Raw genomic sequence first — 64,757 nt, 5'->3', positions numbered from 1 at the left:
ATTTATTAAAGAACAACTTCACTAAAGGTAATTAATATATAATGATATCAAGCAAATTGTGTTGCTTAGATTTAAATAAAATCATTTAAAATGACGGGCACAAAGACCAAATTGTACCAAATGTCTTGCTTCCTATTATTGGTTCTTGATAAAACAACCAGATACAGTAAAAAGTAAGTAAATCCCTTTGAAGTCTAAGTTGTATGTGTGACATTATGACACCTGGAAGTACTTAACATTAAACTGAAGAATGTCTCTACAGTGATATCATCTTGATTGCTCGAGCATTAAGAAGGTTTCCCTCAGGGCAGATATAGACAAACATCAGTTGTGGGTGGACTTCATGACTTTCTCAACTTTTTTCTGCTACTGGTTCAGTCATTATGTCATTGAAAATATATAATCTTAAACCTATTCTCATTTATGTTAGATTCAACTTCATGTTTCCAAACAAGGGAAAATATGTTTTCCACGTGCATTAGGATGCAAGAAAATAAACCACAGTCCAAGGTATAATACCGAGAAACAAATAATATTATTACATTGTATTATAACACTAATAATAAATTGGACCACTGACTGATGAAATGCACGAGGTAGGTCAAGAGCTTCCTTCTTACTAAAAAAAAAAAATGTGCTTCAGTGCATCCTGCTGATGATACACTACATGGTATCTCATCTTGTTCAAACTCTCACCATGGCCAAAACTGCAAGTAATTATTGTCCTGTGGGATTATTTGTTACAAATAAAGAAAACAATGGAAACCTCTATGAGGCATAAATGACCCTACCCTAAGTTAAAGTGGACTCTATCTAACAAAAAAAAACAAAAACAAAAAGTAATAAAAAATATATACATACACATACGTTCTTAGACTGGTCCCTACAGCCTCTCTACCCTTCTCTGCAGCGGTCTAAGAATCCTTGTTTCATCATGCTGTATACAAGTGTATAGACGGGAGGACCCTGAGGAACATTCCATCTGTGCAAAATAGGAGACACGCTTCAGTGAGCGGAGAAGCAGGGAGTCGGCACGGCAGTTCGGGTGAATACATCTTTTTTTTTTTTTTAGCACCTAGGCACAAACGAGCAGTTAATCCCTGCAGCGCAGGGGTAGCCCCACTGTAAGCATTAATAAAACTTATCCCTGGAGTTCTTCTTTCATGTGGCCCTAGGCTGACACCAGTCAATGAGCATATACAGTAATAATTCGGTTCACGAACGCTTCTGTTCACGAATAATTCGGTTCACGAACAGGAAGTTTGGCAAAATTTTGCTTCCATTCACGAACTCCAAATCGGGTGACGAACATGACCGTGGCCATCTTCCCCACTCTGACATGTCGTGGCTTCCTCTAGTCGAGATCGCGGCCGCTGACAGACCAGTGCACACTTGCCCACCTTATGGGGAAATTTGATTCGGTTTGCGACCAATTCGGTTCGAGACCAGCATCGTGGAACGAATTAAGTTCGTGAACCGAGTTACCACTGTATTATAGTGTACGAAAAATTATTTATTATACTCTATTGTGCTCTTAACAGTCTTACTGAGGGCTGTTAAAGGGGATCTATCATCAAAAAACTAAAAATAAATATGTATTTCTTTACTGATTTATCTTAAGTTCTATCCCACTCCTAATAACCATATCAATCTAGAGGTTTGCAAACTTACTTATTAAAGATGTACTTCCTCTACCCTTCTATACCTATGAAGGGGCTAGATATATGACGAGAAATAAGGGTAGACCCTATAGGGCCCCGGGCATGGAACTACTGGCCTGTGCCAGATCTAATAGTGATACCAACCATCTGCTGGACCTCCACTTTGAGTTTCTTTTCTATTTTCTTTCCTTTTAATGTATTATATTTGGTTGATGGAACTGTATTTGAATCTGAATTTACACTTCAACAATTTTGATTCGCTGTATAAGCGACACCTTGTGTTTTCAAATACTTTGTAAAGTGCCTTGTTTATATTCTATTGAAAACGAATAAAAAGCCCTGTGAATATGCACTTCCTTGTGTCACCACTTTAACTAAGACTGCCTTCTGAACTTCAACTCAACATCTAAACTTCACACAATATAACATTATTATTGCTTGCTGAGAGCAATGCATGATGGGATATGTAGTCTTGCGAAATCGAGATTGCATCACCTCAAGTAGCAGGGAAAGAAGAGATGCAAAGCACACTGAGAATCCAGGAGGATGTTGAAAGTGTTGGGCAGATGGAAGGCAGAGCTCACTACATAAAACAGATTTTTTTCAAGTAAGCTTTGATTGCATTATCAAGAACAACTCTAGTATGTATTGTTCTTACATTGCTGATGTTATTACAGGATAGTATATGCTGGGACTTTACAACTCCTTTAATATATGAAAAGTTGTTAAGAATAAATTAGGATTTATTTCACTCCATTTTTCCTTGTAGACATGCTGTGAGTATCTTCCCCCATTGGATCCTATATGCAGCATATTTACCCATAGCAGATAAAACCCTAAAACTGAACTACGTCTAGGAATCACTGTTGGCCATCTAGACCCTCAGTGCTAATGAGGCTTATAAAAAATGTATTGCACAGCATTGTTTGCTTTCAATCCAATACTGTTCCAGTAAGCACTTTTTATGTCAGAGAATCATATTACTGACACGGGTGTGGGGGGTGTACAGGATTCATACCTATCTTAGGGAACATTTTACTCAATGAAAGTTACTGTCTGTGACATCCAAGCACACATTCTACCAGTATATGTCAAATAAGAATACAGTAACGAGGCTCTTATTTGCATTCTCTTGTTTATTTGCAATATATTTCAATAGTATAATCTTGCATGCTCACAGTTGCAGATACTTCACCGAAAACCATGTCTTTAAATATATTGGGGTGCATTTATCAAAGTGGATACAGACAGCTGATGTGCACTTTGTCCAGAGATGATAAGAATATTGCTGATTCACTTATGTTTTATTTTCCTGATTGTGTGCATGCAGATCTGTATTGTCACAATTCTCAGTAATCCAGGCAGTTGTGACTGAGGCTAGGTTCAGATCTGAGCGATCCCAGGACGCGCATTCTGGAACAGAGCGATCGTGTGCAGGTGCACACAGTGGTTGCCGTGGGGGCCCCATTGATTTCAATGGGGTTACATCTGTGCGGAAATCGCAGAAAAGAAGGTAAATGTACCTTTTTTTTGCGACACACGACGCGCTACTTTTTTAGCCTTAAAAGTGTTTAATTGCATGAGAGGAATCGCATCGGGAAACCGCGAGATCTACCCGGTGCAACTGGGGTGACATTGGAAAATAATGGCAGGGCCAGCGCGATCGGCTCTGGGGGCCGACCCCGTGACCGCTCGGCAATCCGCCCAATTTCGTGCACGATTGCCCTGCGGTCACGGATCGCAAAGGTGTGAGGTGAGGTGTCATGCCACTCCTGAGGTTAGATGTGAACCTAACCTCAGGAATGGCATGCCTCTGCACATTTTACAGATCTGTCAGTATGCAGTTCAATTAAAAAGCTGCAATTTGTTGATTGGTCTGATGTTTGAACAAATGAACTCATCACCAATATTGACCCGGTTTCCTCTTTTCCTGCTATTTGATTTGTTAACAAATGGGGTATTCTCTCCATAGATTCATTCTTCAAGTAAGATCTAGTGGATGCCGATGTCTCTTATGGAAAACCTAAAGTCTATTTCCGCTTTGGAGGCCAAATTGAGACAACACCTACTTTATATTTGTTATATGTTCTTACTCACATAGCTTATCTTAAAAATATTTAGAAATTGCTGTTTACCTTTTTAGGTGCTTTATAACTGCATAAAGGAGTTGTAAAGTCCCAGCATATGCCATCCTGTTATAACATCAGCATTGTAATAAGAATACATACTACAGTTGTTTTTAATCTGATGCAATCTCGATTTCTCAAGACTACATATTCCATCATGCATTGCTTCCACCGAGCAATAATAATGCTACATTGAATGTGAACACACAACATACATAAAGTGGGGTTTTCTCACATCTGACTGCAAAAGTGGAACTGCTATCCGCAGCTTCATTAGAAAGATTACCCCTCACTTAATGTGCCGGTGACAATGGTTTTACCAGACTGGAAGGAAGGAAAAATCTCCAACATAGACAGAAATAAAAAAATGATTTATTTTAGTATATTCAGAACAGATTAATTTTAAATGGGCTGCCAACACACCTAATAGTGGCAAAGACCTCACCTGACCCTTGGGATTGCAACACACTACCAGGCAGTGCAGGTGCATTGTCTTAGTGCATTGCAATGCACACAACATGCGTTACCCAACCAAAGTTTAGGCTAGAATCTCTGTCTGCTTTGTATGGCTGCCGTTACCCCGTTTCAGATTCTCCCTCATTTCCCGTCTGGTGAAATCGTCGTCACTATGTCCTTCCCCACTCCAATATCCAATACAGTTATAAAAAGAGGTTTTACTGGACCTACAGTTTAATTTTGTTTGCAGAGTTTTACACACCTTCCCTATTATACTCCATGGAAACTGAACAGCGTTATGAACACTTTGTTGTGCCTAGCATAGCATTGACGTTCCTACTTTTAGGGTTTGTAATGTACTTTTGCAATGCTTTATATACTTGACACTATAAAACAGGACATGGAAACACGCTTGCTGCATAAAACTGGACATTAAAAGTCAAACAGACCTAACATAGCTCTTCAGGGTATGTATACACGTTTTTTTAGAAAGCATTTGGACATATTTAAAGAGGACCTGTACTTTGCCCACTCAGGACTCAAGCACCCCCAAGTACCCCCAACACTTTTTCTAAGACCCCCTTAATTGTTTAAAGTAAACCTAAACTTTCAGATTAAGGCCCCATTCACACAGGGCTTATGCTCATCTAAGGATTCCTGCCATAAGAACCTACAGATTCCTGTGGCAATAATATCAGGTGTCCCCATTCAGATGCAGCTGCTGTACCCATGATAGTAAACGACAGGGTAACAGCGGCCGCATCTGTCAGCAGCAGTCCGCATGTAATCATACATGATACAATAACATGCTGTTTCTGACAGATGATTGTCCCTGGACACAGGATAGGGCCTGTTCTTGTGTAAAAGAAAGGGGCTCCTTATAATTTTGCATGTTTTTATTTCACAGCAAGAAAACTTGGGGATGTATTTATAGGAGCTATTTGTCCTGTGAAATTCCATGTGCATTCTTTTTGTGTGAATAGCTAATGTATTAGTAAATTTTCTTTCCAATTGAATGGTATTTTAGGAAAATACCACATTATTGCTACTAGATGGAGCTGAGGACTTATTTGCTATGCTCCTCGGCTCCATCTAGTGGTCACACTGGGGTATTTTCCTGATATTAGATTGTACGTAGGAAATAATAATTTTCTGTGCTCCTCAGCTCCATCTAGGGGCCAAAATGGGGTATTTTCCTGAGAGTACATTACACATAGCAAATAATTATCTCCTCAGCTCTATCTAATGGCCATAATGGGGTATTTTCCTGATATTATATGACACAGGAAAACATTATTTCATATGCTCTTTCGCTCCATCTAGTAGCCATAATGGGCTATTTTCCTGATATTATATGACACAGGAAAACATTATTTCATATGCTCTTTCGCTCCATCTAGTAGCCATAATGGGGTATTTTCCTGATATTACATTGTACATAGGACATAATAATTTTCTATGCTCCTCGGGTCCATCTACTGGCCAAAATGGGGTATTTTCCTAACGATAACTGGCTCTGGAAAATTTTTTTATAAATACCCTCATTAAGGAGAACTATGAAGTGAGTGCTTTTCACTCACCTCATAGTTCTAGCCGACCTGTGACAATGAAACTGTCACAGGTCAGCTCAGTAGATCGGGAGGTGAGCGAACACATACCGGCGTTCGCTCACCTCTCGATCTGGAGGGCTGGATTCCCCCCTCCCCGCTCTGATCCACCAGCGATGACTGGCAGAATGGACGGAGGAGGGGGCGGGTACAGCTGGCTCTGCCTCTAAATAGGCAGAGCCAGCTGTCAGTCACGCAGCTGGGCGGATCCAGACATAATTGTCGGAATCCGCTTCAGCTGCGGCGTCTTAGTATACTGCGGCGTCTCAGTATACCGCGAATTACAGCTCGCGGTATACCGAGCCTAGGGTGACGGTAGGACGCTAGTTTGTGTCCTCCCGTTACCCTAAAGAGAACTATGGGGAAAAGCCTTAACCTTTCTCCTTTAGTGAAAAAAAAAGAAATGTAAATAAGCAAAAATATTTAAAGCTTTATTTATTTGTAAATAAGTTTAGCTTGCTTTGCAACAGACATATAACTGTCATTTTATAAACGAGGAAAATTGCAGAATAAAATGTGTATTTTTGCAAAAGAAGGCCCGTTCACACTGATCGATTTATCGCGCGATTTTTGCAGCGATATCGCTCATATTTCCACGCCATATCGCTCTATGTAGCTTCTCCAATCCATTTCAATGGAGCTGTTCACATCTCGTCGCTCAATATCGCTTGTAGCCTGTCGCTCCTACATGACCCTTTTTTCGAGCGATTTCGAGCGATATTGCTCCTGATTGCATACAGCCCAATAGGAAAAAGTTGCGTGATAAGTCGCTCCATATCGCTCAAAATCGCGCGATTTTCATGTCGCTCAGTGTGAATGGGGGCTAAGGATTTGTAAGCTACCTTAGTGCCCAAGTTGTGTCATGTAGTATCATGCACACTTTGGATAAGCCACATCCACAACTAAGCACATTGCAACCCCCTATTAGGGCTCTTTCACACGTGCGCTGAGAATGTACCGCACGATCAACGCTTATTAACCCGCCTATAGCGTTAGCAAGGCATTAGCCAAGCATTTGCAAGGCGTTTTTGCAAAATTGCTTGGAAAATGCCCTGCCCCAAAAATAATTATAAATTGACAAAATAATGATTAAAAATGAAAAATAAAATATAAACCAAGGAAAAAAAAAAGTGTTGGGTCCCCCTCCCAATCCTTTAGGTCTGGTGGGAAAGTTAAGAGGGACCCCCCGCAGTTAAAAAAAAAATGTGTATGGGTTTCCCCTAAACGTCATACCAGGTCCTTTAGGAAAAAAGAACGTGGGGTCCCCCCCTAAACTTCCTACCAGACCCTTGATTACTTTACACTTGATTTGACCTGAAAGAAAATATAATAAGGTTCTTTTTTGCCTCTATTCACACAGAACAAACACTCTCAGATTCACACAGCAAATGGCTCTGCAAATTGTTTTTAAATTGAGCCATATTTTTCTTATAGGCGATTTGCAGAGCCATTTGTTGTGTGAATCTCTGAGAGTGTTTGTTCTGTGTGAATAGAGGCAAAAAAGAACCTTATTATATTTTCTTTCAGGTCAAATGTAGTGTAATGTAATACTGCATTATGGCACTAGATGGCGCTGAGTAGCATAGGAAAGAAGTACTTAGTTATTTCCTATTCTCCTCTGCTCCTTCTAGTGGCCATAATGCGGTATTACATTTGACCTGAAAGTATATATACTAAGAACGTTTGTTTTTGCCTCTATTCACACAGAACAAACGTTCACGGAGATTCACAAGAGAGAAGGGCTCTGCAAATTGTTTATAAGCAGACCCCATGCAGTATATAAGGGTGACATTGTAAAGCCCCATGCACACGGAAATTCAAATACATGTGTCCAGGTGTGTTTGTCACTATGCTATGGCTCAATGCACATCAAGATGTTCAGCAGCGTCTACAAGTCTAGCTGCAGTCACACAAACAAGCATATAAAAGCAGCTAAACACAGGAACATCTAAATACAGGAACAAAGTGATTAGGCAAGCATAAACGTTGTTTATACTTCCTAGATAACTCTCCTATGTTTAAAACAGGAGGCCCATGTACATGGGGCCTAACCAGGGGTTGGCAACCTCAGCAATCCAGCTGTTGTGGAACTACAAGTCCCATGAGGCATTGCAAGACTGACAACCTCAGGCATGATGGTACTGGTAGTTTTAGCACAGCTGGGGTGCCAAGGTTGCCTTTCCCTGTCATGCTGTCATTGATGACCTACTGGAAATACTGTTGCATGACAGACATGCAGATCTTCTGACTTTTATAGTTTTACTGGTCGGGAACAAGTATGCAGCCAGTGAAGGAAGAATCCTTGTTCTGCATACTTGTTTTGTGTCCCTGACTCAGTGTCGGAAAGCAGCTCAGGTCACGTGTGCAGGGACACGGGTCCTCTGTGCAATGACAGCTCGGGAGGGAAGGGGTTAACCCCAATCACAGTCCTCCTTAGCAACTGCAGCAGCAACAGGAGCTGCGCGTGATTGCGGCCGGCGCATGCGCAGCCCAGGGCGGATAGAGAGAGCGGCAATACCGGGGGAGGGGAAGATGGCGGACGGTAGCGGCAAGCTGAAGGAGCTGCGGGAACAGATGGGTAAGTGTGGTCGCCGGCTTCACGGAGCCGGTGCACGGCCTGCCTGGGGCGGGAGGGTAGAGTCAGCGAGGCGGGAAGAAGGGGGAGCGGCTTTGGTGGGCTGGAGGGGAGACGTGGCCTGTCATGGAGGACTTAGCTCTCTGGGGAATGGAGCTGTGAGTGTTGGGTGACCCTTGTCAGTGTGTGTGGGTGCAGCATCACTTCACAGGACATTGTATGGAGCTCAGCGGAGATTTCTGTGTATATTCTGGCTGTTTGTCTTCTTCCATCAAACTTGTGTACAAGACACACTCACAGGGCCTCTTCACTTCAAGGCATAGTCCACCCTTCAAAATAATGTCTTGTCATCACATGAATGCTAAAATAATCTGCAATTGTAACATATTGGCATTCAGAGCATTGCAACCGCAATCAGTGCATCATGGAGACTATTTGTCCAGTTGCAGGTACAGACCAACATTATGGCCAGAGGAAGTGATCAATGGACTACAAGCGATGTCACCAATCTTGTGCGCCTTATTGATCGAGTCTCTCTAATGAGGTGGCAGATGGGACATGTAGTCTCTCCAATCACTGATCCCTGTGAATATATGGCTAAGCTGTGCAGGTGGAGCTATGTATAGCCATGGCAAATGTAAACAATAGAATAGGGGGAGAAGAACCCCTTCATTCAGGTAGTTTATGTGGTCAGGTTATACCCTTCATAGGGGAGGAACATGAATCGTGGTCAGAAAGATGGAATCTGCTTTACAAAAGCCTCACATAGGACATGCTGAGCAAAAAGTAAATACACCTGCCAAGCGTCCCACTGCAGCGTGCAGCCTTTCTGTATGGGTGACGTGTGCACTGCTGTGCGGGCTCTGCTCTACAGATGACTGAACAGGTTCTCTTGCTGCAGCAAATAGGGAGAGCGGTAATCTCTTTCATCGCACATGTCCCAGTCAACAACTCTCTCATGACTTCCAACTTTTAGAAATAAGTTTTAACGGCAAAATCAGAAAAGGGTCGCACTGCCGGTGATGTCGCTCAGAAGTAACTTCATTCCACCAAAGCTGGAGCGCACACTGCAGTCCCCACCAATCAATACCCTACTGACGCATTTCACCTATAGGCCTTTGGGCCCATTCACACCACCTGATCTGGTCCGGAATATGGTGTGAATATGGTCATCCCTACGGTTAAGCTTTTATGGGTGAAATGCATCAGTTGTGGGGACTGCAGTGTGTCTTGTGGAGTAAAGTTGCTTGTGAGGGACAGCACTGCAATGCGGCCTGTTTTTCTTTGTACAGATTGTGTAGCTCTTCAGGTGCATCCATGGCTGATGCATAATGGGACGTCTAGAGCATGGTTAGGAAAGATTGGAACTATAACTCCCATGACGCATTGCAGGACTCTGACAGCCACAGGCATGGCTCGCAGAGGCATAATGGGATTTGTAGTTTGGAGTGCCAAGGTTGCCTACCCCGGTCTAGTGCATTCTTTGTATTGCCAAATAAGGAAAGTTATACTTACCGTATGCTTGCACCGCAGTATGCTGCATGATTAGTAGAAATCTTCTGCTGGGGTGGGAAACGGACACTTCTGAGAGTGCCAGCCTGACCTCCTCGCACATTGAAGGTGCAATGATCTGCGATCTTGGGTCTGTAGCCACATTTACTAAATTCACTTATTAATGCTGCTACATTCATGTAAGCGGCCACCAACCCGCCATTCCCCGGTGTCGTGCACATCTTCATTCTCGCTCCGGAGATCTGCACGGCGCCACGTAGCCTTTTCTGGACTCATGGCAGCCACAGGAATAAGTGATGTGTGGTTATGTGGTTGGCACAGGATGGGGCCTGGACTTTCTGCAAAGGCTGTGTGGTGCTCGGCAGGAGCGCACAGTAAAGATTTTATCAGCAGGTCTGGAGTTAAGTGGGACTAGTCGCCTACCCCTCAGCGATGCAAAGTGCATGAAGTCCTGCAAGGGTACCGACATCTTCTCCCCATGTTCTGCTGGGATCAGGATCTTCAACCATCTTGCTTGGCTGTGCCAGAGTGACATAACTCCTGCTCATCCGTGGCAGATGCCAGAATCGTACACTGCGCTGCACATGTGCAAGTCATTGAAGGGAATTTATCAAAACTGGAGCAGCTGTGCATGGCAACCAATCAGCTTATATCTTTCATTTTCAAATCTTAACTGAACAAACTGAAGAGAGAAGCTTATTGGTTGCCAGGCACAGCTGCTCCAGATTTTGTCTGCTCCCGTTTTGATAAAGTCCCCCCAATTGTATATTGTTAAGATGAACAGGCAGGTAAGACTCCCCCATGGCACTTCCATGTCTCTTCTGCAGTACAAGCCTGCCTTTTGTACATTTTTATTTTTAATATCCCACCTCAACCTAACCACTGAACCGTCACGTTCTCAAATAGTTCATCCCCACACAGCTACCTCCTCATGTATCACTTGCCCCTCCCTTTTAGATTGTAAGCCCTCACGGGCAGGGCCCTCCTTACCATCTTGTCTTGATTTGTATTGTGATTGTAATGTCTTCCTTATATTGTAAAGCGCTGTGCAAACTGTTGGCGCTTTATAAATCCTGTATAATAATGAAAAAAACACTTTTTAAAGCTGAATTCTGGAGCCAAGTCAGATAGAGCCCACACCTTGAGTATGTGCAGCATCATTAAATTCTTTCCACTCCATCCTTACTGTCTCTGACCCACTCCTTCATTGGATTTCGCATCTTTCTGTCATGGAGGTTCAAGATGACATGTGGGCCTTGCCAAAGCTTCCTGTTTTTAGGAAACTATGTACAGCATTCTGCCGGGTTGCAGGAAGCTTTCAAGGAATACTTACTAAAAGTGACAATGTCCAGCAAAACGAGGGCATGAGGGTGGTCATAAGAGGTTACTTCTTTTAAAGTAAAAAGAATGAGGAAAATGCAGGCGCTGCCATTGCTAACCCAGTGGCTTCAGTACTGTGGGTTGCCAACCTAGAACAAGTGTGCAGGTCAGAGAAATGTCAGAAGTCTTCATCTGCATACTTCTTCTGGGTAAGTGACCCAAGCATTGAGCAAGAGGGTTAGTAACTGTCAGATAGCTCAGAAATGGCAGCCTCCATGTTTTTTCCAGGTTAATCATAAATTTAGGTGGCGTACTTTTATAAATCCTGCGCAGATTTATTTTTAGAAAATTCCTAAAGAGAGTGGCAAAAACTGATCCACGTAAGAGGCAGCTTTCATTTTTTGAAAGTCAGGGTTTTCTAGTCGTCCTACATGGTCAGAGCATCAGTTAAAAAAATTGTATATCTATATATAGAGAGATAGGTATATCTCTCTATATATAGATATACACTGAGTGGCCAGATTATTATGACCACCTGACATTTGTAGGGAAATTAGCTATAATTTTGCGCGGAAGTTACTAGAGGGCCAGACCATTATAAATAAGGAAGCAGGTTGTTTACCACGACAGTAGAAGTGATTTTTTTCCTGAAGATATGGGTAAACAATGCGATTTAACAGCCTCTGAACGTGGGATGATTGTTGGCGCTCAAGCCATGGAGCGAGTATCAGCAAAACAGCAGAATTTGTTAAATGTTCAAGAGCAGCTGTTCTTAAAGTGTTTAAAGACTGGACTGTCAGCCGAAAATCTGGGTCTGAACATGCGAATTGTGGCCGTCAGCGACTAGTCAATGTTAGGGCAGAAACGGAGAGAGGCAAGACTGGTACAAGACAACAGAAGGGCAACAGTGCAGTGTCAGATTCCTCGCATCACCTTTCAACATCTCGTGGAGTCACGAGGCGGCCCAACGAAGTCATCTTGTGGAGTTATCTCGTGGCCCAACGAAGTACTGATGGGGTGGTCATAATAATCTGGCCACTCAGTGTATATACACACGGGTCCCTTTCCTTGTAGACAACTTTTTAGCTTGATGATGAAATGGGCCCTGTCATTCCATTATTTAAAAATCCGATTTTTGATTGGTATATGATAGACAAATCTATAGTCTAGCAGTCAGTCCCATTTCATCTTGCCATTAGCTTGGTTTGGTAATGTGGTTGGTTGCTATGACTTATGAATGATTGTAGTTTGTCCATTCTTTGGGTTACCCTGTTTATTGGCCAGGACTACCAGAGCACAGCTCATTGCAAATTTTACCCAACAAAGGGGACAATCTTATTCTGCCAGGACAACCGGCTAACATGGAACCTGCCATTGCATGACTCCCAGAATTGCTGTCATTTCCAGGGCAGATATTTCAATGTGAATGATGTTGCACAGATGTGCTCTGCCTTGTAAACAATTATCCTTCTGACAGCTGGGAAGAAGCATTCTCCAACTGGGAGATTCTTACAAGCTAAGTTTAAACAGAGTCCCGGCGGCAAAAGTCGCCGGGAGTCTGTTTAAACAGCCCCGATGCTGGCGACGTACACTGTACGTCGTCAGTCACGAAGGGGTTAAAGTTTGTGTCACGGCAAAATAAAAAAAACTAAAACATATGCAGCACATCTCTGCAATCCATGCACATTTCACCATGTTGTAAGTTTTTAAAGAGCTGACACATACCGATAAAACACCTTCAGCTCTGCCAGAAAAGCATTCAGCTGAGCTCCAAGTGCAGATGTGGGCTGAGTGGAACTGAACTACTCAGACCCACCTACCTCTACCATCTCCACAACATAAATGCTCATCATTTTGTAGTCCCAGCATAAGAACTGGGAGGGCTAATTATTTTCTCTCTGAGATAACAAAGGAGACAGGACAGCTCTAAATTTGTGATATGATTAACCAGTGTTTTTTCACACTCATGGAACAGAGAAGTGCTTTGAATGATATATTTAGCAGACTAGAAGGGAACAAATAAGAGACGTTCATTGTTCGGGTTTACATATATTGATAACACTGGATGCAGTAAATGTCATGTTCTATATGTTGAAGGTTAGGCTTTGATGGTATTGGATGTGTGCAGTGTTACGAGAATTGTGGATAAGTTTAAACCTTTAGCCGCACATTTGCTCAGTGTAATAGAGATTAGTGATGAGCTCAGCCGTGTTCGCAGGCCCACGCGCCGAGCCCGCCAGGAAGCTGACAGTGCCAATCACAGGTACTGAGACATGTTCCCTGTCCGCAGCTGCAGAGATCGGGAAATGTCTCGGTGCCTGTGATTGGCGCTGTCGGCTTCCTGGCGGGCTCAGCACGTGGAGCTGCGAACACGCCCGAGCCCATCACTAATAGAGATGTACTCTGGTGAATCGGGGTACCTCGTACATCTCCAAGGCAGCAACACTGCAATGGGAACAGGAGTATGGGGTTCTGGTTTACCTGATGAAGAGCCACACTACGGTCCAAACTGCTGTGCTTTTGTTGCTTTTGGGAGAATATGTTTGCAATTCAATGACCCAAATATTGGCCAAGTTTCTAATTTTGCTGTCCTGTTGCAATTATCAAACACCTGTCAGATCTAATGGGTGTGTGGCCAGTGTTATACTGGGAGTAGTACAAGTTCTAGCAAAGATCCACAGTCTGAGAGCAACAGGTTGCTGGTAAAATGCATTTGCATAGGTGTTTTCACCTTTCACTGCCTTGGTCACTGTGCCTGGCCATACATTCTATATATCTGTATGCAGAAGGTAAAGCACAGTGATCTCTACAAATCTGGTTACAGTTAACACTTTGATGTCTGTACTGTGTGTTCACTATGCATATGGTCTTTAATTCACATATTAATGTGCTATGTACTGATGATAACATTTAATTAGAGTCAAAATTCCTTCTGGCAGACCTCAGTCCCTGTGGCTGTGACTTTGTTTTAGTGATTGCTGAGTGATGTCTCTAGAGCTTCCTTCTACTGCTGTGAACTGGAACTCTGCTAGAACTGTGACTGGTTTCCTCTCCGTCACCATGATTGCGAGCGGCTCTAAAATGTGACAGTCATTTCATTTCCGGGTATTTTATGAGTTTCCTATAGTGTGCATCTGAACTTTCAGAGAGCTTGTTATTTTTAAGGCTGCCTGGTGACGTGGGAGAGTTTTTTTTTTTTTTTTTTTACGTTGTTTTTTTTTTTTTTCTTTACGATTTGTTTGAAATACTTTTATTTTGAAATAGATGCTCAATTGATATTTAACTGTAGAAGAAATATAAAGTTTTGTCTTTTTTTTTCATACTTTTTTTTTAAAGGGGCCGGATAACCAGTATGTCCATTTTCCCCGCGGTTCATTCTCGGTGTGGTGCTTTTTGTGCCAAAAATAGTGCCCTAAATGTTTTAGACTTCTTTCCTATTCCTAATGATTACCTAATCCTCACCCCTTTTTATCATGTTTATTATTAATCTTAACACTTAACTGAACCCATCTGTAGACTTTTTTTTAGAATGGAGCAGCGAGCTGTGGGAGCCTCTGTCATTTTATTTTTTTTGTGAAGAATTTCCCCTCACTTCCTGTCAGGACAGGAGGGGATGGGGGAACTCTTCAATCGCTACAAAGTTAAAAAGGAAAAACACATACAGGGTTATTCACAAAAGGGTGAAGAGTTTGGAGAAGGCAGGAGAAGTGACCAATCTAGGACAAAATAGATGATTTGGAAGAATTCTCCAATTCAGCTCACTTTGCAGTCCACTTCACTTCTCCTGCCATCTCCAAACCCTTCACCCTTTTGTGAGGGTGATAGTTAACAGTCTGGCATAGGGCAAGGACATCTTAGTATTTCTGTGTATGCCTTCCTGTTTCGGTGAGAACTGCTCTGTATATTCCTTGTACTAGGGTCACAGGGACAGAAATTGAGGAAAAGTTTCTTCAGTTGGGTAACTGTATTAAATTGAACATGACAGAAATGTTCTCCTTATGCATTTCATTTTATTGAAAAACGATTGAAAACTAAAAAAAAATGCATTTTGACCTAATAAAACTAGTTAAAAGATAACTATACTTTTATCAGTTGGTCCCCCTCTCTATTGTCCCCGGAATAATCCTATGTCCCAACATAGACCTTCAATCTGGTGCTTATACTGTTAGAAACACTGCAGCCTATAATGGATTAAAATGGAAGAACCGTCTCCTTCCAGGACTTCTGTCCTTCCACGTGCGCCTAACCTACAGAGGCAAACATGGCAGTACCCTATAATGGTAATTTCACTCTTGCACTTTGTGACTGCTGTTTGCACTGGTTTTATTGAAATATAAATGTTTGAATCTGGCATAATTTATTTTTATTTTTTTATTATTATTCTAACTTGCTCACCAAAGTGCATTCATGACATGAGCCAGTACAGCAGGGCTGGACATATCCCAGGAGCCATGTAGCCAATGCTCCTTAAAAACTACAGCTGGCACCTAACTTTTGAGGTTTTCTCCAGTTGATGTCAGTGGAACTGCTAAACAAAAGATTCTGTTGGCTCCTTGATTGGACAGACTGGCTCCTGAATTCTATATTAATTTGTCCTCCCCTGCAGTACAGTGTAAGGTTATGATTACCCTTGTCCTGGCAAGTTAATCCCTGTATATCTGAGCGATAAAGTGGGCACCTAGTTTAGATTTCTACATACCTGTCAGGCTCTGCCCACAATTGAAAGGGTTTGAGTGTTTTGCAGAATGAAAGCTATGTGCAATATCTGCTGGCTCTGATTCTGTGGTAATGGAATGCCGCACACCAAGATAAGGCAAAGCTGGAGTGTGCTTCTGCGTCCAGTAGACATGTATGTTTGTGTCTGAATTTTACATATTTGAAGAACAATGTTCTTCTGGTTATCATCTTGTTCTGACATATGATGTGCCCACCTCCCATTTTACTAAATTGGATTTCAGCATTTAAATAATGAAGATTTTTGTAACTGCCTGATTGCAATGGACAATACCCTGTTGTCATTTTCCATGTGAGCTCATGCATCTCCCCTGTTGCTCTTTCTCCTGAAATGTTGGTATTCTCACAATGTCTTTACCGTACAAACAACATGTGTAAAAGAAGCTGCTGCTGTTTGTACTGGAATTGCAGTTGTATGTGTGAAAACCGGAGCTAGAACTTTTGACTAGTCAGTCATTATTTTATTAAAAGTAGATGTGCACCGAAATGAAAATTTCAAAACCGAAATAATAAAAATGGCAGACCGAAACCAAAAATGTTTTTTATTTTTAACTTTTTTTAAAAAAATGTTTTATTTTTTATAAACTTTTTAATTTTTTTAAATATTTGTATTTATTCTTTTTTTGCTTTACTTCTAGTGGCTTCGGGGAAATATTGGGGGTCTAAACAAACCTTTGATCTTTCCCTTTTAAAATAGAAAAAGAGATTGAGGACACAGTCCTCAATCTCTTTTTCGGCAGCCCCTGTTATAAATGAACAGGAATCCTCTATACAGAGTGTTCATTCATAACTTGGGGAGATAGTATGTTTACTATATCCACAATCATGAATGAACAGGAGGTGATGTAGATCACTTTCCATTCATTAATAATTGTGGAAGTGATCTACAATTATGTACAAACAGTCAGCGATCACTGACTGCTTGTACCCGCTCTCCTTCCTGACACACTGTCACAGGAGGCAGAGCGAGCGGTGCGGGGAGGAGAGCTCAGCCTGCTGTGACAGTGCTGGCCGTCTCCGCCCACACTGCTCTCCTCTGATCTGTGACAGGAGGCTGAGCGGTGCGGGGAGGAGAGACACCGCCGACCGCTCACAGCGATCTCCTCCCGCAGCGCTCAGCCGCCTTTCGGCATTTAGGCAAAAGTGCCATTTTCGGCCGATATGTTTCGGCGGCCAGTATATCGGTGCATCCCTAATTAAAAGGCTTTCGATCTGAGCTGGTCCACTCCAGGTTTTTGAATTTGATGGTCCCTTCAATTTTAGTGAGATCTTTGTAGATGATACTAAGTTACATATTTGTATTGCAGCTTCAAGCAAACATCCTGGGTTCCAGCATTAAATTAGATTTTGGAGTTGTACCCTAAAGCTCTTTTTTTAAAATCTATATACACATGGTCCTTTGTTTAATATTTTGACAGTTCTATTGAAGTTATACTCTTTTTAATTAGAGAAGCTGTCAATTGTGCAGTATTTGTATTATATTTTCTCATGTGCCTTCCATAAGGTTTTATAAAAAGTACCGTAGTCACGATTTTAAATGACAAGGATCTAAGACTCGCAGAGAATGAGGTTTCTGCCCTGAAGAGCTTCATTTCTTTGTATCCTGTCAAAGGCAACAAGGTGATTTGTTATGCGATTCCTTCTTGATCTTTCAGCTCACTAGAGCACACTGTAGTTAGAACTAAGCTAAATGTTTTTGTTTGGCCCAAAGGAAGTTGCGAGAGAAGTATAGTGACTGCCCTTGCTAACCACTTTTGCAATGCTGGCTGTCGTACTGCCCTCTAGCTTTAGTGCAATGTCAATAAACTGAACTATGAACAAGTATGCAGCAAGTAAAGTGAGGACTCCATAATCTGCGCATATTCTCTGGGCCTGTGATATGTAGTATTAGAAATAGAGGGTTTGCCTAAAAGCCAAACATCTGGCATTTTTGGAAGGCGCTCCTGTTCCTTTTACTGTATGTCAGGTTTCCTTGAAAGAAAAAAGAAATAGCCAGCAACTGCTCTTTGATTAGAAGCAATGCCAGATTTATTGATTATTGTCTGAATGGAAATGCAAAGCTATCATAAAATCTTTGTGCTCTTAAAGTGACACTGTTATTTCTCTTAGCCAAATTCATGCAGCTGCACCCTGTAATAGAAAATAATTAATACTTCCATCTACATCAGGTGGTGGGTCCATTCTTCTTTCTTTTTAAAAAAAAAAAAATATATAAATTCTTTATTTAAAGGATTTTCAGATATACAACACATAGACGTTTGCAAAGTCACAGCAAAAACCAACAAGGGCAAAGAAAATTAAGAAAACGCGTAACAAAAAGTCAATAAAAAAGGGAGAGCATATCAAAACTGGACCCATATGTTAGCGAAGGGGTACAGATATGGGGATCTCAGTATTCGGGGGCCCAACATCACGTACATGGGTTCGGGCCATGATACATCCTTAGAGAGGTTAATTTCAGGATCTTGGGGGGTAGAGGGGAACAGATCGGAGGAGGAGGTGGGTCCATTCTTCCCTTTCTTGCACTAATCGGGTGTGTTGGATAGTGTATCTTCCCACCTACATTTGTAATGGTTTTCATGTTTGTTTGCCAGGTTCTGCTTTCTAGAATTCTGCTTTGCCCATGCCTAAAGTCTGGCTAAAACAAGATTAATATTTTTGATAGTGTGGAAGGATTAGGACGTCATCTTCCTTTTTATTTTTTCAGTATGTGTCCCCATTGGTGAATAAAACAAATCAGATGTTCTATTTCCTGCTATATTTAGAACTAAACGCATTCTAGCTGGAGTTGGGTTTCAAAACACCCACCACGCACATACCCCATATAGCCCTATAATTGCTGCCATTAAAAAAATAAAACCTTTATAAATGCCCTTTTTCCTCGCTTACATCCGTGGTCTTGTGACACTCCAGTACCGAGTCCTCTCTTCTCCTGTGTACAGGAGGTGGGGTCCTTCTGTGGTAATGATAGCTGCCTGCTGAGGCAGCTGAATGTAAACACAACAGGAAATGGGTGGGAGCAATAGCCAGCCTGCTATCGGCTATTGCAATTTTAAATAGCCAATAGCAGGCTGGCTATTGCTCCCAGCCGCTGAATGGGACACTTGTTGCTGCCTTTCTAGCACCGGCAGTTGATCGGAAGAGTGGAGGGAATCGGAAGGCAGGGGTGCAGCAGGGGCAGTTGATCAGAAGGCTGTGGGGCAGGGCGCCAGCTGCAGCAGTCTCTCTCCTCCGATCCCCGCTGATACAACCTGGGGGGAGCTGTGGGGATGGAAGGGAACACAGACTGCAGCAGGGAGGGAGCAGAGCTGAGGTGGTGGTGGTGGAGGAGGCTGACAAAAGCCCCTCCTCCCCTTCCGTTCATCGATCCCCTCCCCTGAGTTGCGCTAATATTGCGCAACATAAAAATTTGCAACTACCACCATTTTATTCTATAGGGTCTTGGCATTCAGAAAATATACAATGTTGGGGGGTTTTAAGTAATTTTCAGGCCTAAAATGTGGAATATAACATGGGTACAAAAAATGAAAAAAAGGCCTCAGGGGCCTGAAGGGGTTAAACAATTCTCCCACAAATGTCTTTATTCAGACACTACCTGTTATGGGATGATATCAGTCTCATAATTATGCTTGTGGTCCGTTGTCATCCGGAAGCTGATCCTGAGCAATTGCATGCAGCTGACCCTAAAGTGAGTGTATTTGATAAGAAGTGGCTGGAAGAAGGTAGCCGCAATTGCTTCCACAAGCTGGCACCTTTACTGATGCTGGAGAGAATCTAATGGATGCATGACCTTAAGTCTAAATTACATGGGTTATTTTACCTTTAAAAGCAGTTAACATTTGATTTCCCCAAGCAACACTATTTGTAAGCGTATTTATAGATCCACCTTTGGCAGAGGAATGAGCTTTATTCCTGAAGGCCGTGGGGTTGATATAATAAAGAAGTGTAGTGTGTTCAATGTTCAAAATTAATTTTCACTTAGCTTACTGAATCAAGTGAAGCTAAAGCTGGCCGTGCACCCGTGGGCTGAATGAGAAAAATATAACCGATTCCTCCAGCCACACTAAACAGCGCGGATGGACAAATCTCACGCTTGGCTGTTGTATTCTGACAGTGTCAGGTGTGCTGCTGTCGGAATATTCGAACAGTGACGGCAGCTAATTGGGTGGAGTCAATCGATTGGGGAGAGGCACATTCCGCACCCTACAGCTATATGTAAAAAAAACTTCTGCCACTTATTGGACCGGCAGGGGGTGGTAGCGGTCACAGTTTTAGGTGGACTTGGGTGAACTCATTTACACCAAACCCAGCCTCGTCTCCACTCCCCACCTACATTTTGTATTCTAAAAGAATTGTGCACATGCAAACGGTGTAAGGCTTCTATTCTGTTCTGTGTTTGTCAGGAGCTCATACAAGTAAATGCTTCAGCTCACAGCCAATGGCTCTACTGCAAACAGTGGTTACTAAGAGGTTGCTAGCTGGTATGCAAATGATGTTCTATGTTCCCTCCGATACCCGTTGCTCTACCACGCCTGTATCAGCAAAAGGAACAGGGATAAGATGGGACACAGACTGGTATAGCAAGTTTCCAGCATTGAGGAGAGACCGATGTCGGCTGCTGTGACTTTGTATACCCCTGTGCACACAAGTCTGCTGCCCTCTCTTCAGATCAACTGCCGGCAGTAGAAAGCCAGCCAACAAGTGACATCCAGCAGCCGGGAGAAATAACCAGCTTGCTATTGGCTATATTAAATTTCAGTAGCCAATAGCTGTAGCTGAGGAATGACACCTGCATTCTGAACCAGCTGAATGTAAACACAGCGGGCAGTGGCTGGGAGCAATAGCCAGCCTGCTATTGGCTATTTCAAATTGCAGTAGCCAGTAGCAGGCTGGCTATTACAGCCACCTACTGTCTGCTGTCAACCAGCAGAAGAGGACCTGGAGGAAATTCAATTCAGATTATTTTATATCCATGAAACTAATTAAAATGTGTATCGTTCCTCCCACCCGCAGTGTGATCGCCCCCCCACAGTAATGCGTGGTACCGCAATGCTGTGCGTTCCAGTGCGGTGCGATTGCAAAAAATTGTGCATGCAGTTTTATTCTGAAGTAAACTTTTTGTCTGTTTTGTAACACTCCATTTCTGTATTTTACTTTAAATAACAATGGTATTTAATTTTTTTAATGCAATTATTTAAAAAAAAAATAACTGTGCAACTAATTGGTTTGAGTATGAAAATAATCATTAGTTTTAGCCCTACATGTCAGCAACCCCAGCAGACTAAGCTGTCACTCAATCTACACACTATATTATTCCCTTTTACTCCTCCCCTGGCTGCTACATAATAGATTATGTAGGGTGGGTTAGGGATGGAGGAGCTTGGCCAGCACAGAGCGTAATTAAACACTTCCAAAAAAGGAGAGGACTAGAACATACAAGGGGGAGGGGGCTGTGCTAAGGAACTGACTCTTCCTGGATTAGTCACATTTTCTAGCAATATCCAAGGCACATTGAAAGTGAATACAAAATAATTCATGGAAAGAAAGCACTGCAAGTAAGGATTTAAAAATTTTTTTTACTAGTGTTTATGAAGTTTATCACAGGGTCTCTATAACCCTTTTACTGTCACCTATGGCAGAGCAGGACCGCTTGCATCAGGCTGGCTCTCTATCCCTTAAGGTGCCCATACACTGCACGATTCTCGTACTACAATCGCGGGAAATCCCGCTATCGTACGAGAATCGTGCAGTGTATGGAAGGCGTGCGACCGTTTCTAATGTATGGTCGCACGACTTTTGTATTTCGAGCATGTTGGAAAACCAGCCGAGAATTTTCGGCTGGTTTTTAACATGATCAAGAGATGACTGCCAAACGGGCCGGTGTGCGCACGTGCACACTGCCCGTTCAGCATTGCAGTCATTGGAAGCCCGCCCCTCAGGGGGGCCGGCTTGCAATGATTGCAAGTACGATCTGCCTGTCCAAGATGGGCAGATGGTACGTTTTTTTAATTACTTTACTTTACAACCCTCGCAAGACAAAAGTCTTGCGAGGGTTGTAAAGTGTATGGGCACCTTTACAGAGATTTCTAAGTATGTAAGTTATAGATCACTTCAGCCACCATAAACTTACTCTTCGGCTGACTGCTTCTCTATGTACCAGTTCTGATTAGCTCATATCTCTGTCACTCTGTTCTTCTATCAGCATGCTCCTTGTGTTGCTTTCCCCTCCCCCTCTCAGGGTGCCTCTCGGCAGACTGTACACTAAACTGGAAAAGGCTGATACCAAGTCAAATTCAGGTACTTACTCTGCTTGCATAAAAAAAAATACACCATAGCGCTAAGTGCTTTTTTAAAAATGAGGTGCTTTGAGTAAAATCGGACCTTGCAGGAAAAAATATATTCAACTTTACCCCCATCTTCCTCCACGGGCCCTTAGTGATGGCGACACCTTGCTGCTCCCTGGGAAATGCTGGGCATACCAAATCTCATCAGAAGAGGCTCTTGCTATGTACTGGAGTGTTTTTCTCAGAAGGCTAGGGACATTATGCTTAGCAATGCAGAAAATCGGGGCTGAGGAAAGTATATAGTCTGACTTTAGGGCTGAAACTAATCATTTTCATAAACGATTAGTTGGCCGTTTTGTTTTGTTTTTTTTGATCGCTTAATTGGATTAAAAAAATTCAATAAATACTATTCTTAATCTAAAATGAAATACACAACTGCAGTGTTACAAAGTTTACTTCAGAATAAAACTTGCATGCACAGTTTTTTGCAATTGCACTGCACTGGAGCGCACAGTATTGCGGTATCATGCGTTCCAGTGCGGGCCATCACACTGGGTAGGAGGCACGTTTGGGGTGCCATTGAAATGAATGGCACTGCAATGTACCTCCCGCAGCAGATTTTCAGGCTGAAACCAAAAATTACTTTTTTCCCACCTTTTTATTATTTTTTATAATAATTGTAGAGCTGCAGCTAACGATTATTTTCAAAATCGATTAGTTAGCCGATTATTAAGTTCGATTAATCGGTTAATCGGATAAACAATAAAATAAAGTTTAAAAAATGGCTCCAGTGATGGACTACTAGTTTGTATTGAGGTTGTATGCGAGCGGGTCTGGCAGCGGCGAGCGTGAGGTGGGGAGGAGGTGCAGCGCACAGCGTGTGGAGCTGTGAACAGGGCCAACTGATCGGAAGCCGATTAATCGATTATTGAAAAAGTTGACAACTTTTTCAATAATCGATTATAATCGATTATGTCGATTAGTTGTTGCAGCCCTAAATAATTGTATTATAAGCAGACGGCGCTTGATTAGCTTCAGCCGAGGAATGACAGCTGCCAGTGGCAAGATTCTGCAGATGAATGTAAATACAGCAGGTAGTGGGCGGGTGCAATAGCCAGCCTGCTATTGGCCATTTCAAATTTTTTACCTACCCACTGCTTGCTGTGCCCTCCTCCCAGCATGGAGGAGAGAGCTAGGTGATCTAACCAACTAATCGATCATTATCAATCGATTCGTTGGCTCCAGCCCTATCTGACCTTTTACTTTTAAAGGTACATTTTTCTACTAGGCATAATTTTTCCCTGAGCATTTTACTGCAAGGTCCGCTATAATGCCTATTCATTGCAGGAAAAGCGTGTGTGTGCGCATTTGTATAACAGAAGAGTGAATACCAGCTTATGGGTTGCCTTACTTGATCTGTTGCTTTATCTCGTATACAATAACTGCACCACTATGCAATTTTGGAGCAATTCTAATTCTACCTCCTAATTGCTCCGGGGTGCAGAGAACCTGGCACCCCCATTATCAAGTCATCCAGCCCTGTGATAGTCTCACCTGGAGGAACATAAATATAAACTTTTTGTTAGTAGTATAAGGTGTGAACCATTTCTAGGAGATGTATATTTCCAATTACATAAGAGACCTGCTGTGAGGCCTACTGTACTTTTTAATATATAATCTATCCAGGCTGTGCGTATATCGAATCATTGGCAACATATTTTTCTGTTTGGAGTTTGATGTTCTTTCATTTTACCTTGGGGAAGCTTATTATCCTGACAATGCTTGTTGCCATGGCGAAATGTTCTTTCCTTCCTTCCTATTTGACTGCGCAATAAATAGACTAGCCTGTTGAGTATGAAGTCTTCAGAGACCAGAAAACTTCAACTCTCAGTGAGCACCTTTTATTTTTATTTTAGAAGTACACCAATTATTGAAGAATGGGGTTTCTTGCAAACAAATGTGATCACTTTTATTTTTTTATGTTCATTCTTTGTTTGGTGGCACCATAATTAACACTGTTGTTTCGCACCCAAATTTAATTTTCACAGGGACACTATGTTCATGCAGCTTGTATTTTCTTCCCGTCTTTGTTTGCCCCTATTATCCATATATACTGGTAGGTTCATTGGCTTACGCCAAAAGTGTGTGTGTGTGTGTGTGTGTGTGTGTCTTTTAGAGAAATTTGGATTTTGAGTCTGAGACTAATGTGTGGTTTAGCGATCTTACCAAAGCCCTGCAAAAATAAGTGTCAGAGTGAAAAGCTAAATACACATTTCAGGTGCATGTATTGTAAATGTTCTCGTACACTTACTGACTGTCACACTGCATAGTCGGTGGGATCATTCTGTTTCCTGGTTCATCTTTACAGCTTCCTAGGTCACACCTTCTGTTCATTTAACAGAGGTAATGATCCTAACTCATTTTTCGGTAAACTGACTAGAAGTAGAGAGGGGACAGTGGAAGCTTCAGGGCAGGTTCACACCATTTTCCGGAGCAGATCTGGTCTGGAAAATGGTGTGAACCTGCCGCAGTTCCAGTGCATTCCAGACCAGACAAAATGAGACATGCAGTATTTTTCTGGTCTGGGACTGACTGCACTGGTGTGAACAGAGGCCAGAAATAACATAGGGATGCATTTTGGGTCCGGAAATAATTTGGTCTGGTCTTGAGATGATCTGAATGTGTGAACGGGCCCTCAGTGTTAAAACTGCATGGCTGTGTAGTGTGGCGCATATATGTGAATCACAAGTTCACGTGTATTTATTATTATTATACAGGATTTATAAAGCACCTACAGTTTGCGCAGCGCTTTGAAATATAAGGAAGACATTACAATCGCAATACAATTCAAGACAAGATGGTAAGGAGGGCCCTGCCCCTGAGGGCTTACAGTCTAAAAGGGAGGGGCAAGTGATACTTGAGGCGGTAGCTGTGTGGGGATGAATTGCTTGAGAATGTGACGGTTGAGCAGTTAGGTTGAGGTGGGATAGGCTTCCCTGAAGAGGTGAGTCTTCAAGGTATTCCTAAAGGCAGTCAAGGTGGGAGACAGACAGACAGGTTGGGGTAAAGAGTTCCAGAGGATGGGAGAGACTCTAGTGAAGTCCTGGAGGCGAGTATGGGAGGAAATGACAAGGGCGCAGGAAAGCAGGAGGTCTTGGGAAGGGCGGAGTGGACGGTTAGGGTGATACTTTGAGACCAGGTTTGAGATATAGCCGGGGACAATGTTGTTGATGGCTTTATAAGTGATTGTTAATATTTTGAATTTTATCCTCTGGGTGAGTGGAAGCCAGTGTAGGGATTGACAGTAGGGTGTTGCAGACACTTTCTACTCAGCTGTTCTAGTTTCAGTCTTTAGTTCTGCTTTAAATGTAAAGGAGCCTGGTAACATATACACCTCTAAAAATAAATAGAAATCATATATAAAACATTTATTTTATTTTTTTTAGTTTTGGATTGAGTAAGGGAGGGTTGTAACTCATGTCAGTTTTTTCCCCCCCCCATCTTTGTCCCATTTCCTTTTGCTTCTGTCTGAAAGCCACAACTGGAAGTGAAAGAATCTCTCCAAATCCCTGGTGGTTAGCAGGGTCACCAGAACTAAGTGTCCTCATTGGAACATTTCCCATCTAGAACTGTTCTGGCGATAACTCAAAATTTGAGGTTTTTCTTTTCACTTTCAGTGATAAGTCACCAGGAAAGATAGAGAGATTGACTCTTCCTAAAGGGGACACAGACAGCAATAAAAACCTGACCGATGTTCTTATCCCTAAAATGTTTAAAGACACCTGTCCCTGGCTTCTTGGTAATTCCTGGTGGGTCACTGTCTCCTTTAGGGTTAGGGGCTGCACTCTGTGTATTATGTAGAGTACTAAAAATACATTATCAATAAATTCATTAATATAGTAAAATAGGGTATCTGTTAATTTGGGCTAAAAAAAACCTTTACCTAATAACTGGCTCACAAGGGTTCAGCTGAAATCTTAACTGTACCCAAAGCTTTTTGGTTGGTTGGTTTGGATGGCGCCAGTGTTTGATGCCTTTTGCATATAGTGGTGTGGAGGTTCCACTAGGGGGGCAGCAATACCCTAATGTCAGTATCATTGGCTTCCCAGCAGATATCCATCTGCATATATGGGGAATGTTTTCCTGAGATAGAAACCTGGGTGCATGATCATGTACCTTGTGATCACGATTAGGTCCTCTACACAGGTATCAAAATGGCTGCTTCATGCATGTTTTTTAAATCAACCGAGTATCCTGAGTCTAGGTACATATAGCGTGTATTGTACCAATCCGCTCAGGACCCTCAAGCACTGTAAAGTTTTAAAGTGCATTGATTTCTCAAACATTACAACAAACACACTAAAGTTAGCTTTCATTTTGTTTCTAAGGGCCAGCTCACCCTATAGTGTTGTAGTGCACTGCACTCTAGGGGTGCTTTTGCGATGTCATTCATCTTGCTTGGCACACCAATGCAGCTTCTGGTGGGCAGTACTGCAGTAGTTTGAGTTGCTGTGTGTTGAAAAAAAAGTGCATGCATTCTATTGTGGTAGTGTGCACTGCAACGCATGCCAGCTGGGAGATGCATAGGAGTGCCATTAAGAATGAATGGTAATGTCCATGCACCAACACACCTAGCGTGCAGTGTATTGGAGTGTGTGATAGCACATGCTAAATGCATGGACACCTTTAGCCTTTAGCATAACGTTATAGTGTGACCAGGCCTAGAATAGCTCAGAAGCATCTCCTGCTTGGTTACATTAATGGGCTGGCAGCCTGTTACCATCCGCTTTCCATAGAAAATAAAACTAAGATTTCTTTGCCTCCTATGGTGAAAATCATTTCTGCATAATGCTTATAGCTACAGAGGTAAACAAGGAGTCGCTCACTTACTGCTTGTTTAGGATGTGAATACTTTAGCGTGCGTAGTCTAGGCTCGGGTTCACTGAAAAACTTCATCTTCTCCAGCTGTGAGCTCTGAAGTTTTGCTTTTCCTGTCTTTGTGAATGCTTATGCCTTCATACATATTGGGTGCTGACGCATTATTGATCTTGCATTGAGGCATGCTGTGAATAAGACATTGTTATCTGCTATTGGTCACAGTAGGCTCAGTGTGACCCTGTTTAATGTCATTCAGTAAACCTAAAGCCACGAAGTCTGAGTTAAATGCCAAAATGCTATGTTCATGCTTATTGTTTAAAAAAGGTTTCTGAATGCTTTTAATAGCTCTTTATATTTGTAGTAATTTGTATTTTAGGTTTGTTAGAGATTGATATAGTGACCTTTTTCTTGGCATCACAGATGGGAGTTCTATATAGAACGGGTTCTTTGTGGGTATTCGGATGTGTAGAAGGGCGCTTGTCTTTAGCTTGCATAGACTAAATGATCTTTTTGTCTGTTCCATTTGTGAAGCTTACCCCAGAATTATAAGAAGCTTTTTACTTATTCTGATGTCATTCCAGAAGAACAGATTCTTCTTTTATCTGTAATGTTATGGGAAAAATTGCTGTTGAAAGTTGTTCTCATTTTCTACCTGTAAACTGTATTGTGTGTTCTGCAATGATCTTAAATGACACTTTCCCCCATTCTAATTTATTCATTTTAGGCTAGGTTCACACCTGCACTACAGCGCACAACACCTGGGACCGCGCGGTCCTGCACAATGTAGGCAGCGATTGCTGTGTGGCCCCATTGATTTCAATGGGGTGACATCCGCGTGGCAATCGCAGAAAAAGGTACAAGTACCTTTTTTTTTTTTTTGTGATACGCGCGGCTATTTTAGCATGGGCGGGAAACAGTGCGTTTCACGCGGCGCGACTGGGGTGCCATTAAAAAATGGCGTGAACCTAGCCTGACTGTGTCCTGGCCCCATCTTCTCCAGATGTTGATTAGTTCCCGTAACATTTGGAACCTCTCACCCCAATACAGCTTGACATGGATGCGACATATCACACACGTGCAACATTTCGGGGTCACACAGGATCCCCTTCCTCAGGCAAGGGGGTCCTGTGTGACCCCGCAACATTGCATGTGTGATATGTCGCATGCACGTCAATAAAGACTCATCGTATCTGTAATTGGAGTGCTGGTGTTCCTATCATATATCATGTGACTGTGCCATCCGTCGACCCCCTTTGCACCCACCTGCTCATTCTTGGATTAAGCGGTCAGGAGTGTGATGGGTATATGGACTTCTCATTGAAACATGTTCAGGCAGAGGTTCTGATTCTTACCTACTCTGTCTAAAACTAAAAAAAAAACTGCTTTGTCCAGATAATCACTTTTAAAGCTTCTTTTGTACTGTGATGGCTCTGAATGGTGCCATTCTGTGTATGTTGCAGTACAAATTCAGATACCAGCTGAGTGTTCCAAGTTGCTTGTAGAGCTGCTTCTGCCAGTCCCGCAGTCTATGTTTAAGATGTATGTAACCACCCCAAGAGTGATTATTGTGCTGAGAACTCATTTTGTCTTTATTACTAGCTGCACGGTTATGTAGAAGTGCTCTGTAATAAAGCATGTTGGTGAATTGTGACTGGTCATTTATCAATCCCCTAATAATGCCTCATTCTGCATTTTCTCTATAACAGTGGCTGCAGCTCAGGCACTTGCTGATGAACGAAGAAGCCAGGTTGGCTCCAGTCCCATTCCCGTCCATTCCACAGTAAGTGGAAAGACAACTAAGCCAGGTAATCTTCATTTCTCATAAAACATTTTACAAGGAATCAAATAACTCTCTGCATTAAGTGATCCCAATTGTTTCTGTTTTTTACAGTAATTGATGGCTCAGCTTTAAGAACCGATGAGAGACAAAGATTAGCCCGGGAACGCAGGGAAGAGAGAGAGAGGTTAAATGGTATGTTTTAGTTTGTACAGCAGTGGTGTGTGTTTGTTTGAGACAGCATGACAAAAACAAAAAATATATACAATTTCCTTTTTTATGTGTCTACTGCATATACTGTATACACCATTACTAAGAATGGGATGTAGCTTTCACAGTAATGCTCATGCGCAGCACGTTGAAATACGCCATTGTATGCGGTTTATTGTAATAAGGATCTTGTATATGTGCATCCTAATAGTCTATATATCTGTACATAAGCTGTGTGTCTATATAGTTTTGGTTTTTAGAATGCAATTTTATTTTCGTATATTATTGGCACAAAGGGGCTAACGGCTACATTTTATTGAGCCATCAGGGGTTTGAACTAAAGTTCCTCTGCTTGTTTCAGAAGCAGGCTGATCTTTCCTGGAGAGCCCGGTAAAACCCTTTCTGCTCCTAGCCTGCCTCGGTTGCTAGTGTCCTTTGGTGATGGACACCTCCTGTCTGCTCTGAAAGAAGTACATTTTTTTCATCTAATAAGTTTGCACTAAGCTGCTCACAGCTACTGCGGTACCTCTTAGCAACTGTCCAGAATAGTTTTCTCCTCAGATGAGCCTTGGAGGGCTGTAGGGGCCCATATTTCATGTGCTTAGTGCACTGACTGGATCCTGCGAGTCACCTTGGCACTTCGGCCCTGTTCACACCAAGGCGACAGCGTTTTAGTGCAGATTACACACGGTTTTTTCTTGCACGCGTTTTCCGTGCGTTTCTACTTGTATACTAAGTTGTGCGTTTTTGTAAGCAGATCTGTGACATATTGCTGTAAATGGGAAATGCAAAATATTGATGTAGCACATTTCCTAGCGGTTTCTATTGAGTCTATGTGAACAAATTTCTGCCCCAGAAAAAAAGCTCATGCAGTTTTTCTGTTGACAGGCGTTTTTTTTTACTCGCGCCTCTACTTTTAGGTGTGATTGAGGGCTTCAGGAATACATGGTGTTTTTTGTTTTTTTTTTGCTGTGCGTTTCAGCGCGCACAAATACACGCAACAAAATGCCATAGTGTGAACGGAGCCTTAGTACAGAGCATGCAGTTTCCACAGAGTGTTGTACTGTTCTAGGGCCATAATCCATCTTAGTGGAGCCCTTTCTCTACAAAGCCCTTAGGGGTTATGCCTGCCAGGAGGGCAAAGACTGCCTGTATGGGCTCTACCTGCATTAATGCCTATTCAGTTCTGTACTGTAGGTCTGCTGCAGGGGCTCTCTAGTTCACCCCACTGGTAAATTACCCTTGGTTCAGGCCTTATTCTACACTAAGCCTGCTCAGGCCTTATTCTACACTAAGCCTGCTCCTCCTCTCTTCAGGGTTGGTGGGAACTTGGTCAACTGCGATGCCTTGTGTGCGGGAAGCGCTTCTTCATGGAAACGCAACTTAATTTCTTCTGTCGCACGTCTTATGGCATGGGCACCACACTCTGCATACTGTCTAGGGCAGTGGTGGTGAACCTTGGCACTCCAGCTGTGCCAAAACTACAAATCCCAAGATGCATCTGCCTCTGGGAGTTATGTATGTGGCTGCCAGAGCCTTGCAATGCCTCATGGGACTTGTAGTTCCAAAACAGCTGGAGTGCCAAGGTTCGCCATCACTGGTCTAGGGCCATGCCAAGCCAAAACTACACCACACAGGGCCCTTCCACACTCTCCTGCTCGTTGGGCATAATATTGCTTATGCCTCAGGTGTCTGAGCACAGCTGCCTATGACCTCCTTCTGCCTATGACCTCCTTCTGCCTTACAGCAGTATGAGTACGATATTACCTACTGGTCATATGGCAGCCTATGTGGATGTAAGAATTGCTCCTGGTCAATTTTCCCGTTTTCATGTGCTGGTAATATGTCGATCTCTGATGACCTGGTCACAGAATGGCCAGACTGCTGGGGAAGTAAATGGACCCCCTCACCTTTCCCCCAGTTTACCTCTGACCTTACTCTTATTTTGCACTCCCTGAAGGAGATAATTAAGGGCTACTTCCAGTTCTGTGACCACGGAAGAGGACCTGTCTCTTGACATCACTCCTAAGCTCAAGGACACCATTCTGTCCTTGTGTACAGAATTGTTTATAGTTAGAGCCATCTGCGTTGGCCTAGCCAAAGGTCACTAGAGTGGGTTCTCTAAAAATGCCCAATCCTGCTAAAACCTTCCGTGTATACTCACTTTTGCAGCCAGTGTGGTATGGTAACTGAGATTACCCTGAAAAGGTTTTTTTCTCAAGCACCTTTTAGCCATTGTTGCAGTCTTGTACTGCTTGCTACAAAACTGAGGCAGGCTGGGAGTGGGAGGGGATTACGCAGGGATGTCCTTTAAAAGCCTTGATTTGCCAGTGTTTGCCCATTTACCCATTGGCTTCAGAATAAACTTTGTCATATGTCCTGTGATCTACTCAAAGTAATGGATTTTACAGGTAAAACGGAATTCTTTCCGTCCAAGAGGAACGACTTCAAGAATATCTAGTTGCCTTCCTATGGTTTAAACATAAACTTGTTTGCTTCCAAGAGCAACCATCATAGAGTTGTGAAGGTGGTTGGATTATGCTTGCAGAACACATTTAATTTTAAAGTATTTAAACATACTTTAACCTCTGCTGGCCTATTTAATAGGTTCAAAAAGCATTCAAGTTTGAACTTTCTGCTGTAACGGATTGTTCACACCAATGCGCATTGCAGTTGCACACCATGCATGTGTAGTAGCACCTGCGACATGCTGCAAAAGCAATGTCGCATGCACTAAATTGTGTGTGCGCGCAAACTCTATGGACACCAATGAGGACACAGAATAACAACAAAGGTAGTGAGAAACAGGATGGGGAATTGGAGTGCCCAACTGTAGCTTCTGAAAGCAGAACTAGAAGTGGTGATTGGTCCCCGAGTAGGTAAAGCATTTTGTGTACAGGAACCCTCCAGTATTACTGACAGGAAAACAAGCGATGTTCTACAAAAGAGTGGGGGAGTGCAACGTTGGGGAGGAGAGCAGAGGGGGCAGATAGGAATATGCTCACTGAGGGTGTAAAGCTGAATGCATACAAGAACCTTCCAGTTTTGTCTTAGCAGCGTTTATTGTGTTTTTGTTTTTTCCTTTTAATACAGCTGCCAAAGAAAAAGAATTAATTGAAAAAGAAAAGAAATCTAAACTGCAATATGAGAAACAAATGGAGGAAAAGCAGAAGAAGCTTGAAGAACAGAAAAATAAGGATGAGCAGAAGAGGACAGCAGCTGAAGAAAAGCGAAAACAGAAGCTAAATGAAGAAAAGGTTGTTGTGTTTTTCTATATCAGGGGTAGGCAACCGTAGCATTCCAGCTGTGGTAGAACTACAACCCCATGAGACATTGCAAGATTGACTGCAGTAAGCATGACTCCTGGAGGCAGAGGCATGATGGGATTTGTTTCACAACAGCTGGGGATGCCAAAGTTGCCCACCCCTGTTCTAAATCGTAGCTGAAATATACTCCTATGAAGTCAATCTAACGGTTTTCTTTTTTTTGTGTTAGCCAGGGCGCTGTATCGTGGTGATTTAGAAAAAAAAAAACTGTTTTCCCCACAGTCCCAATTTGTTCCTTAACCTGGTCTGCTGAGGTGTTGCACTTGGTAATAGCTGTCAACAGCTTTTTCAATGTGGGCTCTGGGGAGGAAGAATTTGTGTTGACTTACCACAGCCTATTTCCACAGAAATTAGCAGCAATATTTATTTGGAAATATTTGGTCACTGGAATTGGTGCATCAGGTGGTCCCCCTCACTTGCTATGGCCAGACTAATTTTTAGATCGTAAAATTGCAATATTCAAACGACATTCAAAAGAAAAAATTTCATTGCATTTCTTGGGCATAGTTCAGCTGCCAGAGACATCTGCTTGTATGTGGGTATGTTGCAGAGTTTTCTGATCTGTGGAACATAAACAAGAACACAGCAGAAATGTATCTCGCTTCTACATGCTTCCTTACCATTTGTTAAGAAATGTGTCATTTGTTAATGGCCAGCGGCAATATTTTGCTTTATTCTGGCTTTGAAGTATGTCAATGTCAGGTAATATTTTTTTAGTGTAGTTTAAATTGTTGACTTCTTCCTTTTAAATAGTCACTTTGCCGTTTATGCTAGTCCTCTTTCATCAATACCCTGAGTAGTTGACTCAAAACAGAGATAAGGACTTCTGACTTATCCACCTGCATACAGCCAGCCATCGAACATTCAGCATGTAAGCAATGGCATCCCCTGAATTTCTGCTATGACAGATTTATGTAAAAGCTGTGCTAACCTCTCGAGGATAGACCTTTCGATGTATGGCCCTGTACTGGACAGGAAAAGGCTGCTGCATATATTTGCAATTTCATAATTCTAACATCTCCCATAAGATTTCCCTAGCATTTTTTAAATGAGGTTCCCTTTGCCATCTAGTGTATTTCAGCACAGGCAAATCTTGGTTTAGTGAGTAACCTGTCAATCTTTTGCTGGTTGTGAACTTATCGGAGCAGTCTGCCACTCTTTACCACAGCCATTTTAAATAAAATAAAGATCCAGATTACATCGGAAAAGGAAATGAACAGCACAAAAAAGTAATGTGTGAAGGAAATTAACTTGGCTATTTAACTCGCAGAAACCAATTCAACCTTCAAACATAGTTCTGGTCCTAGCAGTGCAGGTACTGTGTTGCATTGCTGCGGTTTTGGCAGTCTGTGTACTGTAGGATGTGTATGGTTCTACAGAGATCACGTTATCCAACCTGTTGGTTGGTGTAGGGCCCAGGATGTAGTGAAGGGAGGAATTCCCTTTGTCACGGGTCACATGATGCAGAGCCAAGTGAGAAGTCTAGGAAAGTTTCTACTTCTATTCTTCATGGTCATGTGCTGATCAGGTCTGAGTAAGTGCCTAGGATGGGAAAGCAAAGGGGGCCCGCCCAGTAAGTGCCTCTGGGGGTCACCTTCAGCTTTTGGGCCGCAGCTTCTCAGGAGGGTTATAAACTAACGGAACCTAATATAACTTGTATAAGTTTTATGTTTCTTAGACAAGGATGATTAGGTGCATATTCTGAGCTTCTTAACCTTTTTTCAGTCATGGCACCCTTAAAAAGTATGCAAAATCTCAAGACACTCCAGTCCAAAATGTAAACAAAAAATAAACACATGGTCCTTTCAAAGTACATACCAAACCTTTGAATTAGACATGGTCTGGTATGGATTTTGAACCTTAAGATGATATTGCTTCAGTACTATTTGTGTATGAGGGAGGTTCTGCTTTAGTTTTGTGCAGTGACAATGAAGAGAAAATGTTGTAGATTTTAGATGTTGAAGTTACATGGTATATTGCAACCAGATAACTTTCTTGTTTTAGGAACGCCGAGAGGCAACCTTACGACGTACTCTTGAACGCAGTAGCCAGTTAGACCAGAGGCAGAAACGGTGGTCATGGGGCGGGTCAGGAGATGGAGATAAATCCAGTAAGTATGGTTATTTATTTTTTTATATTAGGGCTGGTAATGATTAAAAATTTCCTGTTCGATTAATCAAATTTTTTTTTAATCAATTAATTATAGCGCACATACACATCCAACTACATTGGCCTATACACATACAGCACAGCAATAAAGTAATAAAATGAACAAGGATCACACTAATCCAGCACGTTATTAATCTCACGTGCCCCACTCAATATGGCCCCTGCTTGAGTGGGGCAACTCAGAATAATAACGTGCTGGATTAGTGTGATCCTAGTTTATTTTATTACTTCATTGCTGTGCTGTATGTGTATAGGCCAATGCCAGGGATCCCAAACTGAAATAAGCAATTTCAGGGAGGTGTCCCTCCCCCCCCTGGGCTGGGAGAGAGCACCCCCCTGAAATGATGGCAGATAGCACAGGAAGCAATAGCTTCTTTGCTATCTGCAGACTTTTTTTTTGCAGTTGTCAGAAAAAAAAAAAAAAGGCATAAGAATGCATAGCTAGATTCCTATTGGCTATTTCACTTTGCAATAGCCTATAGCAAACTAGCTATTGCACCTGCCCCCTGCTGCTTTCAATCACCAGAAGAGGACCTGATAGAAAAATTCAGGTCCCCCTCTGCTGATTGACAGCAGCAGTGGGCGGGTGCATTAGCTAGTTTTCTATTGGCTATTGCAAAGTGCAATAGCCAATAGTAATCTAGCTATGCAATCGTATGCCTTTTTTTTTTCTTTTCTGACTGACGGTCAGGCCGCGGCTCCCGATGTCAGAAAAGAAAAAAAAAACAAACGATCCCAGGGAAAGGTTTAATCTGCTCGATTGAGCAGATTAAACCTTTCCGGTAAAAAGTGTGCCCCTCCCGGGCGGCCGGGAGAGTTAGGATGTGTACTCACCGGCCCAAGCAGCTCCATCAGGTAACGGAGGGAAGGGGGGAGGAGTCCAGTGACGTCACGGACATCGACATCACCGGACTCCTCCCCCCTTCCCTTCGTTAGCCGACAGAGCCACTTGTGGAAGGGGGGAGGAGTCCGGTGACGTCGATGTCCGTGACGTCACCGGATCTCCGACGGAAGACCAAATAAATTAACGATTAATCGAGGGATTAATCCTTAATTTCCGCAGCCCTATTTTATATATTTGTTTTCCATCAGTGATCTGTTTTGTGTGTGCCCCTACGATATATTATTTATTTTTTTTAATGTTCTTACTCAGAGTTTTACAGGCAGCTTGGTACCTACTTATGCCTAGTTTAATTTCATAAACCCCTCTTGTGCACCCCAGGAGACAGAACCTGGGAGTGCTTTTTGCTATTTCCGACAAGCAACTCTACATTGTGCATTCTTCATTGTGGATTCCTGCTTGTGTGCCTTACATTGGGGATAGGGCTTGCCAGACCATTTGGCTTCTTCGGAAATTGGAAATATTTCTTTCATTCTTTTTCAGTTATTCTTAATGAAATATTCACTTTAGGACTGCTTACGTAATGTTTCCAAGATATTGCTTTCAGTTACAGTATCACTGCAGGAGTGCCATCATTTGACAGACCTGACGTGTCCACATTCATGTAGAAAAGCAATTAATAGATGTACTTTGAATTTGTCCACTTGTCACTATACTACAAATATGATTTTGTGACTGCCATTTTCAACCCCCATCCCCCATAAAGTGTTTGTTTTTTTCTTCAAACCATATTAATTCTGTTCTGAAGAAGTTTCCTTTGTTTGCTGCTGTTCAACAGTTGTGTGTCACAGCCCATAATCTAACAAGCTTTTCAGTATTTACTTTAACTTTAAAGAGGATTCAGATAAATCACCTTTGCTACATAACAGCTTTGAGGTAAACATGACAAACCAGAGCAATTAAAAATAATTAACATAAAAAAACATCAGCAGAGGTCTTCAGTGAAATCCACACAGATCCAAAGATACAGGTTTCTGTAGTTGTAAGCAAATCTCAAACTATGATATAAACAATTAAACCGAGTCCCACTTCCAGAACCTCCCTAATTTGCTTGTGTGTATGTGGGTGCCTCACTGACCATTAGAGAGGCTTAGGAGCTGGGTCCAAGCTTAGCATTAGAGGTAATGTTGAGATTTCCATTTAACGCAGCTTATCTTTATCTCTGCACACGCTGACCATTTTGACGTTTCAGTAAATGTAGCCTTGACTTATGTCATTTTCATTATATATTTAGTTTGAATTATCCAGGTTTATGAAAGGCCAGCTTTAAAATGTGCTGTTTATTTGATCTGTTAAATATACTGTTGAAATTGTTTTGTTATAAATGTTTTGATAAGTGTTACTGTTGCTCACTTCTCTCTGTGTACTACGGGAGAGGGGGGTGTTCTGTAGTCCCAACTTACATCCTGTCCTGAAGTTGCAACACTTCTCCTTAGTTCAGTACAGCGAGAGAGCATTGTCACCCTAGGATAGGAAATGTGTACTAACAGGACCAGGTAAAAATAAAGAAGGGGGAAAAAGGCTGAAAAAGAACAAATGTATACACCACATCTGCTTCAAAAATAAATAGCTGGGCATGGGCTTTAAAGGAGAATTATGAGGCGAGTGATTTTCACTCAGCCTCATAATCTGCGCCGACCTGTGACATTGAAACTGTAACAGGTCGGCTCAGTAGATTGGGAAGTGAGCGAACACATACCGTCGTTCGCTCACTTCTCGATCTATCCCTGCAGAGAGCCGTAACTGTCACGGCTCTCTGCAGGGAGCCGATCCTCCAGCGCTGACTGGCATAACAGACTGGGGAGGGGCGGGCACAGCTGGCTCTGCCTCTAGATAGGCAGAGCCAGCTGTCACTCACGCAGCTGGGTGGATCCAGACAGTATTGTCGGGTTCCATCCCGGCTGCGGCGTCTCAGTATACCGCGAGCTGCAGCTAGTGTTATACTGAGCTTTGGGTCACGGGAGAACTCTAGTTTGTGTTCTCCCGTGACCCTTAGGAGAACTATGAGGAAAAGCCCTGACCCCATAGTTCTCCTTTAACTCTTAGTCAAGCAGGTCTTTCCTACTGTTGCCAGCAGGTCTTGCCCTGCTACTTTTAGCCAGCAGCATAAATCCATGACCTACAGAACGAAAAGCACAGAGAGAAAAAAAACCTTGTCTATTTCACGTGATATCAGTGGAGCTTTTCATTTAAAATAATTAAATGAATGATCTGGAGGACGGCCGGCTCTACATTAGTGCGACGTTGGCTCAGTCCACCAGAATATGTGAAGTATGTCATCCCTGAACACGTCTCTCTTCTTTGATATTAGCCAGATTCATAATATGCTTGCACTGTTACTCATAGTCTTAAATGGAGCAAAACTTTAGAGTGGGTTCGGCCCATCCTCCCCGACTAGAATCCAGTCTCTTATTAGCTGCCAATGAACATCTAAGGTAAAAAAAAAATTTACTAAAATCTGTGCTATTTTTGTTTGCTGCAAAGCCTCAAAACATAAAACTAGATGATGCTTTCACAGGTTTGTAGGCAGACATCCTGTTTTAGAGAATTACCAGATCAAGTAAAAATATGACTGTACCTATGACCTTTAACATTAAGCAGCATGTAGGATTGTGCTCCCCTCCCTTAAAACAGACCTTTACCCCCTTTCACTAAAAATGACATCACCATGCAGCTTTGCATGCCGATATGAAATTATCTTACATTCCTTAATTAAACATATTTTGCTTTTACTTAGTTACTGTTTTTTCCACTTCCTGGTTCTCTTGGGCAGAGCATTGCTGGGAAATCTCATCGGTAATCTCATGAGATCTCAGGGAAAGGCAGTTTCCTCCCCTGAGATGATGTGCGTGTCTTAGTCGCATGTGCCAGAGTTCCAGGAAGTAAAGGGAGATCTATTAATCTGCACTTAGTAAAAAATGGCCACTGTGAGAAGAATGGGGAGGATTAGAAAAACAAGGTATGCAAAGAATAAAAGAGCCGAATTATCTAGAAGTATGTGTTTGTAGAGTGTCATTACTAAACCTTTCTAAAGGTGACTTTGTTGTCATTTCAAAGATATGGGGAAAGTTCCTCTTTAAGGACTCAAGCATTCAACATTTAATTGTAGTCACTCACAGCCTCTCTCCCCTACCCATTGTTTTGGCAGTGGGTCTTGGATGGTTAAATTATGATGTCATTTGCCAATTTTTAAAATTTCCCATATTGAGTACTTTGGACACCAACTTTTTGTACCAGAATGGCATGTTTTAGATGACAATATTCAAGCAAAAGGGGAATCTTATGATGAATAGTGGTCCCAGGCTGACGGTCATTAGTATAGCTCAATCTTAACCAGTTGACATCCGCGGTGTTAAACCCCCTTCCCATCCAGGCCATTTTTCAGTATTCAGCGCTGCGGTACTTTATGACCCGCCGATCGCCTATATGTGAAACACCCGGTAACGGGTGTGTGCATTTAGCGGGTCTTTTCTGCCCGTGCGTGCCCGCTAGGGGGCGCGCGCGAGCAGAAAAAAATTGCCGTCTGGAGACGGCAACCCGCAGATGCTGCAGTGCCGTCCGTCCGTTTTTTTACTACGGGCGGACGGCAAGAGGTTAACTTAAATCATTTAGATGAACAAACTGGAGCTAGCTAATTTTTTGAGCATCCCTTTCACTCTACTGACTACCCACTGGCTTTAAGTGGACATCATTAATATTGTTGATGTCCTACCAACGAGGTGTAAATGTTTTCAGTTTGATATATATGTTGTAAATTGTAGAATATAATGGCTAAACATGATTTTTTTTTTTTGGTAGTGCTGCAAGCCATGTGCTTTAAAGAAAATCTAATTCAGAGATGTGACTGTTCTTGTCCACCTGTCTACATTATGTTCACATAGGTGCCCCGGGAAGTGGTTCTCCCAACTTTGTAGATAATATAGACAAAAATTCTTCCACTGCAGAGGCACAGCCAGAAGATAAGAGTGGACCCAGCGGTATACATTTATGTGCTTGCTGCCTCCTTGTTTATTAACTAACCTCTAATATTGGCTATCTTTTTTTTGGTGTACCTGTCACCTGCAAAAGGGTACAGGAAGTCCCATGTGAGCCTGGCCATATTCAGCCCATTTCTTGGAACTAGTGGCAGCACTTTTCCTGAGTTCTGTTTTTGCTCTAGGGTGCAGCTATGGCTCCTCGTACATATGGGCAACAGGTACACCTAATCAAGGCTCAGGTTTGCTTCTAATCTGCCGTTATAGTTGTCATAAGTATATTGCAACTTTTAATATTTGGTGTTTTATTTCAATTGAAATAATTTCACTCGTTAGCATGCTTTACATGTTTTCTCCTCTGCATGATTTAATATTCCCATCACTAATGATCACATGCAACATAACTGGACATTAAACATTATCTGTAAATTAATTTATACATGAACAATTGGACCTCTGTGTTTTGGAAGTTTCTCCTCTGATCTTTGGGGACTGGGCTGTATGTGGCAGTCTGCCCTATTGCTCCAAAATCACTGCATGCAAAAGCATACATGTATGTCTTCATTTTGACAGGAGAAGCTATATTGTTTAACAAACTAATGCTGCAAATGTCCTTACTTACGTCATTCAGATAAATACTGGGGCAAATTTATCTGTAGCCTTCTAACCAACCAGTATGATTTTGGCACCTAGTATACCAAGTGAAAACTCACACAAATTGAAGGTTTCCATATAAACTTAAAGGTATATAGATCATGGTGTTACCCACTAAGCCTTTTCAAGAAAGGTGTCACCCTTTAAATTCATGGATAATTATATGGAAAGTGAAATTTTCTTTCCTGCTATTTTAGAAACGGTCTGTGGGCCTGTTTGCAACTATAACCATGAAGTAAATAAGTAGAGAAATGGATATAGGAGCAAGCCAGCCTCAATAAGTACTAGTAGGAATGCTAGAAGTAACACAATTGCAATATATAGGTGGCCAGCCCTACCTCTGCTTACACATTTCTCTCATAGTCCCTCTGGCCCAGCTACCACATAGCCTCTGATTCAAACTGAAAGCAAATATTTTCTGTGTTGCTCAGTTTGAGCTTTTTTAAAAACATTGGTTGCAGAATAGAAGAAGCTGGATAACCGTACATGCCTCTCAGCCGTTTTGTTGCATGGGTCTAAACATGCAACATCATTTCTACGTTCTGAAGCTTGAATATTAAGTAGTGCCTTAGAAGAAGTATTTACCTTTTAAACCATACACGGTGATACATTTTGTTAGACCATATTGACAACTGAGTTCTCTAAGTCTGACGGGATCCCCTATTTTATTTTATCATTGTAGGTTCAGTGTAATAAATCCTGCCAGAGCTTCTTTCCTGACACCTTATGAAGGTCCCTCTTAAGAACCAATAACTCAAGCATGCAGTGTGTTTTTTCTTTTCTCCCAAAATGCTGAGGTGTATATTACATGTATGCTGTCAATTTTTGGTTACCTCTGCTTTAGGAAAGGGGAAGATTTACTAGTACGTTAGAAAATCGTCATGGAAATATTCATTTTCATACCTACGAGACCCTTACCTGGCTATATCCTTTCCTGATCTTTGCATTCTATGCTCAGTTGTAATTGTTGGCCTGTGTATGAGCCATGCTTAGAATTCACCACCTTTGTTCAGATCCAGGCCTACAATTTAGAACATTTCACTGTTTTTGTTGATCTGTGCTTTTCATTTTTCTCTTCAGCAAACAAGCGCTCCACTTCAGCATCTAATTTAAAGCAGGCAGACAGCGTTGTGAATAAGCGATTGTCCTCTTCATCTGCCACTCTTCCGACTTCTTCAGAAAATGGTGAGTTATTTTAGAATGGTATTGATGTGTATAAACTCAACTTGTATTGTGCTGCATTAAAGGCTAATCCTGTATATCATAATGGAGCACTCTCCTGTTGGCTATTTTTAACCCCCAAAACAAAGTTCTGACACCTCAATATGCCTAATATATATTAACTGCCAAACATCCCACTATGTGCCTCTCTGGGACTGTTACTAGGCTAAAATTATTTTGAAGTGTGTGTGTCTACTCAGTGTAAATGTCATAAAGCTCTTAGGAGCACATGTGTCGTAGGTTTGTGTGATTGTGGCGATTGTGGAACTTTTGTATTTTTACTTTATTACTGTAACAAAGGGGGTGGCGTGCCACATTTGGCCCTGTGCACAGGCAATGACAGGTCCACTTTTGAAATTGCATCATTCCAACAGTCCCTGGACAAGCCAGTTACAAATTAAACAAGTTTCCAACTGTGTGGGGTTTTCCTAAAAGTAGTATTAAACTCTCAACCTTTTTTCAGTAATGAATCCAGATCAAACAAATATACATTGCCCAGCAAAGTATTGCTTTACATTTTTGGCCAAACAGTCATCATGTTTCCAAACAGCTCCAAACCTCTGAGCAGTCTCCAGCAACTTTCTCTCTATTAGTTTGGAGGGGGAAGGAAACGGGGGACAAGAGTGTCTTGCCTTGCTGTACCTGTGTGTTTTTAGAAACGCATATACAAGAGTGGCTCCATAGGACCCTGCAAGAGAAAGGAGCCACCCTAAAACAGGATATCAGGGCCAGTGCTTGGGGGACCAGCTGATTCTGCAAGAAGCTGAAACTTTTAAGCATCAAGGAGCTGCATCCATTGTAAGTTACTTAATCAGCATTTGAAAAAAGATTATAAACCTTTTAACGTTAATATCACGCTAACACTTTTATTTCCACCATGTGCTCCATTTTCATCGGCCAGCAGAGAAAAGGACAGACTTGATGTATGGAATGTTCTTGGCTATCAATCATTTTCAACTTGTGTAGTTTGTGGTCTTTGTCAGACTTTTAATGAGGTTCTGCTTTTTATTGTATTTGATTCTTTTTTTAATTTACACAAAGGTATCTGTCTGTCCTGCGGCGCTCTCGGATATTCTTTTTTTTTTTTTTACCCCTCTTTCCAGGCTTGTTAACTTTGCATTTTTCACAGGTACCAAGCAGAGAAGTTCGTCATTAAGCAGACTGAGTAACAGAACTCCTCTCAGTCCACAGCCCCTCTCGCCTAGGGTTTCCAACCAGGACAATAAAGGTGCAGAACATCGTTTATATACACTAACATTATTAGTTTTTCAGGCCAGTTCTAACCAAACAATTTCCGCTTTCTGTGGTTTGCTGGCAAGTTTAATGACTTACTGGCTTCTTGTATCTCTCTGAAACTTGTTAGAAAATCATCACTAGACTTTCCAGCATTATCTTTCATGGTCATTGCATTATAACTGGTGGTGCCATGCTTCTCATATGTATGTTTCCAAATATTGAAGGATTAGGGAATCCTCCTGTGCCATTGGCAGCTTCATTGTGAGCTTATGGATACATGAGGTTCAAGCTTCTGTGGGGAATCTAGAGACTTGAAATACAGGTTGTTGTCCGGTACATTGTCTGCTAAGCTCAACCAGAGCATTAAAAAAAACTTCTCATAGAAATACCTGCAATTACTGAACTCCTTCCACACTTGCTAAGAAACCCAGCTGTGTTTCGCCTCTGTCACTTCCTAAAATGTCCATACAGGAGATCTGACTTTACTTGTTGCATGCTTTTTCCGGGCAATTGATTCAAGCTTCCTACATGGTTTCTTGTAGCGTGTTCCCTGTTAGAACATATGCATGCAGCACACCTGATTAGCTCCTCGTACTGCCCCTACCTCTACCAGTCTAAATTCTGCTATACAGGGCATTATTTTTAAAAAATGATGCCAAATAAAATGCGTGTACTTACACCAGCTGCATTTAGAAATAATTGCTATGATTTATAATGAATGCATAACTGGATTCAATGATTTTATCTAAACCCTAAAAGTTCAGCTTTAGTTGTGGTATCTGCCATTTTTTCCCCAGCAAAATAATGAATAATTTCAGCTTGTGAATCATAATACGGTCAGTTGTTGAAGTGACCAGCAGTCTTTTAATAACATAGTCCATTCATTGGTGCCATTCTGCTTATCTTCCTGTTTTTAAAGACATCCCAACAAAAAAACACTTTTAGGGACCCCGGGCTTGTGCATTCCTCTGCTCGTGTGGGAGTTTATGTGTAGTCTCTTCTGTGAGACTGGTGCCTAGAGAACCCAGAGGTAGGCACAGGCTAAACAACACCCAAGCCTTATGAGCTGGTAATTTAATTGGCAGAACAGGGACACGCATACATCTGCTTAACTGGTCGTCTTTAAACAAAGCTGCTTATTAGCTTAGTAGTGTTATAATATGTTTGTGAAAATCTGTATTTTGTTGATTTTACATTTAGGTGCAGCAGCCAAGAAGAGAAGCTCTTCGCTCAGTAGATTGAATAATAAAAAATCTTCTTCACTTGTAGAGGGTGTGAAGCAGGAAGAAAACTCAGGTGTCTGTTTAATCTGCTTTATGTGTGCTTAGCAGGGCTTCAGACTGACAACTGCTAACCATATCCCAGCACCCAAGCTTCAGCAAAGTGTACAATCTGTTAGGTAGGGTTTATCTCGGAGCAAACATTGTGCACTAGCAGCTCCTCGTATACTCAGGTATCCAGTTCATTCTCTTTAAAATTAGAAGTGGAAATGCATCATTTATAAAGGACTATACTCCCTCATAATTTTAAGAGACGTTTTCATTTTCCAGACCTCATGATTTGATATATTTGCAGAATCTAAATTAAATTTAGTTGAACAATAATTTTGTTTTATTCATAGTAATATTTTGTAGCACCTGCAAATTTGCATGAAATTGTTTGTTTACTGATCATAAAAGATGGTCTACCTGTTCCCAGCCAGTAAACAATTCTTTGAGTGATAAAAATAACAGGAAGCTATCATTCAGATCTTTCTAACTAATATCTCCAACTTTCACCAGTTGCAGGCTGCTGTTTTAGCTGGAATGCACTGGTAATCATTTACAGCCCTATAATTACTGTCTAATCTTGTGTGTTAAAAGAATAAAGTTTACTTTTGCAGTCAAAGTTAAGAAAACCCACTATGTTATGTCTTCCTAGGTCATTGGCTGCCCGCTCTGTTGCTACAAAGATTTTCCAACCAGCTCCTTCAATCAGCTGATCGAGGGATGCCGGCCGAAAGGATGCTGGCAGCGGCACCCACTGTGCAAATTTGCACAGTGTGGCCAACTTTTAACCTGCCCAGCCCCCCTTGCATTCCAGAGAAAAACTCAGTACAGAGAACAAGTTTTCTTTTATAATAAAGCATACACTGAGTGGCCAGATTATTATGACCACCTGACGTTTGTAGACTAATTAGCTATAATTTAGTGCTGAAGTTGCTAGAGGGCCAGACCATTACAAATAGGGAAGCAGGTTGTTTACCACAACAGTAGAAGTGATTTTTTTCCTGAAGATATGGGTAAACAATGCGCTTTAACAGCCTGTGAACGTGGGATGATTGTTGGTGCTCAAGCCATGGAGCGAGTATCAGCAAAACAGCAGAATTCATTAAATGTTCAAGAGCAGCTGTTCTTAAAGTGTTTAAAGACTGGACTGTCAGCCGAAAATCTGGGTCTGAACGTGCGAATTGTGGCAGTCAGCGACTAGTCAATGTTAGGGCAGAACGGAGAGTGGCAAGACTGGTACAAGACAACAGAAGGGCAACAGTGCAGTGTCAGATTCCTCACATCACCTTTCAACATCTCGTGGAGTCACGGGGCGGCCCAACGAAGTCATCTAGTGGAGTCATCACGTGGCCCAACGAAGTACTGATGAGGTGGTCATAATAATCTGGCCACTCAGTGTATATTGTGCAAGCAGCAGTTTAAAAAAAAAAAAAGTTCTATGAGGTATATTAGAAATGTAACAAATATAAAATAGGTGTTCCCCAATTTGATTGAGAACATGCAAATACACTTTTAGATCAGTTGCTTCAAAACCAAATATTGCAGCTCCAGGTGAGATTCATCCACAGGGTGGACATATGTCCTCTGCTGGCAGATTTGTCAGTCTGTAGCCGCCAGCAAACAGACTTGTAACATGTATTGTTGTGCAGTGTGTTCTAAAAATAACCATTAATGCTTGAAATCCTTTATGTAATAGCTTGCTGTGTTCCAGATGCTGTGCTACTAAATTTACATTGCAGAACTAACCTTTTAAGTTTCTTACACAGGACTCTGACCTCTGTGTTTGATTTTAATATGCAGTGTCTCTGTGCATCTGCCCGAGTCTTCCTCTGATAACATTCTAAAATGTTTTTCTTTCAGCCATGTCTTTGCCAGAATATTAAATAGTTTAAATTTTTTTTTTTTTTTTTTTATAAAGCATTTTTAACTCTTCTAACTACATTATTATAAATGTGTATTTTTATATACCTACTCTTGTGGAAGCTCATGTGAAAATGTGACTTGTTCCATAGTAACACTGGCTGTTTCAGAGAATGTTAATCTCTTGTCTGTAAATATGTTCTCTTTCTTGCTTTCTATCCACTTTAATGCTGTTTTCTCTTGGTGCTTGAGCCTTTTGATCCTATTTCTGTGTTTTTTTTTTTGTTTTTTTTTCATTGGATTTTACATGTTCATGACGACGCCCATTTGGTTTGTTTATTTAGCTCTTCGCCCCCAGACCAGTCCTCTGGATAGTAGTTTAATCAGTCGCCTCTTCGCCCCCACTCAGTCTTCCCTAGCTAGGAGTAAGAGTGCTGCCACATTATCAGCTGATGGAAAAGATTCGCCAGGTAACTCCAGTAGCGTGGTTATTGCACGCGCATCTACCCACCTGAGTGCTCCACATTACTAAGTCATTTTGAGATCTGTATCCTGTAGCATGCAGCATCATGGAGAATGCCCCCCGCATTGCGTTTTAAAACTCCTTTTTGAAACCTTATTGCTCAGTGAACTTTAGTAGCCAATAGTTTTAATTATTTTATTAGCTTCAGTTAACAGCTGGAAATCCTGTTTGGCAGTAGTACCAGTGGCAGGGCCCACCATCACCTTGCATGGTTCCCATTATAATGCAGAAAAATGCATGGTATCACACCTGGTGGGGTAAGCCCTTTCAGTTTTAACTTCCTGGTGAAATCTGGTGTGGCCTTGCAGCCATAGATACATACTTCTTAATGGTAACCACTGTATTTCATTGGTTGGACTTTAGGACCTTTTTTTTTTTAATTGGATGAAATTTTTTTCATTAAAAAAGTGATCCATTATTTTTTTTAGCAATCTCAGCTAGTATGCACATTTTAGTTGAATTTTGTGCATTCCCTCAAATAAGCAGGAAATCGCTTTTATCATGCCAAATCTAAATATGCCAATTTTATTCCACCTTCATTCCACTTTATTCAAACATTTTGGGTCTCTTTACTAATCTGAAAACCTCTACATCGATCTGAGTATTTTGCTTGCTTACATGCTGAAGTAAGTTTAATAGTTTACAACACGTTAGTGAAATATATGGAAAGTGATTAACGGAGGTAGTTATGTTCATAAGCCAAAAGTAAATTCTTCTGATCTGATTTTCACAATGGGTCTTGTATTTAAACTGGAGGTAAGAAAACTTCCCCACAGCAGCCAGTTTGGTTCCAGCTGTATTTATGTTTAATGCTGGTTAGAAGCTGAAATGGTTCCAGTTTATACTTTCAGTTTTATATATAAGCCCCATCGCTACAATTTCTTAATTTAATGGGATTTTGCAACATTTGAAATATATTTGTCAGCAACAGTTTTAATGCAGGTTCTGAAAAATGTTTTTTTGCCATTGTTCTTTACATGGCTGCCTCTTGTTTTTGTAGAAGCATTTGGCCTGTTCTTTGGCTGAGTGCTGGGCTACCTGTGTCCTTTTTCAGGATATACCTCAGTTGTGTGTGTGTGTGTATGTATGTATGTATGTATGTATGTATGTATGTGTGTATATATATAACTGAAATTTTTTTTTCAAATATTTATTTTAAACGTTTACATTTTTTAATATTTTATTTTTATAAAAAAAAAAAATTTAACTTTTTTTAATGTGCTTTGGGGTAATATTGGGGGACTCCTGATATTTCCCTAGAAAATGGAGATTTTTTTTAAAAATTAAAAAAAAAAAAAGTTTTTAAAATAGAAAATGAGATTGAGAACACAGAGCCCTCAATCTCTTTTTCTGCAGTCCCTGTTGTTATAAATGAACAGGAATCCTCTCAGTGTTCCTGTTCATTTTACTATATCCACAATCATGATTGAACATGAGGTGATATAGATCACTTCCCATTCATTCATAATTGAGGATATTGTAACCATACTCTGTCCTCAATTATTTCCAAACAGTCAGCGATAACTCACTGCTTGTATCGCTCTCCTTCCTGACGCGCTGTCACAGGAGGCTGAGCTCTGTTTGCTCAACCTCCTGTGACAGCGTCGGCTGTCTCCGCCCACTCACCACTCTGCTGATCTGTCAAAGGAGGCTGAGCGGGGAGGAGAGACGCCGGCCGCTCACAGCAGTCTCCTCGGCCGCCAGTGACAGTTTCCCTCCTCCCTGCTGGGACACAGAGCAGCGCCCAGCAGGGAGGAGAAAAAGCAGGGATGCGCCGGTATATCGGCAGAAAAATTGCACTTTCTGCATTTAGCCAAAAGTGCCACTCTCGGCCGAAAAATGTTTCGGCGGACAATATAACTGTGCGTCCCTAATATTTTATCAACTCTGTTACCAAAGCTACTTGTTTCACTTCTCTGCCTGATATCAGATAGAGGAGTGAAGAGGCTCTGTGCTGAGAGAAACCTGGAGACAGCCATTGCTGACCACCTTAATACAAATGCTAATTACAAGGATTTAATCCTTAGTTCTTGCCTTCAAACCATGCTCAACCGACCTGAAAGAAGCATGCAGCAAATCAACTCCTACTAAATCGAGAATGCCTGATAACCATGTTTGTTCTAGGTCAGTGAATTTAGAAAGAGCTGGAGACATTAGAATATCTCGACAGCCAGGAGAGGACCATTTTCTGAAGATGAAGGTTTCTCTCGGCACAGGTGTCCTTTCGTAGAACAATGCCAAAACCGTCTGGTTTTCCTTACAGTCCTTGTCCCTGTTAAGGAGGGATTCCCTCCCTTTCTGTTCCCAGGTTTTAACTCCTCCAACATGCTATCTAAAACTAGAAGAAACATTTTTGCTGGAGTTAGTCTAAATGTGAACGCTGTGATAAAAATATATTAACTAATACACAAGAGTGGTGTTAATTTCTTCCTATTTTGTGCAATAATCCAGAAGAAGTGCCTCTGTGCAGGAGTTTCCCGTAATAAAGACCATTCATTGCTGTGCTCTGTCCTTGCACAGGGTTATTGGTCTTGTATCTGCCCCCCTCCTGTAGTTTTCTGCAGACAGCCTGTATTGGGTGGACTTACTGGATTCCACCCACAGCTCTGCTCTCTGTACAGTGACTGCTGCATTTACAAGGTAATGTCTGGGCTTGCAAAGGCATTTGGTGCACACAAAGTGGATTCATATGCTTTGTGTGGCTGTCGAGTAATAAATTGAAATAAAAATGTATGTGCCTGGACATAAGAGTTTGTGGCTTATAGGAAAGATGAGATAACATTGTGAGGAGGGAAGTGGGAATTTAGACTGAGGTATATAGGAGTCATTCCTGAAATGGACACTATCAGCCCAACTCAGCCAAGACTGATGCCTGCTATTTCTGTTTAATATTGAAAATTTCAAAGAGTGCATTAAGATCTTAAAAGAAGACAAATCTGCGAACAGGTTTAGTATGCATTTCTGAGAAAGTGTGATATTCATGATATCCAGTTAGGTGCAGCATGTTATGTTTTATAAGCATACATCCTTTGACAGACCTCACTGTAAAAGAGCTTAGTAAACAGACCCAGCCATGTTGGTGTTCATTTTCTAAAGGGGTCTTTCTTCCTGGTACTGTTGCTTGTGTACACTAAACGTGTGGTGATGGTGTTTTGTATGAGCTGCTGCATTGCACACCTCTGTGGTTAGCCACCTTTGCCGTTTCTAACACACAATCTCTCTTTCTCTCCTTTTTCCTCTGTTATGCTCTGCACTTGGCTCTCTGTTTTGTCCTGTCAAATTCTTAACTTTATAGAATCTCACCTCTGTCCTCGTTCAGCTTCAGCCACTACCATCAATACCCCACCTTCCGTCTCTAAAGGTCCTATGCGTAGCCGCAGCATTGACAGACTGAAGTCCCCTCAAAGTACAACCACCGGTGCCAGCTCCTCGGAATCTAGCCAGGTACAGAAGGAGCTTTTTAGTTCAACAATAAGGCTTCATACTCTTTGAGTGGTGGCAACTGTGTTTTCAAACTGACAAATGACATGATGAAACGGTTTACTTTATTTTGGGGTGATAATGGTGGGTTCAGTTTCCGGCCAGCTTCTCAAAAAATATGGAGACTCCATTAAGTGTTGGGTGGTGCCATTGGTCAGCACAAAGGTTATCTTGACATGCTGCTGAGGTGGCAGGTGAGTGGTTTTACTCATTAAAGTAAATCTGTGGCAATATCAAACAAAAAAAACATAAATTTACATTTTATAGTTGCCATTCTGCATGTGCTTTTCAATGTGGGGCTTTCCTGAGCGTAAGGAAACTAGAGTACTCTGTAACCAAATGCCAACCACCTTGGCCCATAACTGAGTGCTGGTGAAGACTTGGGGCAATCCTGGTACCGCGCGATAGTGTGCGATTGCACACAGTGGTTGCCGCGTGGCCCAATTGATTTCAATGGGGTTACATCTTCGTAGCAATCGGTGAAAAAAGGTACATGTATCTGCCTGGCACGACTGGGTGCCATTAGAAAATAATGGCATCGCCAGCGCCATCAGCAGTGGTGTGTAATTCCGTGACCACGTGGCCATCCTCGTGCTTTCGTGCACGATGCCGCACGGTCACAGATCGCCCAAGTGTGAACCTGGCCTCATGGATGGTCTCATTAAACAAGTATGGGGTAAGCAGGGGCCACTGCCACACACACCACAGCTGGTTGCACCCCAGTTTTATGGGCCCTGGGGCCACTGCAGCCAATGAGAATGCACAATGCAGGCTGCCAGCTACACTGTTTGAATTTGTTTTGTGTGTTTTAATGGTCACAGGTTTTTTTTTTTGGTGCCCGTACACAGTCTGGAAATCACAATACATTACACTATTTTCTGTCAAATCTGCTCATTTCAGTCCTAGGGTAAAAATAAACCCAATGGCTCGTCTATCTAGTGACCAGAATTGTAAACTTCTGACATGCAATGACTGAATTTGTAAGTGTCCGCAGGCATGGTGCGATCACTTATGCCATCCACTTTCCCTGCTTGATCATTCTACATCTTTCAGACTTGACCATATTTGTGTACTATTAGATCTATGAAATATATTTTGCCCACTATCTTCTCGGCCAGATCCCCTGGAATATTGATACCTGCTATATATTTCTGTTAATGACATATGGAACTTTACATTTATTATTATGTTCAATCCTAAATTCTCGCTGGCCCTTTCCTTGCAAGGTTGTCGTGTTACCAACTGATTCATTCTTGAAGGTATACACATGTTCTACACTTAAACCTCTATATTATGAAAGTTGCATAGAATCAGTCAGAATGGCCCGTAACCTATGTGACCCTTCATAATTGTGTTACCACATAAAGTTACACCTCTGATATGTCACTTCTAGCATGGAACTGTGGGGTATATTCTGTAGTTACAGCTCAGAGCTGTTTAATAATAGAGATGAAATGTAGCAGTTGACAATATTGTAATCCTTGAGAAGAGTGTTTTAGCATATGTTACCTATTATCACAAGTAACGTGACAGAATTGCACCTGATTTGTACAGTATTATATACAAGCTGCTAATATGTTCATCAGAAACCAGAGCATGAAAAATCATCAACTCCTTCGGCTGGGAAGCGCCCTCCATCTCCTCCGAATGTGACACTGAATAGACGATCTCCTTCTCCAGCTAGTACTGGAAAGCGAGCTCCCTCACCAACACTTGAAAAGTAAGTGGTTTATTGTGCATTTATTCTTAGAAGAGCCCTTATGGCTACATTATTGTATTCTGTTGAATGTATGTGGTTAATTTGGTATATTCAACATTCCATTATTTGTTCCCATTTCTTTCTTGACATTTCAGAAGGACCAGTAGCTCGCATACACAAAAGAACCGTCCTCCATCTCCAAGTTTATTGAAGCAGAGACCTCCTTCTCCCACAGTGACCCACAAGCCAGTTCCCATCCAGCGTCCCTCTCTAACACCAGCTGTCTTAAATTCTACCAAAAAGCTTGCTGATTCAGAAGCCAAACCAAAGGAGAAATCTGCAGAAGGAAGCAGCTCAGAGCCAAAAAATGTACAGGCCTCAGAGAAGGAGGCAACCACTACAAAGACCAAAGATGGTAATTTCTGAATGTGTTCTGTGTGTCTGCTGATATGTGGTATCTTTCTGGCTATAAGCGGTTTGTGAATCATGCTTTGTAAGACATAACGCAGTTGATATAATAATTTATTAGTGGTAAAAAAAGGAATGTTGCACAAGAAAGCCTGCAAACAGTTTGCTGAAGACAAGCAGACTAAGGACATGGATTACTGGAACCCTGTCCTGTGGTCTGATGAGACCAAGATAAACTTATTTGGTTCAGATGTTGTCAAGCGTGTGTGGCGGCAACCAGGTGAGGAGTGCAAAGACGAGTGTGTCTTGCCTACAGTCAAGCAAGTATGGTGGTTGGAGTGCCATGGTCTGGGGTTGCATGAGTGCTGCCGGTACTGGGGAGCTACGGTTCATTGAGGGAACCATGAATTCCAACATGTACTGTGACATACTGAAGCAGAGCATGATCCCCCCTCCCTTCGGAGACTGGGCCGCAGGGCAGTATTCCAACATGATAACGACCTCAAACACCTCCAAGACAACCACTGCCTTGTTAAAGAAGCTGAGGGTAAAGGTGATGGACCGGCCAAGCATGTCTCCAGACCTAAACCCTATTGAGCATCTGTGGGGCATCCTCAAACGGAAGGTGGAGGAGCGCAAGGTCTCTAACATCCACCAGCTCCGTGATGTCGTCATGGAGGAGTGGAAGAGGACTCCAGTGGCAACCTCTGAAGCTCTGGTGAACTCCATGCCCAAGAGGGTTAAGGCAGTGCTGGAAAATAATGGTGGCCACACAAAATATTGACAGTTTGGGCCCAATTTGGAAATTTTCACTTAGGGGTGTACTCACGTTTGTTGCCAGCGGTTTAGACATTCATGGCTGTGTTGAGTTACTTTGAGGGGACAGCAAATGTACACTGATGTACACTCACTACTTTACATTGTAGCAAAGTGTAATTTCTTCTGTGTTGTCACATGAAATGATATAATACAATATTTACAAAAATGTGAGTGGTGTACTCACTTCTGTGAGATACTGTATATATACACACACACTAGTGTGCAAAAGCTTTAGGCAATTGTGAAAAAATGCTGTGAAGTAAGAATGCTTTCAGAAATAAGTGTTAATTTATTTTTATCAATTAAAATGGAAAGTAAATGAGCAGAAGAGAAATCAGAAACAAATCAATATTTGGGGTGGACCACCCTTTGCCTTCAAAACAGCATCAATTCTTCTAGTTACACTTACACACAGTTTTTGAAGGAACTGTGCTCTGGACTGATGTCCAAATTTTAAATATTTGGCTGTAGCAGGAGGCAGTTTGTTCGCCTAAGAGCTGGAGAGTGGTACAATGCGTGTCTGCAGCAACAGTGAAGCATGGTGGAGTTTCCTTGCAACTCTGGGGTTACATTTCTGCCAATGGGCTTGGACATTTGGTCAGGATCAATGGTGTCCTCAATGCTGAGAAATACAGTTGTGCGCATAAGTTTACATACCCTGGCAGAATTTATGATTTCCTGGCCATTTTTCAGAGAATATGAATAATAACACGAAAACCTTTCTGTCACTCATGGGTAGTTTTTGGCTGAAGCCATTTATTATCAATCAACTGTGTTTACTCTTTTTCAATCATCAGTTTGCTATGTTCATAGGATTATTTAGCAAATTATTCCACATTCTGTTGGTCTTGGTACCATGATAAGTTGCTATTTAATTTAAAGGGGACAGTCTGCTGAACAGTTCTACTATAAGCTGATGGTCGCTAAAGCGACCATCAGCTTATAGTAGAACTGTAAATGCCAGGTCCGTATGACGTACTGAGCTGGCCAGCTGGAAGCACTTTTGTAGCTCCGTACGACGTACGTCCTTGGCAGCGAAAGGGTTAAGAAATGTTACCAAATTGATCATATATGTTATGCGTTTGGCCAAATAGTTTAGTCTACAATAGCCAGGACAGTTTTTTAGTTGGATAACGTAGTTGAGAGTAAAGCTGGCCATACACCTTACAATTATCTGCAGATTTTCTGTGGTCAGATGGAAAAGGTGCAACAGATTCCTCCATCTACACTTCACTGTGTGGATGGAGTAATCTCCACCTGGGCCAATCTGTTACACTTTTTCCATCTGACCACAGAAAATCTGCAGATAATTGTAAGGTGTATGGGCACCTCAAGAATTGTCAGTTTGTTGTTGTCTGTATCCCTGCTGGAAAGATTTATCCCTCTATTTGTCTGGGTGACCATTGTTAACGGGGCAGAAAGTGATGAGAAATCCAACATTTTAGGGCCCATTCCCACCTTTTTAATGTATATAGTCAGACACGCAGGTTAGCAATTGGTTTAAAGTGCTAGTTCACATCTGGGCAACATGGGTTTGCTGAAAAAGTACATGTCCACTCTTGGGTGTCTCTATTGGTGACAATTTCAGTGTGTTGAATACGCACATAGAGGTGTGAGTCCCCACCTTACATGGAACAGAGGGGTGATCTTCCAAAGGAGACTCTTTTTCCAGTGACAACTGTGTAATGTAATGAGGCATTTTCTCTCACCTCACAGGAAGTGATGGAAAAAAATCACCCCATTGCGGTCACAGCCAGCAATAAACTGGCAGAACGAATAACTCTTTTTTTTTTATAACTTGCCGCAGTTGTACTTAGGGTAATTTAAAGCGTATCTAAACTCAAAAATGTCATATTTCGTAACACATTTCCTGTCTTGGAGCCCCCCTTGGACAGCAGCACCCTGTGAAGAGAGAGTAGTCTTCGATGCACTAGCAAATTTAGATGGAATTGACTAGCAAATTAAAATGCAAACTCCAGCTAACCCTTTAAGTAGTTACAGCAACATCATTTTTTCCTTTTGGGATGAAGGCTTTACAGGAATGGATAAAAGCTGTCCATTGTAAGCACCCCTGTCAAGGTTAAATGTTTTAGCTCAGCCCATTATCTGCCACTTTTGCTGGACAGCTTGGTCTGTTAAATGAAAGCTGAAAAATAACGGACTTACTGGCTGGATCACTAGGTTAAAAAAAAGCCTCAAAATGAAAACTAATGCAGCCACCACATCTAAGAATTGATAAGATGCAATATGTTAATTTTTGGGGGGTTTAGATACACTTTAATTTTTTTTGCTTCTGTTTTTAACCTTTTTAAGTATAATGATACAATTTGTAGTTACATCATATACATATGCTGATGATCTATTTACACCTGGAGAACTATTCTGTAATTTCTGCTAGAATCCAGTAATAAGTCTGTATCAGGGAGTACTACAGCTGAGGAGGCTGCAAAAATCCTGGCTGAAAATCGGCGTTTTGCTCGAGAGCAACGAGAACGGGAGGAGAAAGAACGGATACAGAGACAACAGGAAGAAAAGTTAGTGTACACTTCTTCTTTCTTTCTTTTTTTTCCTCAGCCTTTTCCTGTCATTGCTTGATTACTGGGCTATTTCAAATGGCTATTGTTTTATAGGATAATGCAAGAGGAAATGGCTCGCAAAGCCGAAGAGGATAGACAGAGACAGAAAGAGGAGGCAAAATTACTAGAAGAAAAACAAAAACTGGAGAGGGAGGAAGAAGAAAGAAAAGCTGAAGTAGAAAAACTCCAAAGAGAGCTGGAAGAGCAGGACAGATTAGAAGAGCTTCAGCAGCAGGTATGTGACATCTTTTGTAGAGCTGTAACATTGGTATAGATAGTTGGCCATTATTATCACACCTGCTGTTTACCTGGTACATAACTGGCAGGCTGGTTAGGGGTTTGTAAAGGTTATGGAATCCTGGTTGATGTGCCGCATGCTTTATGGCTAAAGCTTACTGCTCTACAAACTGTCATAAGCATCATATGTGCTGTTTTTTGGAATTGTTTTGGTGCAATACGTATTAAGGATTTACCAAAAATAAATACATTTTCTGGCTCTGTGTTTTAGTTCTAATATGCCTTTTAAAACTCACATTATTGAAATTTGTGCACATCTTGAATACCTGTGCAAACCACTTACACTATGTGTCCACGTGTCATAGATGCGGATGCACAGCTCCTATCAGTGGCATGTCTGAGATCATTGCTGTGGGGCAAAATAAACCTGCTTTGTGCAGCCACACTCTTAGATCTGCCATCAATCAGGTTGGGGGACTACCAGGAAGCTGTGTAAAATATTTGAAAAATTAAAAAACATTTTCGGTTTTGTTTCTAAAATTTCCATTTTGGTGCACCTCTAGTTAAAACCCTTGTCAAGGTCTTTTTGGCCATTTATGTCACATTGAAGACGAGAGCTGGAGAGCAGGTCTTGGGAGGAGCGAAGGGGCGGTTTGGATGAAATTTTGAGATGAGGTGGGTGATGTAGGTTGGGGCAGAGTTGTAGATGGCTTTGTAGGTTATCAGTATTTTGAATTTTATACGTTGTGCAAGTGGGTGCCAGTGGAGCGATTGGCAGAGGGGGGTGGCTGGTTGGTTGGTAAGGTGGATGGGTCTGGCAGCAGGGTTTATGGTAGACTGAAGGGGGGATAGCCTGCTTAGTGGTAGGCCAACAAGGAGGGAATTACAGTAGTCGAGGCGCGATATTACAAGGGAGTGAATTAGAAGCTTTGCGGTGTCATTTGTTAAAAAGGGACGGATTTGGGAAATGTTTCGGAGGTTGAGTTGGCAAGATTTGGATTAAATGTGGGGCTCCCCTCACTTCCTGTCCTGGTGGCATGATTCTATCCATCAGGAGAAGACATCAGAAAAAAACTGAGAGGTGCTGATCTTTCCTACTCCATCCAGAATTAAGAAAAATTGTATTTAGACACTTTTTACTTATAAGTATACAGAGGAATATTGATAAGCTTATTTAGAAAACAATATTTTACCATATTTTTCTGTTTAACATGGTTGCTGGGAACATAGATGCTGTACATCTTCAAGTACATTACAAACTCGCCCATAATCGTACCATATATGTTGCTCTGCGGCCTTATTTTACCTTTTGGACAGGACTATGTTGAGACGATTAATACTTGGTTGTATTGTGTACATTGTGACAATATTTTTCTTTTGGGTTAAAGAAAGAAGAGGCTGAAGCCAGAGCTTTTGAGGATGCGGAAAAACAAAGGCAAGAAAGAGAAAAAATCATGCGGCAAAATATGCAGGAAAGACTTGAAAGGAAAAAGGTAAAAGAATCTCTTGAAGCGAACTGTGATGAGCTATCTGCACTGTATTTAAACTGCTTTGGACATTGCTTAAGCCCGCAGATCACTGGGGAAGGACATCTAGCAATCTCTTTAGTTCCACATGTTGTCATTGCTGTGTTTCATATCCACTCTGGGCACTATAGGGCTATCTGATCTGTTCTATATGGACTGAGGCAATACTACCCATTTATAAATGATTCAACCAAATTGTATTTGTTGGACTTTTCTGCCATATTTTTCTATTTTACTGGCCCATTATCAGGAATAGGTTTGTTTTCTTTTCTTGATGTATTATTATGAATTGTATTGTTAATGTTATTTTTACATGGGTATGGGTAAATGTGCCTAAAGCAAAAGGGGGTTGTTCCCTGTTCAGCTAGGAATTCACTTGAAAGTCTTTTCTAAAAATGCGTAGATGTAGTGCTGGATTGTACAAATTGGTTTTTTTCTGCATTTATCAACCATGAATTACAGCTGCTTGTTCTAGAACCTAATAACACATGTGTAGCTCTTTCTGTAGTTGGGTTGGCTGGAAATACAGAGATGATGATGATCTAACATATAATTTGCTGTCTGTGACCAACCTGCCTGAAGATCATTGGGTGTCAATGGTAGCCATGCTGAATGTGTGTGCCTGTCCTCACCATCACTCCACCATTGCCAACACATACATTGCAGGAAGGACTTATTGGTTTATGGCTTTTTTTGTTTGTATTTCAGTTCTACTTCGCTATGACTTGTGGTCAATTTGTAAGCAGCATTTGCAGGAATACTATTTAATGTTACTAAATGTGAACTGATGTCCTTTTATTGTAGAGAATTGAAGAGATAATGAAGAGAACCCGAAAGACAGACCTGGCAGATGCCAAGGTAGTCATGTTTATTTTTACTATTTAAACTGTCTCAGGGAATTGTGTTGACCATTTTACTGTAACTGTTTGCAGTAGGAAATGGAATATATGTAAACAACACTTCGAGTCCCATCTTCCCATATAAGTATGTGTGGATATCTACCACCAAACTATCTCCTTCCTCTTTTAGCCACGTGTCAAAAACAATCTTCCACATGAAGCTGCCAGTTAACAATTGATTTCTGATGCCCTCTGGTAATTCATAGAACTTTATTAAAAGCCAGCTCCATTCAAAGCATTTGTTCTAGTTTAGGATAGAGTTGGGAAAGCTAAAATATGTCAGGCTTCAACTACTGTCTATAGATATTCACGTCACTTTCTGTCCTATAGTGACCAGGAAGAATTTAGGGGGGAAATGGCCGTCATCTGGACATGAAATTATAAACTTTTGTCTACTGTGCTAAAGATTTTGGTTCACTCTGTCCTTCAGGCTTTCCCCCACTTCTGTCATAGGAGAATAAATGGTAAATCTGTAAAATAGGAGTATTGACTGATTAGATTCCTTTTCATACTCTGTCCAAAATTTAAAAAACTTTCGGCTAGTGCTGTGCTTTAAGGCTCGTGTACATGTTCTAAAAATAAGGCGACCTGAAGCTGATGTCTGCAGCAAATGCTGCCTTCCATTTTCTTACCTACCCTAGAGCAGTTCTAGCTGTCTGACAAGTTGTTAGGGGCAAGAGCAGTACTTTATCTTGTTAATGTTCTTAACATGATTGTTTTGTGTTCTGAAGAATGAAGAAAGGTCAGAGGAGGATGAAGAAAATTTCAGCCTGGATAGAAACATGCATGGTAGGCATTGCTTCGCCCATGTGTGTAATATATATACATGTGTGCAATATATATATATGTGTGTGTGTGTATATGTATGTGTGTGTGTCATAGACAGTGTGATCATTATCCTTGCTGTGTGTTTCAGAGAGCGATAATGGCATGGATTCATGTGATGATGCAGATGGTCTGGAGGAAGAAGTAGTAACACCAACTTCATCCTCCCCAGATATTTTGTCTCAGGATGCAGCAGTGGAGGAGAGGAATGAATTATTTATGAACGGGGATAAGCCAGGCATTGATCAGAAAGTTAATGGACACTTTTCAGATGCAACACCCACAGAAGGTTTTATGTAAGTGGAAGCTAGACATGGTACCTTTTTTAATTATTGCTTATTAAATTGAACATGTCATGGCCTCAGGTAAGGTGACAGTACTGCTACAATCTTGTGGTGCCTACAAGAACTTGGTAGTCCCTTGAATAGTTTCCTGTGTTCTGTAGAACCCCTTAGAATTTCAGGCCCACTTTTTGCGCAAGCCTTCAACTTCTGTTTAAGTCACCACTAAGCTCTGCACGTGTCATTCAGCTGTCAAATGCCAGAACCTCAATGGTCAGTAGGTGTCTGCAGTATTGATACTTTAGACACTTTTTAGGCCTGGTTCATTTTATGTCTGGTCAATGTTTTCAGCATGTTATGCCCACTATTTTCTTTAAAATAGAAGGCCTTTTCATGTGCAGTTATTGTGTTCAACTACTGCATTAGTGCTTTGTGTATTAAGTAGAGTAGATCATGCCTGGGGTGAGGAGGCATCTGACACATGTTGTATTAGGGATATTTTCACAACCAGGGGTGATAGGATTAAACAATAATACCTGTGCTTAGCGGCCGAGCACAACAGATGAACTATATTCCAGGCCTGAATGAAAGCAGATATTGTCATGCAGGACAGGTAGGTGTCCTTTTACTGCATGGGATTAGGGCACTACTATCCCAACCAAAAGAGCCTTTATGATAGTGCAAACGTAAGAGGGTAGAGGCTTCAGTCAGGTTGAGCTTGCTCCTAGGCACCGTACATTTCTCAGTGGGCTTTTCTGTTTCTGTAGTCTTCCTACTCTCCATATTTGACAATGCAGCAACACACAGGGATTGCTATAAAACCATAATACACACTAGGAGAGGGAGGTATGGCAACTCATTTGGGTGGACTGGTGGCCTCATTGTACCTGGCTAGTTAATGACATGTTTCTCTCCTGTGAATACATATAATGTGCATAAGAATATCTCGACATGGTATCAAGTTAAACCTGACTAGAGCTGTTTATTCCCTTGGAGTGCACCGAACTTAAGGATGTGGACCATTCACATTGCACTGCCTTAGGCTATGAAGAAGAAATAAAAACATCTTGTACATGTGATGCTGTAAGATACAAGATCAGCACTAAACTGCCTTGTCCATGCAAGTGTGTGAATGAGCTGACTACAAATAATGATAATATATAAAGGAAATCTGTGAGTGAGAGAAATATGTCGGCTGCCATTGCTAACCTTCTTTTGAAATTGCTACAAACTGGAATGGAATGGCGACTGGCATTTTCAAATGCAGAATTTTCCAATTACAGCCTACATATGTTGTATGACAAGTGCTTTAAAAATCCATGCAGGCTAAACCCTTTTTCAGTTTTGGGCTTTACAAACGTTTTCCTCAAAGTGTGTAATTGAAGTTGTAGAACAATTGTTTTATGTACAGGGCTGCAGTATTAGATCTGGGCAACTCTTATGAATCCCTGCCTTGATATTTGCCCTCAGCATAGCATTGGCCTGTTTTCTTTACACTTCTAATACACATATTCCATTTTCTTTCTCTAGTCAGGTGGCAAATGACACTGATAATCTGAGCCTAGATCTCCGTGAGGATGCCATAAGAGATGAACATATAACCAATATATATGGGAAGCCCAGCTCATGGACGTTTGAGGAAATAATTGATCTGGAAATTCATTCCAAGAGTAGCAGCTTGTCTGAGTCCAACACTACTGATGGCTGCAATCAGGACCTCATAGAAGCTGCTACAGTTCCCCCAAAGTTGGCTTTTGAAGAGGGACCCATGAATTCTCTGTCCTTGGCTATTGAGACTGCGGCAGGTATGCATGCTATGAAAGTCTTTATTTCCAGTCCTCAAGTACTTCTCCATCGTGTTTGCTGGACAGTTTGATGTGTTAATGTGACTAAATATAAACAAAACTATACAGTTGTATAATACAAAATAATGACATATACTTTCATACTTTCAATGCATAAAATATATTAGCATGCAAAATGTTTTGGGGTAATTGTCCATAAACTGATGCGTCCTGGCCTTTCCGGGTATGCTGACACATGGGGTGAATTTAAGAAAACCTGTCGAGAAATGCCCAAGCTTTTATTGCTCGTTGCCTGCCAGTTCAACTGATCTTTGGCGTAAATACTTTTGGTCACAAATCCAAAACAAGTAAGCAGGAAATGGAGTCTGAAATCTCGATCTGCATGCTGTTTTTTGTGTCACCGATTCAAGGCATTGAAGCCAGAGGATCAGTATGACAACCAGGTGACTAGCAGCAGAACAGCAGGTTTCTTTGAAGGTGGGGTATGCTCATTTATAGTGAATTCTAAGCCATATTCTTCTGAATGAAGGATTATGGTCACAGAATGCCGGCTGTTTACAGCATGACAAGCGCAGGGAGCCCACGCTGGGAGTGTTTCTATGATTTTGCTGATTTAATACAGTCTTCTCTCTTCCCAGAGATATAACACTGTCAGCCATGGACGTCTGATTGCACTTCGCTCTCCAGTATTTAATAAAGCGCTGAAGCCTTGTCGTTAAAAGCTGCTACGTCAAAATGTTGCTTGACTGCGGAATCTTATAGCAGTGGAAGGAACTGAAGTGACACCGTTATGACATTTCTTCAGGGAGAATATTTTGGCCGTGTCATTCATCGTTCTGTTTTGTTGAGCAGTTACACAGGGTCTCCGAAGTTTACTCTTTATTCTGTTACATCTAACCATAGAGCATCCTAGTTATCCCTCACATTGTTTACTCTGTTGGGAAGTCCTAACAAGCCGATTACTGTCCATAGTTGATCTCTTCAAGCACTTACACACTTGACAACATTGATGTTTAACCAGAAAGGTAACATACATTTTTGGAGCTAGTAATGACATCATTACCCTTTTGATTTTTAATTGCAATGGTTTCACATATAACAAAGACTAAACCGTATACTAAGCAAATAATGTCCCATTACCCACACACAGCGGACATGTTCCTTTTATTGGTCAGGATTCAAGAAAAGGGCAATAGCCGTTAAAGGCTGCCCGCTATCATCCCAGAGTGTCTGCACGTCGTGTGTATGTGTAATAGTTCTGCTTTCAGTGTCCCATGACTGCTTGCTCTTGTCAGGATTTTTTTTTTAAACATTTCAATTTTTTTTTCATATCTATGTATTTAAGTTGAATATGTAAGTATTATTTTATTGTGTACATAAACAGCAGTATTAGACAACTACTTGACCTTTTTTGTTGTTTCTGTTGGATCTCAGACTAGTTTTTACAGTAATTTTGTTATGCTCTGTACACCCTGTACCCAGGGCTCTGTGTGCAGTAGGCATGTACACGTCAGACAACATGCTGACTTAAAGCAGGCCTCCTATTAGAATTTGGTGATTTCAGATAGGCAAGATGATGATTTCTCCTGTTTAGTGAGTGTTGGCGTCTCATAACATTTCAGAAAAGTCCTGTTTGTATTGGCTTAGTTTTCAGTCAGCTTCTCTCTTTTCTGCTCTAGAAACACAAAAGGGACAATCTGATTGCAGCAAAGGCAGTTCTTGTAGTGAAAAGGCCTCCTATTGGTCGGAATGCATTAAGCAATTTTATTTCATCGTCCCACACAAATGGCTAAATGCAGCAAAAAGTTTCCATTTGATGGTTCAGATGAGATTGCAGATAAACCATTAGTTGGTTTATAGATGCAGCCTGTATATTTAGGCAACAACTTTGCATATCTGGTGCCTTTAGAAAGTGGCAGTCCAATGTTCTAGTCACACAGGAGCTGAGGAACCCACTTATTCTATGTTTAGAAGTTTATAGTAACTTGAATGCCGAGATATTGCATGCATAGCTTGGCAGGATAAATTAGATTTCAGGGTTCCTATTAAGTGCATTGTTTCCAATGTTTATTGTAGCAAGTCTCTGGTGTATGTACATAACCCTTAATCATTATAGAATAGTTTCTTAATGAGGATTTATTTATTGATATATAAGGCACTTACATGCAAGACTCCAACCACCCAGAGAGGAGGAATTTGGGTTTTAGGGTGACAAACTTGAGATTCTCTCCCGCTAGGGCTGCATCTAACGATTATTTTTATAATCGATTAGTTGCCTGATTATTTTTCAACTAATTGATTGGTTGTATTAAAAAGAAAATGATCTCTCTCTCCTTCCCCAAACAACTAATCGATGATGAGAATAGTTGCCGACTATTCTCATCGATTAGTTGTTGCAGCCCTATCTCCCGCCCCGCTGAATGTTCCATCACTGCTGCTGCCATGTTTTTCCTTGCATAAGTAAATGGAAGGAGTTTCAGCTCATGGAGACTTTTCTTCCATTGGTGTAAGGTGAGGCTTTTTTAGGAAGTATTCTTCATTGCTGTCCCCTAATTCACTACCAATGTGAGTTACTGCAATTACTTTATACCATTTACTAAGAGGATTCCAAATCTTGTGTTTCAGCAGCCTGTGACCATAGGAGGTGGAGGGGAGTGAGAAGGGGGCATCACACCTGCTTTAGGGTCTGTGTGGATGGGCTGTTCATGTCAGAGGGGTTTTGCATTCCCATACAGGCCAATAGTAATGAAATTCCTGCTTGAAGCAGGTCAGAAGGAGGTGAACTGCACGTCATATGCGCCTGTCAATGAATTCTGAATAATCTCAAAAGCATCTGAAACTGATGCCCTCCGCACAGACCCTTAGGCAGCTTTGGAAGCTAATCCTGTCCCTCAGGTTCTAGTCATATCACTAGTGTCACTTGTATCATATCAGAATATACTTTGGTTCTAAACGCAGAGGTGCTTAGTTACAAAATAAAACTATCAAAGGCTGCAGTGAAGTGGGGTATTTGTTTTGTAGGAAGTTTTGACTAAAAAGAAGCTGATCTGTGATTGGTTTCTGCACACTTTTGCTTTTTGCACATTGTTCGGGTCCAGCTACGTGTGGGCAGCCGTTACAGATCAAAAGCATTTTAAAAACATTCAAAAAGGAGTACACTTGGAACATGTTTTTTATATTTACAGCAGCGTTTTGTGCAATTCCTTGCTCTGACAGAAACTGTAATACATATAAATGGTTTCTAGTGGTTGAAATGTCTGGCATGGTATAAGCTTGAAGTTCCTCTTTATAGATGAAACCCGTCATCAGACTCCGCTTTGTAGAATGGTTCAGACAGAGCAGTGCCTTAGGTAATCCAGAATAACATGTACTTTTGTATGAACACTGTAATTCTGGCAGAGACAATCTAACCCATAAAATGCTTCTATTTTGTGTGCAACTGTTACCTGTTTATTTCCTAGCTACAGCTACTATGTAAATATATGTGCACTGTTAAATAAACTTTACAAATGAAAAATAAGTTCATGTCCTAATAAACATATTGTTTAACTATTGTAAGACTGCTTCCTTTGTGTTCCGCTCCAGCAAATATGTTTTGTTTAAAAGTTTGTTTTTGGAAGGTCTCATACCTGTCAGGGACGTGCATAGAAACGTCTCGTGAAAGAAGCAGGAACATGGCCATTGCTGTCTCTCCATTTAAAAAAAAGGCTTGTGGTTTGCTTGATCTGATTTCTGATCCTCTCACCTAAAACTTTTAGGTCACTGACCTGGAACAACTATGCAGCTAAGGACTTCACACTACCTCCATGTGTACCTAGGAAGTATTACACCTGACGAGTCTGCAGAGTTGTCAGGATGTGGTCAACAATGGCAATGGCGGTATTTCTCTCACGTACATGTACTGTTAGGAACCTGTCAGTATAGAAATGG

At 41.5% G+C, this 64,757-nt stretch overlaps 1 protein-coding gene across 1 annotated transcript; it reads left to right on the top strand.

Moving 5' to 3' along the window:
- The first annotated feature begins 8,323 nt into the window (after window positions 1-8,323).
- MAP7D3 (MAP7 domain containing 3) lies at window positions 8,324-61,978 on the top strand. Its single transcript, XM_018555058.1, has 21 exons — window positions 8,324-8,428; window positions 28,860-28,958; window positions 29,045-29,125; window positions 32,234-32,397; window positions 34,471-34,576; window positions 39,418-39,513; window positions 41,245-41,349; window positions 42,515-42,613; window positions 43,822-43,917; window positions 46,094-46,219; window positions 49,568-49,716; window positions 51,339-51,472; window positions 51,619-51,866; window positions 55,077-55,212; window positions 55,309-55,489; window positions 56,880-56,984; window positions 57,822-57,875; window positions 58,648-58,705; window positions 58,833-59,022; window positions 60,535-60,827; window positions 61,466-61,978. The coding sequence occupies exons 1-21, from the start codon at window positions 8,332-8,334 to the stop codon at window positions 61,471-61,473; spliced, it is 2,625 nt and encodes an 874-aa protein (XP_018410560.1). The 5' UTR covers window positions 8,324-8,331; the 3' UTR covers window positions 61,474-61,978.
- Window positions 61,979-64,757: the final 2,779 nt, after the last annotated feature.

The sequence above is a fragment of the Nanorana parkeri genome, unplaced genomic scaffold (assembly GCF_000935625.1).
Source record: "Nanorana parkeri isolate BGI_ZX_2015 unplaced genomic scaffold, ASM93562v1 scaffold182, whole genome shotgun sequence".
NCBI lineage: Eukaryota > Metazoa > Chordata > Amphibia > Anura > Dicroglossidae > Nanorana > Nanorana parkeri.
This window is presented reverse-complemented; position numbering and strand designations above follow the sequence as displayed.

Bases quoted from the DNA above. Each gene is read 5' to 3' on its own strand.
- MAP7D3 (XM_018555058.1), top strand. From the start codon at position 8,332: ATGCGCAGCCCAGGGCGGATAGAGAGAGCGGCAATACCGGGGGAGGGG. The intron at 32,398-34,470 runs GTTGTTGTGTTT...TTCTTGTTTTAG, and splicing joins AGAAGCTAAATGAAGAAAAG to GAACGCCGAGAGGCAACCTT. The intron at 51,867-55,076 runs GTAATTTCTGAA...AATTTCTGCTAG, and splicing joins CACTACAAAGACCAAAGATG to AATCCAGTAATAAGTCTGTA.